Source organism: Oryctolagus cuniculus, chromosome 9 (genome assembly GCF_964237555.1).
Source record: "Oryctolagus cuniculus chromosome 9, mOryCun1.1, whole genome shotgun sequence".
Taxonomy (NCBI): domain Eukaryota; kingdom Metazoa; phylum Chordata; class Mammalia; order Lagomorpha; family Leporidae; genus Oryctolagus; species Oryctolagus cuniculus.
This window is the reverse complement of record NC_091440.1, coordinates 30,034,622-30,106,710: the sequence shown is the minus strand read 5'-3', so window position 1 is coordinate 30,106,710 and position 72,089 is coordinate 30,034,622. Positions and strand designations below refer to the sequence as shown.

The 72,089-nt window shown below is 35.6% G+C and overlaps 1 long non-coding RNA gene across 2 annotated transcripts; it reads left to right on the top strand.

The window, feature by feature from the left end:
• The first annotated feature begins 49,598 nt into the window (after nucleotides 1-49,598).
• Nucleotides 49,599-52,109, top strand: LOC103349092 (uncharacterized). Of its 2 annotated transcripts, XR_517295.3 has the most exons (4): nucleotides 49,599-49,962; nucleotides 50,343-50,474; nucleotides 51,190-51,319; nucleotides 51,667-52,109. It is a non-coding gene; the product is annotated as an uncharacterized lncRNA (long non-coding RNA). The 2 variants fall into 2 exon arrangements; XR_517296.3 differs by lacking the exon at nucleotides 51,190-51,319 and having other exon boundaries at nucleotides 49,606-49,962; nucleotides 51,667-52,106.
• The last annotated feature ends 19,980 nt before the right edge of the window (nucleotides 52,110-72,089 follow it).

Below are 72,089 nucleotides of genomic sequence, written 5' to 3'. Positions count from 1 at the left end.
ATTATATAGTGACTGATTTTTAAAAATAGCAGAAAGTCTTAATCTCTTCTCAGAATACCATTCTACCTTCACTATTTCAGCTTCCCTATAGCACTCTACATTTGTGATGTTACTCATTATTATTAAGAATCCTATTATAAAAGATGCTTCCAGTGATTACTGACATCATAAATAAGAGTGTCAATTGTTAAATCAACAGCAGGAGTCACTGTGCACTTACTCCCCATGTAGGATCTCTGTCCTTAATGTGTTGTATTATAGCAAATTAACGGTAAAAGTAGTATTCAAACGGTACTTTATACTTTGTGTGTCTGTGTGGGTGTATTCTGTTGGACCCTTTACTTAGTATATAGTAAGCTGATCTTCTGTATATAAAGATAATTAAAAATGAATCTTAATACAGAATGGGATGGGAGAGGGAATAGGGGATGCAATGTTTTGTGGGTAGGAGGGTGGTTATGGGGTAAAACTGCTATAATTCAAAAGTTGTACTTTTGAAAATTATTTATTAAATAAAAGTTAAAAAATATGCAGACCTTAGCTGGCTTATACTTTAAACACATCCCTACACAATAGTTATGTTAACATTTTTGTTTGAAAACAAAATCAATTCTTTTGTCTCTCAATCAACAGGAATCTTTTCATACATTCTTTATTGTAAAAAACATTTTTTTTTGCAAAACTGCATTACACAATTGTTCACTTACCAACTGTTTTTCTAAAAGTGTTCAAGGTAATTTTCTATATAGTCAGTCATCTCAAGCAATATTATAGGTTTTATTGTTGTTTTGTTTTGCTTAGTTTTGAAGAGGAAGGTTGTTTGTTTTTTATTACTATTATCTATGTATTTTTTTAAAAAAGCCCTTCTGCAAATATCAGCCTTCCCTTTTCAACAAACTTATATTTCAAAGGGCTTGTGTACAACCCATCATTTCAACATTTCCTGTTGCTGACTGTAATTCTGGTCTTTATAACTATTTTCATAGCAAAGCATATTACAGTTCAAAATGGAGTTGAATTCTGTGATTCCTTATTTTTTTCTTAAAAATAACTGTATACATAGTTTACAAACTTAGTAAATCATATTTTTTCAGATTTTCTTTGAAATTGTCATCTTTAATCATAATATACCTAATTAAGTTTGTTAGCAAATAAAGATACTACTTTCACTCATTTTATGTATAACACATGGCTTCAAAAAGTTCACAGAAAATGTTCATCAACTTTTACTTCAGATTGTCCTCAAATATTTAAGCCCTTATATATAACTATTCCATAAATTTATTTGGGACCATAATTATGACATAACCTAGATGCCAATTGGGGTCTCAGGTGCTTCACTTCAGATATAACTTTTTGCTAATGTATCCGGGAAAGCAATGGAAGATGTCTCAATATTTTTTCCCAGCACCTGCATAGGAAAGGCAGATGAAGCTCCTGGTTACTCTCATAGGCTTGGCCAAACCCTGACCATTGCAGCCACTTGGAAAGTGAACCAAGGGATGGAAATACCTCTCTGTCTCTCCTCTGTGGAATTATGTCTTTTCAAATAAGTAATTAAGACAAGAAAGATTTAATCTTGCCATATTTTATATTATTATAATTGATATCAAGAACCATTATGAACAATTTTCTTTCAACTTGAAGAACTTGTAATTCTCTTTCTAGTCTCCTTTTTAGTAAAATCACAAATCTCTAATCCATTGATTCATTTCTTGTGCCTAAGCCAGGTAGATATATTAAACTTCTGCAATGTTCTTTAATTCCCTAAATTCATTGATGTTTCCTTCTCCTGAGGAGTTACTTCAACTCCTTTTTTCAAACTTTGAAAGTCTCTTACCACCCCTGTTCTCACAACTAATTTTGCTTTCTACTTCACTGAGATAATTTAGAAGCTAAAGGAAGAGATATTCTGATGCCTACCTCTTCCCTGTCCACATCCTAACTTACTTACAAATATACTCCACACCCCTTACTACTGTTGCTATATTTTTTAACATTTATTTATTTATTTGAGAGTCAGAGTTACAGAGACAGAGGCAGAGGCAGAGAGAGAGAGAAAGAGAGAGAGAGAATCTTCCATCCACTTGTTCACCAGCCAGAGTTAAGCTGATCTAAAGCCAAGAGCTAGGGTCCTCCTCCAGACTGTCATGTGAGTGCAGAGGCCCAAGGACTTGGGCCATCTTCTGCTGCTTTCGTAGACCATAGCAGAGAGCTGGATTGGAATGGAGTGGTGGGGACTTGAACCAGTGACCATATGGGATGCTGGCATTTCAGGTGACAGCTTTACCTGTTACACTACAGTACCAGCCCCACTACTGTTGTTATTGTGCAACTCTTTGTGCTTCTACTCAAGGTTAACTGAATTTTATAGCAATGTTTATCCTCTTTCAATTTTACATTACCAATTTCTTATTTTTTCACTAGCCAAGTGTAACATGATCCATACACTTTGATTTTTACAAAGCACATTTTTAACCCATATCCCCCTCCAAATACTGAATCTTCTTTGATTCCTCTTAGTATCATAGAAATTTAATAAAGTTTTTCTATGGTTGTTGTCTCTAAGTCCTCTCATAATTTCTTTCTTAAACTTGTTTTATCTGGCTATTGCTCCATTGCTGTATGTTTTTGTATCAATATCATGGAAGTAAATACAATATGACCAATATTAACATATGTTATATAAATATTAATATCATCTATCCTCTCTGGAGAAGTTGACATTTTTACTCATTTTTACTTTATTTACTTGCCTTTCTAGGCTTGACAATATAATGTTTTATGTTTGTTTCACAACTACTTATTCCCATGAGAGCCGCAAATTGGCCATTTCACACTAATAATATTCTCAGCTTGGTATCTGAAAAAATGTGATACCTTGTTCTGTGAGTCAGTGTGTGTATCTGAGTGCCTGTATGTGATTCTTATTTTGCTCAAGTCAGAATCATTTAAAATAATCCCCAAAGGTAGGACTTTTTGTTGCAGGAGTTAAGGTACTGCTTTGGACACATGCATTCCTTATCAGAGCACCTGGGTTTGAACACACAGTTTCACTTCCATTTCCAGCTTTTTCTTGTTGAGCATCCTGGAAGTAGCAGATGAAAGCTCACCTACATGCGAGACCAGGACTGACTCCCTGTCACTCACTGGGGAACCAATATTGAGTTCCACGCTTCTGGTTTCAGCATGGTCCAGCTGCAGATGAGAGGTACAACTATCCATGGCCTATTTCTTTCTCTCACCACGCCCCTTCCTGTTTCCTTTGCCTTCCTTTCAAATAAAATGAAATAGAAATAAGAAAAAAAGTAATACTTTCAATTAAAAATGAAAAAATTATTCTAAACACAATATAGAAGTGTTAGTGTTCTCACATGTAAGAAAAATGTAGTGCATCTTACAAAGTTTACATCTGCTAGACAAGCTTCATCTAGGTGACATTATAATGGTTTTATTATTGAGTGCAATGTTAATGAATCACACATACACACACACATGCACACACACACACATTACTCCAAACAGAAGCACACCTAAAACAAACTTCTGAATTTCTCATTGAAAATATTGGGTCTGAAGTTTCACAGGAATCTAATTCTGTATTTCCTCTAGCAGCAATGGTTCACTATTCTATTCACTATTTATGGTCAGTATATAGAACATAACTACCATGAATAAGATAATAAATTTTATATATATATGTATATACATGTGCATATATATTCTATGAAAAGAATAAATTTCCTGTGGCCCTATGCAATTTCAAAGGTGAGAATTGAAGAGTTCTTGGAATTCTAATTTTATCATCTTAAAACATGAAGGTCCTATATAAATACATTTAGATAGAATTTTTGAGGAACCTCTGACATTTTAAAACGATATGAAGGGAGATATACACTAGAATGTAAAAACTCAGGAGAGTAGAGAGGACCCAGAATTTCAGCCATGCCAGCCAAAGAGACAGTTTTGTTAATTAAGGACAGATTAAATCTCCAAACATATTTGAGCTGTACAGCCAACTCAACATAGATCACAGACATGGTTTCCCAAGTGAATTTTTCTACAGTTCCTTCCTCAAGAAATTATGTGTACCAAATAAATATTTTTAATTGCACTATAATTTGAAATGACTTGTTACACAGTAATTGAGAATGTTACACATTGAGAATTGTCTGCTAAAACAGAACTCGAATTTTTTTTTTAAGATTAATTTTGTTATTTATATGAAAGTCAGATTTACAGAGAGAGGTGTTCCATCTGCTGGTTCACTCCCCAGATGGCCGCAACAGCAGGAGCCGTGCAGATCCTAAGCGAGGAGCCAGAAGCATCCCCCGGATCTTCCATATGGTTGCAGGGTCCCAAGGACTTCAGCTATCTTCTAATGCTTTCCCAGGCCACAATAGAGAGGTGGTTAGGAAGTGGAGCAGCCAGACTAGAATGGGTGCTGATATGGGATGCTGGCACTGCAGGCTGCAGCTTTACCTGCTACACCACAGTGCCAGCCCCTAAAACAGAATTATTGAAAATAAACATATTTTAACCTTTCATATATTACTTATAAAAAATTTGAATCTACTGGTATATCCTAAAATATAATTTAAAAATAATATTTATGGAAAAAAGTTAATTGCCTATTTACTCTTTTTCTGTGAGATAAACCATTGAACCACATTTGTGTATACAAATAAAGGGAAAATATGATGCTTCCACTTCAAAGTACACATGGTACTTATAGAAACATTGTATTAGTTATTCATTACTCTACAGTTATTTACAGTGCAAAGTTATAGCATATTTTATAATGACACAGATATTAGGTAAAATAATGAATACTCATTCTGCTATTTCAGTTTGCATTTTGATCAACCTGGTCAATCAGGATCACACGTTAGAAAAAGCAAGTGACTAGAAGATTATTAAATAGTATGGAATTCCAAATCTGTTTTCTTCCAAGTTTTTTGATGCAAGGGCAAAAGTTATAATATGTGTGATTTTTTTTCTCCTGGAGCTATTATTTCAGTTTGTTTTGTTTATAGTTTTTGTTACTTGTTTATGTATTTCTTTGGAAGACATAGTGACAGAGAAAGATGGAAGGGGAGGGAGAGAGGGAAAGAGGGAGAGAAAGAGAGAGAAAGGGAGAGAGAGAGATAGAGAGAGAGAGAGAGAGAGAGAGAATGGATGAATGAAAGAGCCATGCCTTTTCTCTCCTGGTTTACTTTCCTAATGTCTGCAGCAATCAGGTCAGAGACTAAAAACACAAAAACACTTGCTAGGATGTCCATCCTGGTCTCCCACATGGGTGGCAGAGGCCCAAGTACTCGGACTACCTTATTCTGCCTTCCAAGACACATTTAAGAAGCTGGATCAGAAATTTATTTGCCAGGACTTGAATTGGCACTCTTATGTGGGATGCCAAGTGTTTTGCTTCCTGCTGCCCATATCAGAGATTTGGAAGAAAATCTAAGCTTCTGACTTTGGCCTAGCTCAGTCCTGACTGTGGTGGGCATTTGGGGAGTGAGCCACAGATGATAGATCTTTATCTGCCTCTTTCTCTCCATCAGTCTGTCTTTGAAGTAGATGAAAAGAAATAAACATCATTTAAAACAGTTTTCCATAAGTAAAAGTTTTAAAAATTGCACATTGAAACATTACTCAGTAATATCTCTTAGGAACACAGGTACAATAATAATAAATATTTTCATACAGAGTCTATGAAATGTATAAAAGTGATAATGTAATGTGCTCAATTTGTGGCTGATTTTATGAATTCATATTGGTTTAGAGTGCAAAATTCAAACAATTTAATACAAATTATATTGACAATAGGGTGAAAATAGTGAATAATACTGAATAGAATTTGATAAAATATATTATTTCTTATTAAAAATCAAAAAGGAACAGAAAAACTCAAAACATGTTCAGTCTTGAATAAGTGTTAATAAATATTCATGGTGAATTATTTTTCAGGAAAATAAAATAATGCAATAATAAAGTGCAAAAAGCAATGGATATTATTTGCTGTAAACGATGAAGCTATGGGTAAAGTTGTGGGAATATATTTAACTTTCTATAATATACACTAAAATAATCCAGAAGGATTAAGAACTAATTGCCAATGATAAAATTTCAGTGCTCTCAGTAGACATTAATAATGCGATAAGTTAAAATATTAAGACAAGATTAAGACTTAACTATTAAGATAATATTAACTAAGATAATTATTAAAATCTTCATGATCTTAGGATAGACAAAAGGAAAGACAAAAACTTCTATATCAAAATTAAGATTCTCTGCTTTTAAGCAGTCATCAATGAATAAATACAAAAGCAATAGAATACAAGAAGAGATTTATGATATTTATGACCTCCCAGATGCTTGCATCAAAGGCATATAAAATATGTATATTCATATGCACACATATACACATATACCCTAGAAATAACAAAGAAAAAAATTCAGACGGATCAATTAAATAAGCAGACATAAATTATTACACAAAAGTGAATATCCAAATGGCCAACCTACACAGGAAGAATTTAATAAGCCATCAAGAAAATGAAAAAAAGGCAAAGACATTGGCTTCAGAGTTAAGATCAAACTTCACATATTTGCAACCGATATCAGAGCGCCTGGGTTCAATTCCAGGCTCTATTCTATTTCGTAATAATCTGCACCCTGAGAGGCAGCAGAACATGGCTTAGATAGGTGGGACTCCCATGCACGTGGCTGTCTTAGACTGAGTTGGTTTGACCTCTGTACTCTGTGACTAAGCCCTGGCTATGTGTACATGTGGCTAAGTAAATCAATGAATGGGAGAAACCTGTCTCTCTGAATATTTTTTAAATAACATTGAACAATAATGAAAAATTAAAATGCAAAAAATAAAATTACAATGAGACAATAGTATACTACAACCAAAATGGCTAGAAATTTTTAAAAGATCAAGTTTTGTCAAGAATGTAAAAGAACTACAACACTAGTATAAAATGTTTTGAAATATAAATTGTTGAAAATGCTTTCCAATAATATTTAACAGTTTTTACTAAAGCTATATATATATGCATACCTTTATCTAACTCAAATGTTCTATGTAAAAATGCACATTCATGAGAAATTGTTATATATGTCCACATGCTGTTGTGAAAAGAATGTTTGCTATGAATAAATTAGTGTCATGAAGTGAAGGCAATCTACATATCAATCAATATTAGAAATAATAAATAGCTATTAATTGCCTAGAAAACCATCCCTCATACAAGTCTAGCCATGATTGCATTTGAGTAGAAAAGAGGAGTGAGTTCACAGGAGGAAAATATACATGTCTTGTGTGATGCTTCTTTTTCATTACTTATTTTATTTTATTTTTATTTATTTATTTGAGAGTTAGAGTTCCAGACAGTGAGAGGGAGAGACAGAGAGAAAGTTCTTTCTTCCGTTAGCTCACTCCCCAGATGGCTGCATCGGCTGGAGCTGTGCCTAACAGAAGCCAGGAGCCAGGTGCTTCCTTCTGGTTTCCCATACAGATGCAGGGGCCCAAGGACTTGGGCCATCTTCTACTGCTTTCCCAGGCCATAGCAAAGAGCTGGATTGTAATCCAGCTGGGACTAGAACCGGCACCCATATGGGATGCCAGCACCACAGGTGGAGGATTAACCTACTGCACCTTGATGCTAGCCCCTTCATTACTTATTTTAGCTGATCTTTTTTTTTTTTTAATTAATTTATTTATTTGAAAGAGTTACAGAGAAGCAAAGGCAGAAAGAGAGAGAGAGGGAGAGAGAAAGTCTTTCATCTGTTGGTTCACCCTGAGAGGGTCTAAACCCAGGAGCCAGAAGATTCTTCCAGGTTTCCCACATGGGTGCAGGGTCCCAGGGATATGGGCCATCTTCCACTGCTTTCCCAATCCATAGCAGAAAGCTAGATAGGAAGTGGAGCAGTAGGGATTCCTACCGGGGCCCATATGGGATGCTGGCATTGCAGGTTGAGCTTTACACTCTACGTCTCAGTTCTGGCCCCTTAGCTTTGTTTTCGTGGATGAACTTTCTTTGCAAAAATTTATTGAACAGTTTTGCAACTTTAGCATGTATGCTAAACATAGATAAGATTTATGTAAAATTATTTTAACCTTGGGTATTTTTTTCTGCATTCAAAGTAACAGAGTCCAACCAAAAAACTTTTCAGTATAAGTTTATACTTACTTTTATCCTCAGATGATTTATGCAATTCCCCTATATTGTCCAAGTTCTATGCTCTTTTAATACTGACATATTTTACCATAATCATTAAGGATAATTTATGCTCTAACTTATTCCAAACACTCTATCTAGTTTGGAGTTAAATTGCATAGAAATATTTTCTCAGCAGTGCATTACTGAGCTATTAATAAGTGTCATTTATGAGTCTTTATTTATTTGGATAAATAATTAACCAGGTATAAGAGTAACTGTCTTACCATTCAACTTTCAGCAGGAAATATCAAATTTTAATTTTCCTGTGCCTTCAGGTGTATGATTCTGGATTTAGAGAAGCTGAAACAGAAAATATAAATACATTATACATAACACAATGAAACACCATCTACACCTGATGGTAATAATATGAAAGTGAAAGCGTTATTTTCAATTCATCAGTTAAAGACATATCTGAAAAATAAATGTCACTTAGTAAAATAATTACTGATTCATAATTATAATAAATACTTAATAGATGTGTATATTTAAGACTCTTTGGGGTGTGATGAAATGCTGACAACTTTATCTCACAAATTTTACATTAAATACCCATGTATTCAGGAAGAGAAATTTGCAATCACCCAAAATCACGTGGTTGTTTAAAATGCAATGATATATAATGACTTTTGTTCAGATTTAGTGTATGTGGCAAATTGGTCATTGACTTTTAAGTATATTTGGATGTTGTTTTTTAAAGTTTGCATGCAAACTTTTTATATTTTTTAATCTAAGACTGGGTATTTTTGAAAGATGTATTTATTTACAGGCAGAACACTGGATATAGATAGATTAGAGATAGATCTAGAGAGAGAAAGAGAGAGAGAAGAGAAACAGGTCTTCCATTTACTAGTTCAATCCCCTTATGGTCATATCAGCCAAGTCTAGACCATGTGGAAGCCAGGAGCCAAGAACTACATCGAGGTCTCCCACATAGCTGACAGGTTCCAGAGTACTTGATCTGTCATTTGCTGCCATCCTAGGCACATTAAGCTTGAAGCTGGATCAAAAGCAGAATAGCTAGGACTTGAGCTGTTACTCTAATATGGGTTGCTTGCATCACAAGCTGTAGTTTATCTAGCTGCTACAGAACACTGGCTCTTGCTTGTCATTCACTCTTATACTTTAATACTTTTAATACTGGTAGAAATTATGTACTTTTTAGGGTTTTGTGATTAGTTAATCAAACCATAGAAAAAGTCTCCAGACAAAAAATATTTTCATGAATTACTTAAAATCCATAAGATTCACTGATTTCCAGATCTAACGCATATTCTTCCCTAGGTGTAGTTGAAGCAATTCTGACTTTGAAGGTTTTGATAGCTTCCGATACCACCATCCAAATAAGGGACAGAAAGGAGCTTTTATTTCAGGTTCATTTTGAGCTTTTGGAACAGATCTAGATAATTAAATATGATTCAATCTTATTTTCCGTGTAGACTATTTCTTTAAAAGAAAAATTTATGAAACGTCCCTTCTTATGAATATTGAACATCGCTTTGTCTTCCTTTCTATTTCCTACTGAATTTTATGCATTCAGTCAGGAAGATATTCTAGGATCAATAAAAAATATGTACAAATTCATGTTGGCAGATAAGAAAAAAAAGTGCCTTGAAATGTTTTTCTTTGAATTACAATTAAATGTAATGAATTGGAAATTATTTTTAGGAAAGACATGTGAATGAAAATAACTTAATCTTTCAAAGTGTCTGATTGTGGTAATTTTCCTCTAGAGACAAAAACAGATCTGAATTAGCAACTTTAAACCCAGTTTAAATAAGTCCCAGAAGTATTGAACTTGTACATAAAATAAATGTTTCCAAAAAAAGATAATTAAGTAAGCAGGGAAATCTTCATATTCAGCTTGGAATGAATTAAGCCTAACATTTTAGAAATGTGCACTACTTTTAAGCAATTCATAAAGCTAAACGTACATTCTTTGCTTTGAGTAAGATTCATCTTCTTGAGTTAGCAATGGTATCTGTGATAGGCATGTCTTAGAACAGTAATATTATCTAAATTAACATGTATTTAGTAGTATGTTTGATATTTCTGAAGTAGTGGTAAACTAGAGGTTTCATTCAAACATTAGGAGATGATAAACTGTAAAATATAAAATTAAGCTATAAAACTAATTTTAAAGTAAGTACCATTTGAAACCCAGTATTTTCCTTCAGCAAAGCACAGAATGACTTATTTTAGCTTTATATTTATCTTAGTTTGTGTTGTTTGATGTTTGGTGACTAGACAGAGTTTCTAATCTCTTAGGGAAAATTGGAAAAGCTAGTCATTAAAAGCAATAAAAATAGCATGATTTCTATTTAGATTCCCCAAGTAATCTTTCCTACACAATAGCATTTTTTCAAGGTAACAAGAGTGTTATAATTGATGATTTGGATATGGAATGATTATGTACTAATAACAGTGCATGGCCTATTACCATGTGATATCTCCTGCTGCTTTATAATTATCTCTGTGCATGGTTTGGACAAGTAGCTGTGTACTTCACGGACGGTTCACCAGGTAGAACATAACGGCTCCTTGGGAGCCAATTAGCTGGGCCTGTCGAGGCCAATTTTAGCAATTTTTAGTTTGTGAATTATGGGCCAAAAAGCTGTAGTTGTGACAAACATACAGAGGAGTTGATGAGCTAAAATGAAACACACATTCTTTTCCATTCATGTTTTCTCATTACTACAACAAAGAATCATTACTTAAAATTTTCTAAGATTTTGAAATTTCTGGAGTGTTTAGTCTACAATGAGTAATTACAATAATTTTTATTTTCAGAATATGTATTTAATTTGAATGAAAATGAGAGAACAAAAATAAATGACATTTTATGTATTTTTACTCAAAACTGCTAGTTATGCTTGGTAGAATATCTTCAAAGAACTTCTTTATTTATTGAATACATAATAAACAACAAACACAAAAATAAGTCAGGATGGATAATATATTTATTTGTCTTTGCTGTTTTGACTTCAGGACTATAATTTTGCACAAACACAGTGTCAGTCAATGTGAATCCAAGCCAAATTTTGCAGAGGGATGTACTCATTGACTCTGATAATTTCATGTACAAACCAAGTATGTTATCAATCACTTTGTTTCCTCACAGCAAGGAACTCCTCACGAACATTCTCTGCATATCTCTTAATACATAAAATGGATACAGGAATTACCCGTACTCTAGTCCTATCTATAGGAAGAATGTCACCATCTATATGTTACAGGTTAAGGGTTATAGCAAAAAAAGTGGCCAACACTAAACACTCTTCCATCACAAAATGTTATCAATTCTAAAAAATTTAGTATTATTCTCATATATAGAATAAATTAGAATGTTAATAATACATGTAAATATGCCATTATAGATAGCGAAAAGACTGTCAAGGATTATTTAGTATATATTTTAAAGTAAATAGTCTCAACTGAATGCTAGTTTACTTAACACCAAGCTTTCTTTATAGTTACAGAAACTATAGAAGAGAAACTTATTTGTATCAAAACTAAACCAATGACAAAAATTTGCTGATCTGGGAAATATTTACATATAGAAAATCAAAATATTTTTGTTACATCACATATTCTGTAAATTGCTGAAATGATGCATGCTAACTCTATGAATTAAAATCTTCTCTAGCTGAGACATTTCTTAGAGTAATTTTCATATTGCCAATTAATTTCTGTAATAAGGAGACACATTATATTTGTTTAGCTGCCTTCTAAATAGCATATCAGCATTTTTGGCAAATTCATATTTTCCATCTTTTCTCTAAAAGAATCAGTATTAATTATGTATCATGATTTTCATAAAACTGATAAACCTAACAGTCATAAAAGGAACACTCTTACAGATAAAGATGCAGGGAAAAAATAAGCTTTTCCTCAACAATCTAACACTTCAATTTCTTTAAAAAATGTTTATTATGGAGTAACAAATTCTAAAGTACAAAAATTGTCTAAAGATAGGAAAACAGGGGCCGACGCTGTGGCGTACCAGGTAAGGTTGCCGCCTGCAGTGCCAGCATCCCTAGTGGGCACCAGTTCCACTCCCGGCCGCTCCACTTCCAATCCAGCTCTCTTCTATGGCCTGGGAACGCAGTAAGAAGTAAGAAGATGGCCCAAGTCCTTGGGCCTCTGCACCAACGTGGGAGACCCAGAGGAAGCTCCTGGTTCCTGGCTTTAGATCAGTGCAGCTCTGTCTGTTGCAGCCAATTGGGTAGTGAACCAGAGGATAGAAGATCTCTCTCTGTCTCTCTCTGCCTCTCCTTCTCTCTGTGTGTAACTCTGACTTTCAAGTAAATAAATAAATCTTTAAAAAAAGATAGGAAACAGTATAAATATGAGTCAATCATTTATATGATATTGTATTATAAAAATTGTGTATGATGTTAAAATAATGAAACATTAATGTTTACTCATTATTCAGTCTAGCACAAATTGTGTTACTTACAAAAATGTCTAAATTCAAACATCAAAAGTATTATTTTTTATTCTGGTTACATAAATTTAATCTTATATAAAGGATCACAATACATATATTTAATTATTTTAAGGATGTATTTATTTTATTTGAAAGGCAGAGTTTCTGAGAGAGAGGAAGATGCAGAGAGAGAGAGAGAGAGAGAGAGAGAGCAAGATAATGATCCATTCTCTGATCCATCGTCTGGTTCACACCCGAAATGACTGCAGTGCCTGGGGGTGAGCTTGTCCATAACCATGGGCCAAGAGTCATGTTGAGTTCAGAGGCCCAACCACTTGGGTCATCTGCTGCTTTCTCAGGAGCACTAACAGGTAGCTGGATTAGAAGTGGAGCAGCCATGAATTAAACCCACATCCATATGGGAGACTGGCACTGCAGACAGTGGCTTAACCCACAACACCACATTGATTGCCCCAAAGATTTGAATTATTAAACTTCAAATTATTCAATTATTGAATTTAAAAATATTGGAATTTCGAATCATTAAAATTATAAAATATTCATAATAAAATATTTACATATATCAAAATCTACATTATTATGAACTCATATAAATGTAAATTATAGAATCACATGTTAATAAAACATAAACAGAGACAATATGACAGGCTGTGGTCTGACCTACACAGGCCATGCATACTCTCTTTCTATGTTGATGCCATCTACCACAATGATTCACAAATAGATTTCATGTCATCTTCTAGCCATGGCAGTTTTTTTGATGGAGTTTGTAGTAATGAGATATGAGGAAAAGTCACTGATAATTACAAGAAAGAATATTAAATAGAGAAACTTACTGTGAGTACTCCTTCAAATGGTCAACATTTATTATTACAATCCTAGTAGTTCTGCTGTAGCTAAGGAGAGACACAAATGGAGTTGTGCATAATTTTTCTATATTTTCTTAATTTATTACATCATAGCTATGGGCTGTGCATGTAAAGAGGGGAAAAACAGCAGCAGTAACAGCAGAGCAAAATCAAAATGCTTAACAAAAGCCATTAAAAATAGATTTTCAGTGATTTCGAATTTTAGGATTTTCATTAAATATTATAAAGGAGACATTTACCACCAAAGCCAGAGTGAGTTCCCAGAAAATGTATATAGATCCAGTTCTCCATAAAAACTGGAGCCATTTGTCTGTATATAGTTATCTCTCAATACCTAAGGAGATGGATTTCAGGATGTAAAACAAATACCAAAATTCTGTGGATGTTCATGTCTCTTATAGAAAATGGCCTGCAATTTATGTTGAACCTACACACCCTTCTGTATATTTTAACAATCTGTAGATTGCTTATAATATTGAATGCAATGTAAATTCTACGTAAATCATCATACAGTATTGTTTAGTGGATGATGGCAGAAACAGTCTTCATCTATTTAATATAGAAATATTTTTCTCCAAATGTTATTGATCCATGATTTGTTGAATCTGTGGGTGTGGAATCCACAGATATAGAGGGGGTGACTATATTACATATTTGTAACAAGATTTGTTGCAATAAAATTTCAAGAGAGAAATTAAGCAGTTAAGATAAACTTCATTCAAGGCTATCACAATTGATGAGTGAGAATGAACTGAACTCCAGTGAAACAATGTAGGAAAGAGCTCTTTTCGCTCATTTTCATTTGCAAGGCAGATACACGCACACATGCATGGATACACACAAACATATACAGAGACAGACATCTCCCATAAGCTGGTTCACTCCCAAGAAACACAACAATCAGGGTAGGGTAACGCCAAAGTAAGGAGCCTGGAACTTAGTGTAGTTCTCTCCCTGAAATTGTGAAAGTAACTGTATTCTATTAATTAAAATCCTTTCTAGGTAATAAATCCTTTGTAGTTTTCAAATTGCAAATTAATGTCTGCAATAAGAACATAGTATATTTGTTTATTTGTCTTCAACATAGCCCATCAGTCTGGCTGCTTATTTGGTGTAGGCCAAGTAGTTGAGTCATTACTGCTGCCCCCTGTGATGATTAACAGGAGGTCTGATCAGAAGCTGAGAATTTAAATAAGGCACTTGTCCCAAGCAGAGGCTTAACTACCATGCCAAATTTCTTCCCCAACAAGAGAGATTGTAAGTGCTGAGATGGTAAGTGGAAAAATAGTAGAGGACCAGAAGACATAAGGAGTGAAGTTGGTAACTGTGATTATTCCATCTGTGTTTGCTAACTAGCACTTTCTGAAGTTTGGATTTTACTTTCCCACAGAGACTGGTAGATTGGTAAGCTCTAACTTAATACTTTTATTTCAAAGGAATGCCTCCTAGGTTCTTGAAATACAGATTCCCTTGTTGTAAAACTAGCAAGAAGCTGAGAGAAGATTCATATCTCAACAGAGCAGAGAAAGAATTTACAACTGCCATGTTTTTTTTCAAGCCAATACTTTTTTTTGTTTGTTTAAAAAGTAGCCAGAGGCCTAAAGTCCATCAGAAACGTGTCTAAAATTTAGTCAAGCTCGAGAGAACATTGAAGATCTCTTGGTAAAATCCAACCCTGCCTATGAGTTGGTGCAGCTCACATTTATTTCATCCTCTACTACATCCCAGTAGAAATAAGGGAGAAAGACGTGTAGGCATTCTTCTTCATTCAGTCAGAGTCATCATCTGCTTATCATTAGCAATACTTTGCACAGATTCATCCTGACCAGAGATTTATTGTTTTGAACAAAATGAAACAAGACCTATTTTTTAGAAATTGCATTTCTCCCTTCTCCTGCTAGTCAATAAGTAAGACTGCACTTTATAGCCTTCTTGTTATTTCAGTTGCATAAGCATTCTTACTGTTTAGGAAAAATAGAGTGCAGATCATGTGAGTACTGTGTCACTGAAGGAAGAACACACTGTCATCGTCTGTAAGCTGGAGGACAGGAGAAGGACATGAGACCTAAAATTTCATGACTGCACTCAGGCAAAGCTTTGTTTGCTCCACTCTTGCAGGGTGAAGAATTTCATGCTTGTATTGCAAAGCTTTGAAATAATTTTCTCATAGATTGTACCACAATGGCCTGAAATCACCTGAATTTTTTGTCATTCTTATCAATTATGTCTCCCGTACCTGACCTAGGCTAACGTCTTGGTGTTTCATTATACTGAAGGTGATAAAAATTTCATATGAAACTGATCTCAGAGTATAGGTGCTTTTGTTCCTGATGGCTTATCCCTTGAGCTAAATTGTACTAAATCAAAGAAGCATAAAGGTCTTTTAGTTGACAGGAATACAACTAAAATATTCATGAATGTATTTACAATTTCTTCAATATGGTGAGAATTGTATTATGAGAGTTAAAACCATGTGCTCTTGAATAAGACTCACTGGATTTGAATTTCTGAAGATAATTAGAGCTTGTATGTTAATTATTCACCAAAACATTCCCCCCTATAATTTTTTAAGATGAACTGTAAGGTAAATTTCAGTAGAGGCAGGACAACTCATTCTCCAAAGGCTGTGTGGCAATATTTTCACACTTATTTATTTGTTTTTCTTTTAATATTTATCCATCATTAAAATAGTCAAAGGAAAAATTGTTCTCTGAATTTTCTGGTTATTGCAAGCTGTTAACAATCACAACAATAGAGTATATCACAACCTGAATCCCCCTCAAATTGGTTGAAATAATGTAATTTGAATTGCATTGATTTCCACTGATTACACAATCTCTTTCTATCATGATGTTGTCACATGCTCCATACAAGTGAATGTATTAAGTTTGGAAATGTGTACTCAAAGGCACCTCTTTCAATCCAGAAGGATTGTACCAATGATGAAATCCAACAATTAGTTTAATATAGCTTATACATTAAGTGGATTTACTTTTTAAAATTATTTTTAAGGAATGCAAATATCATAAGTACAACTTTACGAATGTTGATATTCTTCCCACCATAATCACCCCCCCACACTCCCACCCCACCTCCTCCTCCCTCTCCCCTTGCCAGTCCTGTTCTCCATTAAGATTCATTTTCAATTAACTTTGTACACAGAAAACTGACTCTATACTAAATAAAGATTTCAACAATTTGCACACACACAGACACACAGACACACATACACACAAAAAATTGAGGACTAGTTTTACAGTTAACTCTCATAATACAACTCATTGAGGACAGAGGTCCTAAATGGGGAGTTACTACAAAGTGACTTCTGTTGTTAATTTAATAATTAACACTCTTATGTATGAAATCAGTGACCACCCAAGGCTCTTGACATGAGCTACCTTGCCTATGGAAGCCTTTTGAGTCATCAAACTCCATCAGTACCTGACAAGGCCATAGGTGAAGTGAAGTTCTCTCCTCCCTTTAGAGAAAAGTACATCCTTCTTTGATGGCCACTTCTTTCAGCTGGGGTCTCACTCACAGAGATCCTTCATGTATAACATTTTTTGCCACAGTGTCTTGCCTTTTCCATGCCTGAAATGTTCTCTAGGGCTTTTCAGCCAGATCAGGAAGCCTTAAGGGCTGATTCTGAGGTCAGATGTGTTACTTAAAATGATTGAAATTCTATGAGTCTGCTGTGTGGACTGCTTCCCATGTTGGAGCATTCTCTCCTTTTTAATTCTATTATTACTACCAGACACTTGATCCTATTTATATGATCACTTAAGGATCACTTAATCCTATCTATATGATCACTTTAACAATTTTCTGTTTTGGTGGTGGAGAAACTAGCTCATATTTCATGTGTCATCCTAATCCATTTATAAATATCTTCTCTAATGACTTACACTTTCAGTATTCCAGTACTCACTCTGATTGTTCTCCAATATATTGACACCCTAAGACATTTATTTGAAGCAGGGATGATCATGGGGAAGACAAGTAACCTTCCCCATGTGTAACAGTATAACAAATAAAAAAACAACAAGAGAAACAGCCTCAACCAAACAATAAAAACAACGTCCTCCGGGAAGACTAGTTTCTTCTCAGGAGCAAAAAAAAAAAAACAGAAGGAAACTTGAAGTTAAATACTATTTGGAAAATGTGTGTGATTTGAAGAATAAAAATTTGGCTGTAAAAGGAAAAGGAAAAGTCTATGAAAGCAAGAAGGATTGAGAGATGGATTCTAATTGTGATTTGTACAAAGAAGGAACAAAAAAAAAATAAGTAAGCCAAAACAATGTTGTTAGCCTAGTATTTAAGACACCAGCTAAGATGTCTGCTCTTTAAATGAAGTGTCAGTATTCTACCCCTGCCCTTCCTGGCTTCTGCTTCCTGGTTCCCACTTATGCAGATCCTGGAAAGTAACAGAGAAGACTCAGTAGTTGTTCTTCTTAATGCCCACATGGGAAACCAACACTGAGCACCTGGCTACCCACTTCAGCTGCAGCCCAGCCCTGGTCATTATTTGCATTGAGGCAGTGAATCTGCAGATAGGAGCTCAGTCTACATTTCTCTCATTTTGCTTCCTGTAAAAAAATAAAGATAAAACATAATTGATGGAAAAGTACTTGCAGATTATTAAGTATACTTGGACTCTCAATAGTGATTGAAATAAAGGGGCCGGCGCCAGGGCTCACTAGGCTAATCCTCCGCCTTGCGGCGCCGGCACACGGGGTTCCAGTCCCGGTCGGGGCGCCGGATTCTGTCCCGGTTGCCCCTCTTCCAGGCCAGCTCTCTGCTGTGGCCAGGGAGTGCAGTGGAGGATGGCCCAAGTGCTTGGACCCTGCATCCCATGGGAGACCAGGAGAAGCACCTGGCTCCTGCCATCGGATCAGCGTGGCGCGCCAACCGCGGCGGCCATTGGAGGGTGAACCAACGGCAAAGGAAGACCTTTCTCTCTGTCTCTCTCTCTCACTGTCCACTCTACCTGTAAAAAAAAAAAAAAAAAGAAAGAAAGAAAGAAAGGTAAGATAACTTTGGACAAAATAGTACAGAAACCAACAACACAATCATACACATTTGTAGCAGCTGGATTATCAATGTCACCACTGAGACTTGAGGTAACTCCTTGGGAAACTCACAAAGTAAATACCTTGGGTACTCTTCTTGCCCTAAATAGAAATGTGTCCCTTGCACAGTGTATGGTATATAATTTGAGCAAATATATGTATTAGATGAGTAATTCAAGGAGACAGTTGAGATAAGGGCATCTATTGTAATGAGATTAAATGGAAGCCAAGAAACATTTATGGCTGGTGCTCTGGCACAGCTGGTTAAAGCCCCATCCTGCACTGCTGACATTCCAAATGAGAGCCTGTTCCAGTACTTGCTGTTCCACTTCCAATCCAGCTCCCTGCTAATGCGCCTGATAAAGCAGTTGAAGATGGCCCAAGTGTTGGACCCCTGTACCCATGTGGGGAGGCCAGAAGAAACTCCTGGCTCCTGGGTTTGGCCTGGCCCAGCCCAGTCATTGTGGCCATTTGGAGAGTGAACCACTGGATGGAAGATCTTTCCCACTCTCTACCTTTCTGTAAGCCTGCCTTTCAAATAAATAAAATAAATCTTATAAAAAATTGAAATATTTACATTGCCATCTGGAAAGTTGATTTCTCTTCTCAGACTGTTACTTCCAGGCTTTCTAATACACACTGTGCAAATATACCTTAATGCAGCATTTCACTGCAAATGAGCAAGGAAAATTAGATTGTCACCAATTTTTTATTATGAAAATGTTCCAGCTCCAATAACTTCCCCCCTAACAATCACTCACATGTGGATGCTGTTCTTCCAGCTTGATATTTATTATCCTTGGGTAATAATGTTCAGATGAACAGCAAAATTTACAATTTTCCCACTCTGCTTCCATGGTTTCTTCAGTCTGTCATGGCACTGTATATCAAGAGCAGCAGTTGGACTTATTCTGGCAAGCAGCATTGTTAGTCTGGCTCTGAGATTCTCACCTACAGTGCTTCTAATTATTGATGCATTTTTCCCTTTTTCAAGCTGTCAGGCAGTTTTCTTTATATGTAATCATCTGGTTTACCACCTGTGGCTATTCCATCAACTAGGGCAAAAACAGCAGTTACTCTCCTTCATTGTTCTGAGTTTTACAGTCCATGAATTCCTAGTACAAAAATATTGCATCTCTACATTATTTAAATTTTGTTTCCTAATTATCTTGATGAATTATACATTCAGTTGTGATTACCAAACCTAGGAAGATGTTGCCTGATTAGAGATTACATAGCAATTTCACATTTTTCCATTGATTATGTTAATTTCTTTTATATTATATTTGATTATTGCATTCAGTTAAAAATTGCTAGCACCTGCCTCTCATATCATGAAAGATATTTGGCACATATTGACCTTGACAGCTTATTTTGCTTCCACATTTTGTGTAAAACAAATAGCTTAAAATGATACCTTTTTTTTAAGAACAACAGAATTGTTTTGTCCTTTGGCATTCTATTCTATGTAATTTGGCTTATGCACAATTTTAGGTAATGATTTTTGGGCAATAGGAGAATAATTTGTTTAGAAAAAATAAGTAGTTCAGAGCCATGTCCCCTTTTTATACATTTTTATTAATATGCGTTGTCCTCTCATTTCCTTCCCTCCTAGTTCCAAATTAACATCTTCATCTTTTTCCTGGAATATTTTTCACTGACTTAAGTAAGTAATTACATCTTTATCATTAAAATGAAATACTACCTTTACTTACACTCAACAAGTGCTTTTCATGTATTAGCTAATTCATCCATTTGTCTCATCTTTAGCTACAAAGTGTTCATGGAGCTTTTTAAACCTCAATTCGCTCTCTTCTGACAATACCATTTGTTTAGCATGAGGCAGTATTTTGGAGTCAAAGTTTCCAAGTAAAGACTCAGGTATCAACATTAGCTAAGATCCTTGACAGCAGTTCTTGAAATTTCACCACTTCACTTTCCTCGTGTATACAATATAGATGATATTAACCTCCACCACCAAAAAGGAACACCATAAAATGGTTAGCATCTAGCCATAAAAAGAATGACATCTTTTAATTTGCAACAACATGGAAGGAACCAGAGGTTATTATGTTATGTGAAATAAACAGGCACAGAAAGATAACTATCACATAGTCTCAATCATATGTGGAATTTAAATGGCTGATCTCATAATACTTGAGTATAATGATGGCTTTCTGAGGTTGAGTAGAGGAGGGGAGAAGATGGGATGAAGAAAGGTTGGTTAATGGTTTGCATTTTGCAAAGTGGATATATAAAAAAGATTTCTTTGGGAAGTGATTACAAAATGAGCACATTAAAATGATTTCAATGTTTCAGTTCATTTATCTAAGATGTAATATATTAATTTAAATATTTGTTTATCAATAATATTCTCACAAAAATACACTAACATATGGATAGTTTCTTGGCAATGTTGTGATAAGCAACCTAGTTACTCATCAGAGGATGAATGGATAAAGAAAATGGAGATAAATATACACTGTAAAGTATTATTCTGCTATAACAAGGAACGAAATCTTGACATTTATAGGAAAATGGATGCAACTAGGGATCATTATGTTGGGTGTGATAATTCAGACACAGAAAAACAACTACTATAACTGCTCTTTCATATGTGGAAAGAAAAAATAATATATGTGTGTATATTTATCTATATAAATATATATGTAATATATATGTAATATATAAATATATATAATATATAAATATATATGTAATATATTATATATACATATATATGTATATAAAATCCAAAACTAAAATAGTGATTAATAGAAGCTGCACAATGTGGGGGAAAGAGGTTGAGGGGAAGTTGGACAATAGCTACTAATATTGTGATCAATTACCAATGGCAGCTCTTCAATGTGGTGGCTCAGGCCTAGTTTGCTCATGGTATCTGAGGTCCAGAAAGTCGAATTTGTCATATAATTTAAAGTTTGTCTCTTAAGATGATTATTCTTTGTGTTCCTCTAAGATAGAAAGACCATTCGCTTTGTTCCTCTCCAGCACAATTCCACTCTTTGTTCCTGTGTTCTTTTTGCACAGAGCTTCTCTGATAATCTGGGTAATATGTGTGTAACTCACTGTATTCCTTTTGTGAGATATATAACAACATAATTGTAGGATGTTTAAAATTCTCAAGTTGTGTTCCTATCAGCCTCCTATTTATTATTTCACATTTCACCCGAACATAATCCACTGGATGGCTGTAGGAGGATTTTCAATGTGTACGCTTGTACCTCTGTTTTGGGCAGATACTAAACTCCCCAGTCTGCCACATTCTACAGTGCTGTGTCTCTATCATATCTTTATGAACATATGTTCAGTTTACAAATGAAAAATAATTTCCAAATAGGATTTTATATCTCTAATTTTATTTTTTTTTTTTTAAATATTTATTTTTATTTCCTTAAAAGGAAGGGAGACAGAGGGAGAGAGAGAGAGAAAGATCTATCCATGGGTTTTCTCCCCAGATTGCCTGCAATAGTCAGAGATGGGCCAAGCTGAAACCAGAAGTCTGCTACTCAATCCATGTCTCTTTTGAGGGTGGTAGGGACCCCAGTACTTAAACCATCAACTGCTGCCTGCCAGAGTGAGCACTAGCAGGAAGCTGAGGTTGGAAGCAGGGAATCCAGGCACTTTATAATGGAATGTGTGCACCTCAAGTGTGTAACCCTGTGCCAAACACCAACCTCTATATCTCCAATTTTAAATTGAAATTTCACCCCAGAAGTAATAATGTAAAATATGAATAGCTTCTATATAGATATAAATATAAATTGAATATAGATACTTATCATCTTTTGGGCATAAAATGGGATAGAATAAAGTGTCTTGTCATTCTTATTTCTTTACAAAAATAGACCCCTGTTGCAAAGGGATAAAGTTTGAATGTAATTCAAATTGTTACATTAGTGAAAACTTATCACATATTAAGATAACACAAGATCCTTTCATGAAAGATATTGGGAGAGATAGATTCCATAACCAATTCACTCACTGCCTGCTTCCACAAAAATGCAAATACAGACTGCAATTACTATGCTCACACTGTATGCTTCTTCAGAATCAGTATGACCCAAGGCTGGTTTATTGACAGTAAATTATTTTAATTTCTATGCAGATATTAATTGTAATTATCCTCATTTTGACTCTCTTTTCTAAATTTATTATAATTAATTTGCTAAAATTAGAACAAGTTTATTATTAGAGAAATGTAAGTGGTGAAGAAAAAAATATATAAATAAAAGTAAGATTTTATTAAATATTACCAATTAATTTACAGATAGAATGATTGCTTTCATATTTTATTTTACATGGTCTTCACAAAAATCTCATAAGACATTTATCCTATATTTAAAAGAGAAACAGATTTATAAATCTTAAGTTCATTGAATCAAAACTACATGGAAAATTAACACTCAGTTTTCTTTTAATTCAAAATCTTAGCATTTTCTAGTCTCCTGTATTTTACTGTTATTGAAATCTAAGGGACTTTTCCTGACATCATTGCACAAAGCTGGAAATATCATAACACAAGAGGCTTATTCTCTATGAAGACACACTCAAAAGTTTATCATTATAATAAATATAATCATCAATGAAGGGTACTCAATTAAGTCAATACTTAGTTCTTAAAATAGTTTCAGATTTCTTCCTTGGAAATATATGCTGAAACCATTTACTCTAATGGTAGCTAATACATACAGTACAAATAATAGTGTACATGAGTGAAATTGACTTGAGATTTGCTTACTTTTATAGCCTTGTCTATACTACTGAGGAACAGTGACATTTTTACTATCTACTTGTTGGAATATTTATTTAGTGTGGAATAAAACTTGTGATTATTAAGTAATTTGATCACAAAATTCAATTTGATCACAAAAATTAAAAGAAATATAAGATATGAAGGAGTAGGGAGGTTGGGAGGGTTGGTGGGAGTATTATTCTATTTTTGAAAGTTGTATATATAAAATACTTGAAATCTGTTCTATTTATATACATAAATTAATTTAAATTGAAAAAATGAAATTGGAAAATCATAGGATATTTCTAATAACTTTTGTACCTACATATACAGTCTTATATTTTAAAACAATTTTAAAAACTGAGAACTTTTCATTGTGTTTGGGGATAAAATATATAAGAGTCAAAGGGATCACAGAAACAAGAGTAGTGTCTGCTAATACTAACTGATGGAGTAAAAAAGTGAGAGAATGATCCAACATGGGAAGCAGGATACACAGCATTCTCATAGAATGGCAGATGTCCTAAACAGCACTCTGGCCTCAGAATCAGCCCTTAAGGCATTCAGATCTGGCTGAAGAGCCCACGAGAGTATTTTAGGCATGGAAAGCCAAGATACTCTGGCAAAAATAATAAAAAATAAAAAAGAGGACCTAAATGAAAGATCTCTGCGAGTGAGATCCCAGTAGAAAGAAAGGACCATCAAAGGAGGAGGTACCTTCTCTGAAGGGAGGAGAGAATTTCCACTTTGACCATGGCCTTGTCAAAATAAGATGGAAGTCGGCGAACTCAAAAGACTTCCATAGCCTTGGCAACTCATGACTAGAGCCTAGAGAGATTACTGATGCCATAAACAAGAGTGTCAATTTGGTAAGTCAACAACAGGAGTCACTGTGCACTTACTCCTCATGTAGGATCTCTGTCCTTAATGTGTTGTTCAGTGTGAATTAATGCTATAACTAGTACTGAAGCAGTATTCTGCACTTTATGTTCGGTGTGGGTGCAAACTGATGAAATCTTTACTTAATATATACTAAAATGATCTTCTGTATTTAAGATAATTGAAAATGAATCTTGATGTGAATGGAATGGGAGAGGGAGCGGGAGATGGGAGGGTTGCGGGTGGGAGGGAAGTTATGGCGGGGGAAGCAAATGTAATCCATAAACTGTACTTTGGAAATTTATATTTACTAAATAAAAGTTAAAAAAAGAATATGTACTGGATAATGTGAAACTCAAAGGAATTGCCAAAATAAACTATAGACGTCCAAAAAAATGTGAATGTACAGCATTGTAGCTATGGATATCCATATATATTCTGTACATTAAAATAGGAAACTTGCCAAAATATCTTACATTGTTCCCATACTCTAAACAACATGTGAGCTTTTTGTATACCATGTCTTTTCTGATAGTTTAGGCTAACATTAATTCTAAGTAATATTTTCAGCCCTTCAGATATTAAAGCTACTGTAGGGAAATAAAGCCCATAAAGTGAAGAAATTTTAATCAGATGATAAGACATGAGGGAACAATTATATTTATGTGATTAGAATATATATGCTAGGACTTAAAAACTTTTATAAATATTGAATTCAAATTTTGAATTTTTCCTGAATATTTGAAGTCTCTCCGTATGGTACAAAGTAGGCACCTACAAATAGCCTTTAAGGTTAATAAAAGCTATATCTAGGCTGGTGCCATGGCTCACTAGGCTAATCCTCCGCCTAGCAGCGCCGGCACACCAGGTTCTAGTCCCGGTCGGCGCCGGATTCTGTCCCGGTTGCCCCTCTTCCAGGCCAGCCCTCTGCTGTGGCCAGGGAGTGCAGTGGAGGATGGCCCAGGTGCTTGGGCCCTGCACCCCATGGGAGACCAGGAAAAGCACCTGGATCCTGGCTCCTGGCTCCTGCCATCGGATCAGCGCAGTACGCCGGCCGCGGTGCACTGGCCGCAGCGCGCCGGCCACGGCGGCCATTGGAGGGTGAACCAATGGCAAAGGAAGACCTTTCTCTCTGTCTCTCTCTCTCACTGTCCACTCTGCCTGTCAAAATAAAAAAAATTTAAAAAAAAAGCTATATCTAAAACCTTGTTATTATGTGTGTTGTCAATTGCATGCTATACTAAGAAAGACTAGAGTATATCTGAATGATAAATTTTAGTTAAAATTATGACTTCATTCAGGGAGCATACCATATCTAAGAACTATTTTTTAAATATTTATTTACTTATTTATTTGAAAGTCACAATTACACTGAGAGAAAAGGGGAAGCAGTAGAGAGAGAGGTCTTCCAACTGCTGGTTCACTCCCCAGATGACTAAAATGGCTGAAACTGTGCCAATCCAAGGCCAGGAGCCCGGAGCCTCCTCCAGGTCTCTCACGTGAGTGCACGGGCCCAAGTTCTTGGACCATGTCCTAGTGCTTTCCCAGACCATAACAGAAAGCTGGATCAGAAACGAACCATTCGAGACTACAACAGGTGCCCATATGGACGCTGGAAGTGCAGGCGGTGGCTTTACCTGCTACGACACAGTGCTGGCCCCTCAACAACTATTTTTTAACCCAATAACAAAGGTGATGATGAGTATGACACTGTAAATGATTTAACGGATAGCAACTATTAAGTAGCCCACCAACATTTAACTAAGTTGTAGATATCCAAAACACAAATGTTATTTCTTAATAACTTTCTGGTAGGTGTGCCAGATAACTAACTTAATATTCCCTATCTTTCAAATTAATCCCAGGTGTGAAAACATATGAATGATTACTACCTTCAAAGATCGTCTTTGGACTTATAGTTTGATCCATTTGTTTCTTACTGCTAAGGAACTAATAACATTCCCTCTTAGTTACTTTTTGGTTTCAAATTCATTGAACCAAAATGTAATAGATCAAACCACAATCTTATTTTCTGCTAAATTTCACATGAGCTCCTGGAGGAAATTATTAGAACAGCATATCACTTCGTAGTATTTTGATTCATGCCTATGATTTGTAATTGCTTCTACTGTATAAATTCTTAAAAATAATACAGGTCAGCATTTGAAATTCAATAATGTTGGTTTATCAACAGTTATATTTCTCATATACATGTGTACATGTGGATACATATAGAGGTATGTGTATATATATTTCTAAAACACAAGCATACATGTATATAATATTGCATATTTAGAACTATATGCAAATTATATTTGAATTCTCTAATAACCATTCATAATTGATGGATTTTTGACTCATTTATTAATGGCATCATGTTTATAAATGTAACACCTGTTTCATTTCATTTATTTTAACTTCATGTGTACTGGCATTCTAAGTACACACTTCTATATATTTGTTCATGATGAAAAAGTATGTATTTTAAAATTTGTTTTCAAAGTCAATAGGGCAACATATTCTTTCATATCAAAAATTCTGTTTTTAGAATGAACGATATTTTGATTTGCACAGATGTGTAGAATATATTACTCTAAATTTTTAATGATAAAGAATTTTCACAGAATATTTACATGTCTTTTAAAAATTTTAATGAAATGCAATATGCAGGCTGACAAATGCAAATAAGTGTACAAATAAATTATGTTTTTTGTTCTTTGACAATATTCACATCCAAATTCCAAATTAAGAATGAAAAATTACCAGAACCTCAAGAGTGCACATGATTCCTCCCTTCCCGTTTATTGTCATTTCAAGTGTAAGATATAATGAAGCAACGTTTATAAATATATGCCAAAGATTATGACATCCACACAATTTTTATACTCTATATATCAAAAATGACAATGACCTGATATTTGACTAATTTATTCTTATTTCACCTAGCATAATGATCTCCAATCACATCATTTTGCTGCACGTGTGACAATTTCTTTCATTTTATTGACAAGTAGTACTGCATTGTGCATATATACAACTTTTGTATCAAGTCGTCAGTTGATGGACATTTACGTTGTTTCCATATCCTAACTATTGTGAATTGAGCTGCGATACACTTGGGAGTGTAGATAACTATCATATGCTGATTCATTTTGTTTCGATATATCCCCAAGAATGGTAGGTGAGTCAGATGGTAGATCTGTTTTTAGTGTAAGAAAGAATGTCCACACTGTTTTCTACAATTGTTGTACCCATTTATATTCATACCATCAGTGTATTGGTGTACCTTCTTAACCACATGTACACTGGCATTTGCTGTTTCTTACTTTTGTAAGACAACCATTGTAACTAAAGTGAGGTGAAACCTCATTGTGGTTTTTATTTTCATTCTCTTAATGGCTAGCGATTTTGAGAATGTTTTCATGCATCCACTTGTCATCTGTTTTTATCTCAATTATATTTCTCCTCAAATTTTTATTATTTTTCCACTTTCTAATTTTTGTTTGTTCTTATTCCCATAGGTCCTTGAGATGCACTGAAATAATTTATTGGATACTTTTTGAATTTCTTGATGTAAGAATTTTATTGCTATAAACATTTCTGTTAATATGTTTTGCTGTATCCCATAATTTTTGATATATCATGGTTTTCACTGTCATTCATTATAAGAATTTTTAATCTCCTTTTTGATTTCTTCTATTTCTTTATTCAGGAGCATACATTTGCACACTTTCTAGAGTTCAATCTCCAAATCTTTGTATATTTCCAGAGTTTTTTGTTAATGTAAATTTCCAGTTTTCATTCCATCATTGTCAGAAAAATACATGAAATGATTTGATTTTTTTTAATATGTAGAGACTTGTTTTATGGTCTAGTACAAGGTCTATACTGGAGAAAGTTTCATGCATTGATGTAGATAATGTGTAGAGGTCTGTGCTGTGGCGTAGCAGTTAAAGCTGCTGCCTGCGCAGCTGGCATCCCATTTAGGCGCTGATTCTATTCCTGACTGCTCCACTTCCTATCCAGCTCTCTGCTATGGCCTGGGAAGATAACAGAAGATGGCCCAAGTCCTTGGGCTCTTGCACCATCATGGGAGACTCAGAAAAACCTCAAGGATCCTGGCTTCAGATCAACCCAGCTCTGTTCATTGTGGCCAGTTGGGAAGTGAACAAACAGATGGAAGACCTCTCTCTCTCTCTCTCTCTCTCTCTCTCTCTCTCCTCCATGTAACTTTGCCTTTCAAATAAGTATTAGATCTTTAAAAAAATAAGAAAAATAAAATGTGTACTTTGCTACTGTGAGGTAAAACATCCGTTAGATATCTAATATGTCCTTTTGGTCTATAGTGTGTAAATTAGACTGTTTGCTATTTGTTCATTTTTTTGCCTGGTTGATGTGGCCATTGCCTGACCAGTGTTGGGCCAGGCCACCGCAAGGAGCCTGGAACTCCATCACCTGCATCCTGGGCTTGGATGCATGGTCATATTTGGTGCATCTTCTGATGCTTTCCGAGGCACATTAGCAGGCAACTGGATTGGAAGTGGAACTGCTGGGACACAAAGCAGTGCCTACATGGAATGCTGACATCACAGGCAATGGACTAACCTGCTACACCACAGTGGCAGTCCCAGACTTTCGTCTTTGAAGACATTTTATCTCATACACTGGTAAACTATGCTTCAAGTCAGCCTTAATCCCAAAAATTAAACACTTACTGATTGATCAAGTCTTATTGTGGATGATTTTCCCCCTGGAATTAAACTAATAACACATATAAACAAATGACTTCATTTTCCCTGTTCTTGACCCCCATGCTACATCATAGATATGACTTTTCTTTTAGTAGATAATTTTTTGAAGTAGTAGGCACTTATATTTATAAATGACAAAAAATTCTGGAACATAAAATAATTCTGGAAATTTCAGAATTCTCAATAGAATGTTGTTCACTGTGCAGTAGACACACATCTTTCTATAAAATTAGCTCATTTTTTTGCATACAGCAGCACACATTTAACACTTGATTTTGTCAGGACAGATCAGCTTAAAAATTACTTGTGTATGCTATTTTCCCCTTCATCTGTGATTATTGATAGATAATGTTAAGAATGTCTTCTAAATTTTCAGAACATTGTGTAAATAATGTATCTGGACAAAGAGTGATCTACATTTATGTATTTCTATCAAACCACCTCTGCAATATGAGGTGAAGTTTGTAAAGTCTGCTTATTTTTACATTTAACATGTAAGTATTAATGGTTTTGCAAGGATTACAACTGTATTTATCATTAGAAGTGTTCTATTTTCTACCAGAAAAAAAGTTCTTTACATTTGCTGAAAAAAGTTTTCTCTCAAAAGTGGTAACCTCAGACTTGTAGACAAGAGATAATAAATATATTTTAAAAATACTAAAAAATTTTTGTGTTAACATGAACTTATGTAACTCATAAACAAGTTACATGACATAAGGTAAGTTATTTACAATTTATGTAATCGATTATGTGGTATTGAGGGTAATCAGTAAGAATATACCTAATTACATAGAAAAAATAATAAAATGTAATGATTAAACACAGCCCCTAAGATTATTTTATTTAACATGTAAGCCCTGATTACCAAGTTAATAAGGAGCCTTGATTAAGCTTGTCTCTGAAGAATGAGCTGAGCTGGATGTGAACCAAACGAAGCTGGTTGGCTGGTGCCACAGCTCACTAGGCTAATCCTCCAACTATGGTGCCAGCACCCCAATTCTAGTCCCGGTTGGGGCGCCAGATTCTGTCCCCGTTGCTCCTCTTACAGGCCAGCTCTCTGGTGTGGCCTGAAAGTGCAGTGAAGGATGGCCCAAGTCCTTGGGCCCTGCAACAATATGGGAGACTAGGAGGAAGCACCTGGCTCTTGGCTTCGGATCGGCACAGCGTGCCAGCCATAGCAGCCACTTGGGGGGTGAACCAACAGAAAAAGGAAGATCTTTCTCTCTGTCTCTCTCTCTCACTGTCTAAACTCTGCCTGTCAGGAAAAAAAAAAAAAAAAAAAAAAAAAAAAAAAGCAAGCTGAATCCAATCCTGAGATTGCAAATGTTATAAATTTGTATATGAGAGAAAGAGAAAGATCCCTTGTTTAGATGACTAAATTGAATGAAAGCTGTGGTAGGCAAGTGATTTTTGTATGCATTGTACTTGTAGCTATCTCAGATCCAGGCCGGTTGATTTTGGTTTGCTGTTCCACAAAATCTTTTAATTTCACTGAGATGGAATATCTGTAAAGAGAATCATGAAACACTGAATGCTTCATTAGTAGAAATATGGTTGTGAATATTAAATCTACACTTAGTAAGTATAGATACATGTGCTTTATGAACAATGGTTAGCTGCTTTAATAAAGAGAAATATAAATGGTTTCTTATAAATCTCACAGAAGAGAAATAATAAAATATTACATGGAAAGCCAAATGTTATTGGAATAAATCCCTGAAAATCAGAAGAGTTTTGAGAAAATAAAATCAGAAAAAAAGAAAATGAACAGTATGAACAATCCAAAATAATTAACTACAGCAGCATATTAATTGTGACTTGTATTAAAAATTAAGCAGCTTCAATATAACCAGTATCTAAATGATGCAACATAAAAATGAGGTATTTCTTGCACTTATGCCTCACATGCATATTAACAACAAACAACATAAACAGAAGAAAATCCAGAAATAGAAGGTGGGAATTTCAGACATGTATCATGTAGATTTATAATAACTGAGACATTGTGTCAAGATGTGGAATAGAACCTCAGTGACTTTTAACTTTATATTTTCAAAAGGAGCTGACACAGTGTTTTATCAGTACCAGAAATGACAGCTGTAGGAATATAACCAACAAAAAGATCCTTTCAGTTCTGAAAACAATACTGCCCATGAGGAAATAGAAAATCTTTTTAATTTACCTAATGGAAGCATGATAGCCTTGAGACCCTGTTCCTAATATTATTTATATATCAACTAAATCTAGGAAGCTCTTTTGTTCTATTGCAGAACAGAATGACTATAGATTAATGTAATATCCTATTTATTTCTCGAACAAAAATCTACAAGAACTGGTGTGAAAAATTTTAAATTTTGAGGAGATAGATATATTTATCCTGATTAGAAATTACAAATTGTATGCATGTATAGAAACACCACATCATCACCATAAATATGCACACTTTTTATGTGTCAGTTAAAAATAAATGAAAATAATGCCAGTTGCTTATTGGAAAGTTTCATGCCATCTCAATTTGTGGATATTGTGGTGTTTTCTCTTTGTAAGGTCATTCATGGAAAATGAAACATAGTATTGTTGTGGTACAGTGGTACAAGCCACAGTATACAAACCTGTCTCCCTTATATGAGTGCCAGTTCAAGTTCTGGCTACTCTGCTTCTGATACAGCTCCCTGCAAATGTGCCTGGAAAGCAGCAGATGAGTTCCTGCTACCCAGTTGGGAGATGCAGATAGAATTCCTGGCTCCTAGCATCAGTGTGGCCCAACCTCAGCTATTGCAGCCATTTTGGGGAGTGAGCCAACATACGTAAGATTCCTCTCTCTCCCTCTCTGTGTGAGTATTTGTGTGTCACTCTGTGTGTCAAATAAATGTATCTTTGACAAAAATAGAAAATTCCTTTTGAATAAATCACTAAATTTTAAATCACTTCTTTAATTTCTATTAATATAAAAGGACAATTTAATGTATTTCATATTTGAATTCAAGAAAATAACCATGGATATTTCATAAAATAACCAGCTATATTTCACAGATACAACTCAAGACAATAATTCACTCAGTGCAGAAAAATCATTTGAAAAAAAATCAATGTATTTTCATAAATCAAACACTCAAGATACCACTTGAGGCTTTTTGTTTTCATCTTTATTTTGTGGGTGTTTTGGTGCAGTGGGGTAATCTGACACTTTTGGGAAGGCTGCATCCCGTACAGAGTGTGGCTTTAAGTCACAGCTGCTCTGCTTTGGAACTAGCCACAATAATGCACCTGAGAAGCAGTAGATAATGTCTCAAGTTCTTGAATGTCTTATAGCAAAAATGAGATATCCAGATGGAGCTCCTGACTCTTGATTTCAGCATGGTGCAGCTCCAGCTATTGTGACCATTTGAGAGTTTAATAAGTAGATGAAGATCTTTCCCCTACACCTTCTCTCTTTCTCCAAGTGTTTGTGTGAACTCATTATGAAATCTTTAGCAATGTAGATATAGGAGAAATATAAAACTCAATATAATAAAAGCCATATATGACAAGCCCATAACTAATGCTACAATCAGTGGTGAAAAATTGAATATTCCATCTCAGATTAAGAAGACAAGCATGTGCATTGTTTCCATTTCTGTTCAACAATAACTTTGAACACCTCAACTGAACAATTAGACGAGAAAAAGAAAAAGAAGTCTTGAAAATTGGAAAAAGCTTATATTTGTCTCCATTTGTAAATGATATCATCCTACAGAGAAAACTCTATAGACTTCATCAAAAAATTCTGTTAGAATAAAAAAATTCAGTAGGGTTACAGAAAAAAAAAAAAAAAAAAAAAAAACAGAAAAATAAGTTGAGGTACCATACCCAGAGAGAAATTTTCAAGAAAGTAAATAAGAAAGATGATCTTATTTACTACAACATCAAAAAGCTAAAATATTTACAAATAAATTAATCAGGAATGTAAAATATCTGTACACTGAAAACTATAAGAAGTGGATAAAAGAAATTGTATGTGACACATATAACATGAAATATAACCCATATTGTGAACTGGAAGAATATATGTGACTAAAATATTCATTCTAGGGACCAGTGCTATGGCAGATCAGGTGGGGACTCTGCCTGTGACAGGGGCATCCCGTATAAGTTTCAGTTTCAGTTTCAGTTTAAGTCCTAGATACTCTACTTCTTTATTTTTTAAACTTATTTTTTTATTTTTTTAACTTTTATTCAGTAAATATAAATGTCCAAAGAACAGTTTATGGATTACAATGGCTTCCCCATCCCCATAACTTCCCTCCCACTCTTACCACTCCCATCTCCCACTCCCTCTCCCATTCCATTCACATCAAGATTCTTTTTTTTTTTTTTTTTTTTTTTTTGACAGGCAGAGTGGACAGTGAGAGAGAGAGACAGAGAGAAAGGTCTTCCTTTTGCCGTTGGTTCACCCTCCAATGGCCGCCGCGGTTGGCGTGCTGCGGCTGGCGCACCGCACTGATCCGATGGCAGGAGCCAGGTACTTATCCTGGTCTCCCATGGGGTGCAGGGCCCAAGCACCTGGGCCATCCTCCACTGCACTCCCTGGCCACAGCAGAGAGCTGGCCTGGAAGAGGGGCAACCGGGACAGAATCCGGTGCCCCGACCGGGACTAGAACCCGGTGTGCCGGCGCCGCAAGGCGGAGGATTAGCCTAGTGAGCCACGGCGCCGGCCCAAGATTCATTTTCAATTATCTTTAAATACAGAAGACCGATTCAGTATATATTAAGTAAAGATTTCATCAGTTTGCACCCATACAGAAACACAGTGTGTAAAATATTGTTTCAGTGCTAGTTACAGCATTAATTCACATTGGACAACACATTAAGGACAGATCCCACATGAGGAGTAAGTGCACAGTGATTCCTGTTGTTGACTTAACAATTTGAAACTCTTGTTTATGGTGTCAGTAATCTCCCTAGCCTCTAATCATGAGTTGCCAAGGCTATGGAAGCCTTTTGAGTTCACTGACTTTGATCACATTCAGACAGGGTCTTAGTCAAAGTGGAAGTTCTCTCCTCCCTTCAGAGAAAAGTACCTCCTTCTTTGATGGCCCGTTCTTTCCACTGGGATCTCACTCATGGAGATCTTTCATTTAGGTCATTTTCTTTTTTTTTCCCCCGAATTTCTTGGCTTTCCACGCCTGAAATACTCTCATGGGCTTTTCAGCCGGATCCGCATGCCTTAAGGGCTGATTCTGAGGCCAGAGTGCTGTTTAGGACATCTGCCATTCTATGAGTCTGCTGTGTATTTTGCTTCCCATGTTGGATTGTTCTCTCTGTAATTAGCACACACTTATTCTTAGGTGTTTAAATTTTAACTGAACAGTGATCTCTGTTAGGAATTTGGAAAACATTATGCCAAGTGAAATAAATGGATGGTAGAATCTAAGAAATTTTCCACTCTAAAACTATGCTTAGTGTATAGCTTCTCAAACTGATTGGTCTATAAATTTATTTTGTAGATAATTTAAGGTTGTGGGCCGGTGCCACGCTCACTTGGCTAATCCTCCGCCTGCAGCACCAGCACCCCGGGTTCTAGTCCCAGTTGTGGCACCAGATTCTGTCCCGGTTGCTCCTCTTCCATTCCAGCTCTTTGCTCTGGTCTGGTAAGGCAGTGGAGGATGGCCCAAGTGCTTGGGCCCTGCACCCACATGGGAGACCAGAAGGAAGTAACCGGCTCCTGGCTTCGGATCAGCGCAGCGCGCCAGCCGTAGTGGCCATTTAGGGGGTGAACCAATGGAAGGAAGATCTTTCTCTCTGTCTCTCTCTCTCTCTGCCTGTCAAAAAAAAATAAGTAAATAATTTAAGGTTGTGGATGAATTTTCAGAGTAATGTCTTGAAATTCTAAAAATATAGGATTACAATTATAAACTCTTAAATTATAATGCAGTTATACATTTGTCAAATAAACTTGCATTTCCTTATTCATGGATTAAATAACAAGATCATATAACTAGAAATGATTAGTGTACACTCAAAATATTTATGAGTGTAATTTATAGTTTGAGATACATACAAATGTTATTCTCTTTATGCTAGGCAGACAAAAGTAACTCCAACAACGAAAACAGCATTACAAGTAACACAGTAACAACAGCTAAAAATGATGGAAAACATTCACCTATAGTATTTTAGAAAATCGTTTTCCATAAATTATAATCTTGTATAAACTCTCATCTCTGATAAGAGTAATTAAATTATGTGACACAAGTCTATAAACTTGTGAAAGTTTTCAAAAATGACCCCAATTCTTTATCACTCCTTTTATCATGTCTTTTAATTCCCCTACAAATCTGATAGTTGATTTTCTGATGTGACCTACTTTGACCAAGGGGAACTTAGCATATATTATACAAATAAAGTCTTATTAAAGCACATATATAATTGGGTGTGTTACTTTATTCACTTCTTTCATTGTAATAAGAACACTTTCAGGTTAGCTGCTAGAATACAAGTATGTGAACTAATGATCTCTATAGCTTCCATGGGTCATCTTATTCAGCTGATACCCTAGGTCATCCCATTCATCTGACAGCTGGCCAAATCCTTATGTGTAAATTCACCTAGCTCAGGTCAGCAGAATCATCTTGCTGACTTCTAGATGAACCCAGAAATGGGAGTTATAAACACTATTGCCATATGGCAACATTATTTTAATAAGAATAAGCTAGTCTGACCCTGTGCGTTTCCCATAGTGTCTGCCAAATGGAGATGTGCAATAATATAAAATACCATTTTTATATGAAATATATGTATTTATATTACATACATGAAGCACATTTAAAATGTATGCATTAAACATGCATTATTTAAAATATAGGAATCATGAAACACATGCTGTTAAATAAATGAGTATATTTCATAATATATTACATGCACTTATGTATGCATAATATTAATATCTACTGTTTTATGCAATCTTATTCTACACAGATTGATTAAAAATAGTAAGTATTCAAAATTACAATAAACGTTTCCTAATAAAAGGTAGAACCACTGTTTCACAGTGAAACATATTTTAGAACTCATATTAAATTAATGATGAGTGAGGACAATTATTCTGTACATCTGCAATAACTTGACTAATCCTTTCCTTAAGTAAAAATAATATGCTAAAAAAACTACAGCAAATGAGTAACAAAAATGTCACTTGTTTTCAGAGTTAAGGTGCAAATAAACACAAATAACATTCACAAATCATGTAGTTCTAACACACTTACTTACCTAATGTGCTATTCACTAGGAAATAATTTCATTTAATGTCCACAATTCATTATTATGCCTAAATGAAAAATTACTTAAATGTAGTAAAAATGCCCTGCTTTATTTTCAGTTGGCAACACTGAAATCAAGTTCTAGATCTTCTCCTGAGACATTTTAATTCATTTTAGAAAAAAGTAATTTAGTTGTAGAAAAGGAAACACAGCACATGTTAACTATCTCTGCTCTGCATTTTCCAAGAATTTGTTTTTCATCTTCACATCTGGGTACTATGCAAAAAAAAAAAAAATGATAAAAATAGAATTGTGCCCAGTAGGCTGAAAAGACAAAACCAATCTGTCAAAATTTTCACAAAATAAATAAGAAAAAGAGCAAATTGAAATTTAAAAAGGGTAAAAGAGTTACCATCAAGCAAACACATGAAAATAACAAATGACTAGAATGCTAAACTATTACATCCATAAATGAACTTTGCAATTTTTAAGCTTTCTTCTAGTTAAGTGCACTGATTGTTCCTTTTTAAATATTATTCAATGAAGTAATTAAATAAAGGAGTGACATTGTTCATTAAATTATTATGACTACTTAAAGCCTAGATTCATGCCTCTTCATTATAGAGATAACTATGAAACACTTCAATAAATAATAATTAAATTAAATTGGATTTGATTAACTCAAAACTCATACAAATATTTACTGAATATTCATTATTTTGTAGGCCCTGTTCTACTTCCTGGTGACAGAATAATCAGCAAAATTTACAACACATTGCCATCTTTAGATAGTGGGGAAAAACAGAAAATAGTTAATAGATATATTAAAAATAATTTTCTTTCAGTTAAGGATAACTACCCCTAAATACATAGATAGGGTCAAAGGCATAGAATTTAGAACAGTATTATTTTAAAAGGATTGCTGGAATGAGCTTTAGAACGAAGAATTTTTTGAATAGATGATGACTAAGGTCATGTAGGAGTCAACAAACCAGGTCTGCTGATGTTAGCTCTCTTAATTTACACTTAGAGATGTGGTCAGCACCCAGTTGATTAAGAAGGTCTCACTTGGAGCTATTGAACCAATTAGTAGTTCACATAACTCCCTCTCCAGCAGCTAACCCAGGGATGTTCTTTTCACATTGGCAGAAGTGCGAAAAAAATAGTCTGTCCAGTTGTATGTGTGTTCTTATATGCCTTTATTTAAATTGCATCTCCTAAGATTCTTATGGTTGCAATAGGTTATATGATTAAGTAAACAAACATGGAAGGTATCAAAGAGGAAGTCAAGGGGCCAGCACCTTGGCACAGCAAATCAACTGAGAGACTGAGATGGAGTTCCTGCCCCCTGGATTCAGTGAAGCTTTAATCTGACTTCCCTCTTGTTCTCTCTCTCTCTCTCTCTCTCTCTCATTTCATTCTGCCTTTCATATATATATATATATATTAGATTATTAATGAGAGGATGTCATGCCCATATTTGAATGTTATGGATTGAATTATGGCCTCCAAAAGGATATGTAGAAATCCCCTCAACCCCGGCCAGTACCTGAATCAGATCTTGCTTGGACATGGGTTCTTTGCCTATGTGATCCAGTTAAGATGACATGATGGTGCTGATCAAATGCTACTGCTCTCTTTCCAAAAAGAAAAGACAGAGACTAAAGATTTAAAAATATGTCACAGTGGAGGCACTGGATGCTACAGCTAAAAGCCCAAGGTTGCCATGGACTTCCAAGAATTGTGGAGAAACCACCTGTGTCCAGGAAAAGGCAAGGAAGGATGTTCCCTACCAGTTTCAGAGTCTGATTCTGCCGATACTGTGATTTGGGACTTCTAGCTATGAACAATGAGATAATAAATTTTGTGGTGATCCACTACTTTGTGGTACTTAGTAACAGTAAACCAACACATTGGGAGAAGATAAGTGCAGATTGAGGAAACAAGAGCAAAGGGCAAGTTATAAATACAGCAGCATAAAGAAGAGCGCAGTCAAGGTGACAAAGCACGCAGAGAGGGCTGATGAATTGAGGTCATTAATGCAATCAATTTCTCTAATAACCAAAAGGGATTCTGTAATTTAAAAAGAATCGATATGAGAAAAAAGATCACACTGTGCCAAAAAAGTTATCCTTGTATAAAATTTAATGTTTGAATTATTCAATGTGATATAAAAGAGAGCATCTAGAAAACTTAAAATGATAATAAAAAGATTTAATCTGTAAAGAAAACACATTAAAACATGCTTTCCTGTGAAAGTAAAAAAGCAAACAAAAACACAAAATTTGACTAAAGAAATGTAATTTTTAAAGATTTATTTATTATTTATTTGAAAATCAGAGTCACAGAGAGAGAAGGAATGACAAAGAGAGAGAGGAAAGAACGAGAGAGAGAGAGAGAGAGAGAATCTTCCATCCACTTTCCCCAATGGGTAGGCAGAAGCCAGGAGCCAGGAGCTTCTTTCTGGTCTCCCACATGGGTGCAGGGACCAAGCACTTGGGCCATCTGCTGCTTTCCCAGGATCATTAACAGGGAAATGCACTGGATGTGAAGCAGCCAGGTCTTGGGATCTGGCACTGGAGGTGGTAGCTTCACCCACTAGGCTACAACACTGACTACATAAATGTAATTTTTAATGAAAGAAAATATTAAGAAAAAAAAAACTATCCAATTGAGATGGGATAGTGCCTACTGATAGCTGTTTTTCCTCTGTCTCTGGGCACATGATAAGTCTACTTTGGTGCAGCATTTAAGCAGATGGCATAAACAAGAGAAAACAAAATCAGTAATTAACAACTTTTGATCTGAAGCTTGAGATGAAAACAAATTGACTGCCTAACCTCCTATTGGCCATAACATGGTTTAGCTTCATTTCCTGCTTTAATTTCTCTTTAGCACTTAACACCGGTTTTCTTTATTTATTTCAGAATTCACTAAAATATAATTGTAAAAATGGGAGAATTCTAATCAATGCCATCACTGTTGTGTTCTTTAGTGATGGAGAAGCTTCCCTGCTAGTTCTAGAAAGAGATTCTAAACAAATAATTACGGAAACAAAGCTTAATCTAGCCTGTATTGTGGGTATGTGTTACAATGTATACAGGAAGAAAATCTAATTACCATTAAGATGAATAGGAAAAATTAGCAATACTTTTGAAATGCAGTAACCATCGAAAGCATTATTCCTAATTCTTGTTCACAGAAAAATTAATATACAAAAGATGGTATTTAAACTTCTTATGAGAGGCAGCGTTTGGTAAAGCAGTAGCATTTGCTGAGGCTACTCAGGATGACCCATCTCACACAGGATTACCAGAACTAGAGCTGCAGCTCCACTCTTTATTCCCTCTTCCTGCTGTTTCAGGAGGCCCCTGCCACTGATGTGGGAATAGCAGACTGAGGTCCTGGCTCCTGCCTCTGGTTTGTCCCTGTCCGTCTGTTCTGTGCTTGTGAAGAGTGAACCACACCCAGAGGGAACGCTCTCTCCTTGTCTCTGTCTCTCGCATTTCAAGTAAATTTTAAAACATGAGTTATTCACACTTTTCCAAAAACTATTTCTTAATATATTTGGATGTCATTGGAATTAATTTAAATGAAGTCCCAAAAACATTTTTTGTGGGCACATATTAGGAAACATTATTATATAAGTCATTAGGCATGAAGTCATTAATGACATCAGAAATCATAGTTGAATACGAATACTGAACATTTATAAATTATGGGAATTCAAAGACCAACATTTTATGTGCTGCCTCTTATACAACATCATAAGCAGTTTTTATTTATTTATCATTTTAGTAATGGGCAGGTAAATATGAGAAACATAAAATTTTTATCTAGCAATTTGTGTGAATGGCTTTATTCAAAAGAATAAACTTCATAAGTAGTCATTAAAAGAATTGAAATGACTTATTTTACCTGGAATAATATAGAATCTTTTAAACAAAATAATATTCCAAACATTTTATTATTTGTTTGGGACACTATATTTTGTTTCATACTTTCTTATTATTGCAGACTTAAACTGTTTCTTAAATGTTTAGATCTGCATTTAATACATCATAAAAATAGTACTTTTGATATGAATAATTTAAATTATTATATCAATTTCTAAGTTAAAAGTATAAGTTCTAACATTCTATTACACAGAAAGGTGACTATGAATAAAGAAAATATACTGTATGTTTTTATAAACAGAAAAGCCAGAAGAAAGAATTTTTAATATTTCACCATAAAGTAATGGAAAAGGTTGAAATAGATGTTTACCCTCATTTGAACATTATACAATGTATTTATTTTTAAAGTATCACATGAAACCCCATAAACATATACTATTCTTGTGTAGCAACTAAAAATTTAAAGCCAAGTTCTCTGACATCCAAAAGAAAGATCCCTCTCCCTCTCTCTCACTCTCTCTCTCACTCTTTCTCTCTCTCCACCCCCGCATCTGTGTGTATGTCTCCCTTTTTTCTCTGCTGCTGTACCATTTGAGTAAATATCAAGAAAACCTTTATAAAATGTTAAAATTTCAAAAAAAGTGTTCAGTACTAAAATGTGTCATAATACAAGTATAGCAATAGGTCGAGATCTTATGGCAACTGTGGAATTATATTTCAATATAAGACTTCATAATGAAGCAAAGTTATTTTTTTCTATTTAAGTATTACAATGGATAACTACTGACAATGACTATGTGTTATTTTGTGCATTGTTGGAATAAATTTCCTCTAATTAACCCCTGTTTCAAACTTTGGAATGTTTAGTTCTTTTCATCACCCCTCAAGGGTGATATTGATATGCAGGAAATTATACTTAAAGAGGCTGTAACATATTTAGGTAATCTAGGTGAATTTAAGATTTTTAAATGAGCACTTCAGGTCTATTTCCTGAAATATCTATTTACCTTTATCAGAAATATTATGGGCACTTATGATTGCATACATAATTATATCTAGACTTAAGTATTATCTATTCCCATCTATACTTATGATACAACCAATGAAGATGGACTCATATTAAATATGAATTAATAAGGGGCCAGTGCCGTGGCTCACTTGGCTAATCCTCTGCCTGTGGTGCCGGCATTCCATATGGACGCTGGGTTCTAGTCCCAGTTGCTCCTCTTCCAGTCCAGCTCTCTGCTGTGGCCTAGGAAGGCAGTGGAGGATGGCCCAATGCTTGGGCGCCTGTACCCGTGTAGGAGATCAGGCGGCAACAGCTGACTCCTGGCTTTGGATCAGCAGTGCGCCAGCCGTGGCAGCATTTGGGTGGTGAACCATCGGAAGGAAGCCCTTTCTCTCTGTCTCTCTCTCTCACTGTCTAACTCTGCCTGTCAAAAAATATGACTTAATAAGTACTTGGAAATATTTTAGGGTATTAATTTGAATATAAGTAGGTAAAAAAAAAGCATAAGCCAGTGTAAATACATCTAAACTATGTAAACTTCTAATAGGGATACAGATTCAAACGTTTGTAAGTGGATATTTTTTCTGAGTATACTACAGAAAAAGAGCCACAGATAATAAAAAATTCATCTTTCCTCAAAAAAGGAACACTTTAGCAAATAATGGTGTGTTCCTATATCCATGTTTTACTATTTTTCTTTTTTTTTTTTTTCTTACTAGGTTTTGTCTTTCAAAGGCAAAGGAACTTAAGAGTAAACATTTTTTCCAGTTAAATTTAATGGCATATAATCTGTAGTAGCAGATTAATAGAATATAAAATTGCATACATTAATAGTAAAGGCCTATAAATGTTTTATTATACTACTATTTACTTCTTATGCATAGAATAAAAAGTGAGAGTATTTTCTTAATTAGTTATAATGGGAAAAAATAATATGGTTGGAGACATTTAATTTTATTTGAATTTTCTTGGTTTTTACTCATGTGCATAAAACTTAGTTGAAATTTCTGTGTATTCCTTACTGAATTTTTTTTTTTTTTTTGGACAGGCAGAGTGGACAGTGAGAGAGAGACAGAGAGAAAGTTCTTTCTTTGCCGTTGGTTCACCCTCCAATGGCCGCCAAGGCCTGCACACTGTGGATGGTGTACCACGCTGATCCGAAGCCAGGAGCCAGGTGCTTCTCCTGGTCTCCCATGGGGTGCAGGGCCCAAGCACTTGGGTCATCCTCCACTGCACTCCCAGGCCACAGCAGAGAGCTGGCCTGGAAGAGGGGCAACCGGTACAGAATCCAGAGCCCCGACAGGGACTAGAACCCAGTATACCGGAGCCGCAGGCGGAGGATTAGCCTATTGAGCTGTGGCGCCGGCTCCTTACTGATTTACATTAGTTCCAATCTTATCCAGAATGCCATATTGTATGATTCATCATGTTATCTTAGTTTGTTGTTATTTGTAATAATTTCTCAATTTTTCATTGTAGTCCACAACTCAATTTAAAGACTACTCATCAGATACTGCATGAAAAGATTGTACATTTTCATTTGTGCCTCTCGTGATGAGACTGAGATTTGGATTTAGGGAAAGACAACACACAGATAAAGTGATTTTACCAATTTCAATGCCATGATACATGATATGAAATTGATGAAATTGATGATACTTGTTAAATTGATCAAACGGTTAAAGAACTGTTTGCCAGACTTTGCCGCAGAGAAGATAATGGGTTTTGTCTTGTTTTTCTTTTTCAGCTTCACTAAATCTGGCAGAAACTGAGGTGGAAGAGGAATAAGCTCCACTTTCAGTATAAATGCACACTGTTATTTACAATTCTGTCTTAAGGAAGTTATTTCCCTTATTTCATTTATTAGTTAATTTTTAACAGACATAGATCATCTCACCTTTATCATTTCATAACCATTAATGGAAGCAGCATTTTCAAATAATTGTTTTTATAGGGTAATATACAATTTTCTGTTATGTGTATACTTTGTTTATATACAGATAAATATATTTATCTCTTCAAACATTTAGCAAATTTAAAGTAAACTCATTCAACATTACATCTTCAAGAATTTTTTAAATAAATATATAATACATTTACATTATCTATAGTCACCCCACTGTGAAATACAACCTCAGAAGTTACTCCTACCAGGCTATAACCCAATATCCATCAATCAAACTTTCTTAGCCCTTTCTCATCAGTTCCCTCCCTGCCATCATTACATCTTTAATTTCTATGAGATAAACTATTTTCATAATGGCATCCAATTGTTCATTCACTACTAACTGGGAAGACAATCTTATTTTTTAAAAATTTCTTTTATTTATTTGAAAGTCAGAGTTACAGAGAGATGTAGAGACAGAGAGAGAGGTCTTCCATCAGCAAGTTCACTCCCCAGATGGCTGCAACTACCAGAGCTGTGCTGATCTGAAGCCTGGAGCCAGGAGCTTCTTTCAGGTCTTGCATGTGAGTGCAGTGGCCCAAGGACTTGGGCCATCTTCTACTGCTTTCTCAGGCCATAGCAGAGAGCTGGATCAGAAGAGGAGCAGCCAGAACTAGAACCGGTGCCCATATGGGATGCTGGCACTTCAGGCCAGGGGTTCAACCTGCTGTGCCAGAGTGCCAGTCTCAGGAAGACAGTCTTTACTGAATTTTCTTTGCACTATGTCATCTTGGGTTTTTGATGAAATTTATTTTCTTGCTACTATAGAACTAACTATGCCTTACTTCTTTAATGTTAACCAGAGAGAGAGGTTCTGTCCTTAGGGAGGGTCCCAGTTCCATTTTTAAGGTTGTTAATATGATTCAATCAAGTCAACTCATGATAGCTTCCTTTTTAATTAACTTAAAATTAACTGATTATAATACTTCTTCAGAATATCTAATGATACATTTTCCTATGGCTTTTCTCATTCCTTCCATTTTGGTGGCTATTATTGTTTAAAGTTGAATATATTGATTGGTTAATAGTGCTTGAGGATAATACCCCGTTACTGTGAAGAGTCATGTTAATTTAGAAAGAAGTTGAGCTGTGACTTTCAATATTGCCATGGTTACCAGGTTCAAGGTTTCCTGTTAATGTCGCCATAAGGGACTTCAAATTCTTCTACCTTTGTTATTTCTGTCTTACTTTTGGACTTTGATTCTCTTCATTATGGGCCTTGATTCTTTTTTAAATTTTTTTTTTGTTAATTTAAAGATTTAACACAATATAAAATCATATGCATCTAAGGGATACGATGTGACATTTCCATACATGTATGCTTTGGGTATTGTCCAATTAGAGCAATATGTTTATCCCTTCATATTTAACATTCCTTTATGGTGAAGACATTCAAAATCCTGTCCTCTAGCAATTCTCGCTTCTGATCCTCAGCTTTAAAGTGCATCCCACCTAGTTAGCATTCTCTTCAATCAGAGCAATTATTCACATTCCTCTTTAAGGGCCTCCATCTTACAGATTTCTCCTTACGAGAACCTGGTCAGTCAGGTGATTGTAGAGCTCCCAATCTGCCATTAATCTATCGCCAGGGCTTCCTGGTTGTCTCCTTCCTGCTATGGATGTAAAGACATGAAAGAGATTTTGTGGTGGGTATTCTTAGATTCCCTGCATTGGTACAGTGTAAGTTATTTCTCTAAATTCTTTCCAATTTTCCATGTGGAATTTTAGAGGAATAACTTGTGAAAGGAAAGTAATCCTCACATTACTGTAACTCTGAGGACCAACCCACTCTTACTAGTTTGTTTCATCCTCCAGCAATTTTTCATAATTGCTAGTTTATTGTCCTTTCTGGCTCATACAGGGCCTGACAATCAACTGCTTAGGAAATCAAATAGTTATACCCTATAGCTGCCTATGAATGTTTGCCTTTGTCTCTGTTTTTTGATAAATGTCTGTTTTGTGAATTCAGTTATCTCATCAATTTAAGACAAACAAGAAATCAATGTCCTGCCTATGCAGATTTTTTTTAAAAAAAATTACAATGATATCAGCTTTCTTTACCCATTTTCCTACATATAATAAAGCATAAAGTTCTCTTTTTCCTTTGTTTTTGTTGCTTTCTATCTAGCAATAAGAACTTCCAGGCTGCAGTTCAAAACATTATTATTCTCAGGAGGATCTGGAAAGATAGATGGGAGTGGAAACTCCAGTCCAGCATTATTGTATTGCCAGAGTATTCTGGTCACATCTTTCTAAAATTGCAGATGGACTCCCCAAAGATTAGCCTTCAATCAAGAAAAGAGATAATAAATGTATTTATATGATTAAAATCAGGGTATGGTTACTCATGGAGTCAAGCTTGACTTGGAAGCAATGTATTCGGGGATTAAAATATTCTGTGTCTTGATTTGAGTGCTGATTGCATACAGTGGGCCTGTCTGTCTGTAAACACAAAGTTTGTGTACTGTTTGCAAATTATGCTTTTCTATAAAACAACTTAAAAATAATTGTTCCCAACAGATACAGATCATGTAGCATTTGTCTGAAAATTGGGAAGAATGGTCATTAATGAAATCAAATTTAAAAATACTGGACAGGGGCACTGTAAGTCCCAGCTACTGCACTTCTGATCCAGATTCTTAATAATGCAACAGGGAAGCAGTAGATGAAGGATCAGTATTTGACTTCTTTTTGCCCACATGGACAACCCATATGAGTTCCTGGCCAACCCCCAGATGTTTCGGCCATTTGGAGAGTGAAACAGAGAACAGCAACCACCACACCCCCTTCAACAAAAAGATAAATATTGAAAAAAGGAATAAAGAATGGACATTTGTGAGAGCGGTGAGTGGTTTTCTGGAAAACGTTGACCTATTTTGGAGTATCTGAATTCTGGTTCAGTTCCACTTCTAATTCTAGCTTCTTGTTATTGTGCACCCTGGGAGGAATTAGATGATGGTTCAAGTACTTGGATATCTGGTACCCACGTGGAAGACTGAGATTGAGTTTTGGACATATAGAATTGACTGAAGCAATTTTTTTGAAGCAATTCTTTTTTAAAGATCGATTTGTTTTACTTGAAAGTCACAGTTACACAGAGAGAGGAGAGGCAGAGAGAGAAAGGGGAGAGAGAGAGAGAGAGAGAGAGAGAGAGAGAGAGAGAGAGAGAATGAGAATCTTCCATCCATTGGTTCACTCCCCAGATGGCCGCAATGGCTGGAGCTGAGCCGATCCAAAGCCAGGAGCCAGGAGCTTCTTCCGGGTCTCCCATATGGGTGCAGGGACCCAAGGACTTTGTCCATATGACTGAAGCAATCTTGACTGTTTCAGGCATTTGAGTAGAGTTTCCATGCTTGATTTTATTTTCTACTTACCTGGTATGCCTTTTTCCAAAAATTCACTTTCAGTCTATGTGTACATTTACTTGAAAAGTGAGTGTCTTGTTCCATCATATAGATGACTCTCGATTTTTTTTTTTAAATAAATTCAGGCAACCTAAATCCTTTGAATACATTTTTAAAATATAGAGGAGGCCAGTATTGTGGCATAGCAGGTAAAACCATTGCCCGAGACACTAGCATTTGATATGGGTGCCAGTTCATGACCAGAGTACTCTAATTCTGATCCAGCTTTCTGCTAATGACCTGGGAAGACAAGGAAAAATGGTCAAAGTACATGGGCTCTTATCACCCATGTGGGAGTCCCAGATGAAGCTCCTTGTGCCTGGCTTCAGCTTGGCCTACCCCAAGCTGCTGCAGTCATTTAGGGAGTGAACCAGTGGATGCACAATCTCTCTCTCTGTCTCTCTCTCTGTCTCACTCACCCTCTTGCTCTCTTTCTTTCTTTGGTCTCTGTTTCTCTCTTTCTTTCTGTAACTGACTTTCAAATAACTAAGTAAATCTTTAAAAAATTAAATGAAAATCGCCCAAAAATCATTATAATAGTTTGTGAAGATAATATTTAATCTAATACTCAATTTTACTTTTTAGTAGATAAACCAAGATTAATACTAAGCGGTTCATTTTTAAGACAAATATGAAAGTTATGGCAATACAAATGAATGGATTAATGGTAATGAATGAATAACAAATGATTTAATGAATGCACTGTTTGGAGAATGTGCTTACATAGTATGATATAAATAAAAATTAGTTTTTTTAATTATACCATGGCTTAGTTAAGTATTGCTGGGCAATTAGTTTGAAAGAATAATTTGTTTAATTTATATTCAGTTGCTCATAAAGTTAACACTAACACAGAAAACAATTAGAATGCTGAACTTGTTTTCACAGTCAATATTTACCACAGTACACAAATTAAGTCACATTTTTAGCCAAGAAATTCTATCAAGAGCTTGGTAAGAAATTTCCCTAAAAGGAGTTGTCAGTTCTTTCTTTAATGCTTCTGGGTGATCTACTGTGTGATTTACAAGATCTCATTATGTCATGAGTCTAAATTGTCATCAGAAAACATTGTAATTAAGCAAGATGGATGTATTTGTCTATCGGACTGTATAACAAATACTACAAACTAAGTAGCCCATAAAAAAAACCAGAAATTTGTTTAGCATAGTTCTGAGGATGAAAAGCCCACAATCAAAGTGCTGGGAGATGCAATGTATTTTGAGGCTCACTTCTTATTTTGTCCTTACATGGTTTAAGGGAAGAACTTTGCTCTCCTAAGTGCCCTAAAAGATCAGTAATCACATCCACAAAGGTTCTGCTCTCATGACCCCATTTCCTCATATCATTGCATTGGGGCTTAAATGCCCACATATGAATTTTGTGGACACTGAAACATTCAGACCACAACAATGAACAAGAAAATGGTACTTCCTGTAAGTATCCAGTTGCTGCTCGTACCTTAGTATAATCTTATAGTCTTGTGTTTTCTTCATATATTTATCTCCAGAAGGATAGTATGATTTAAAATCAATATTAATAATCAGTAAATTATAAAACATAAATTTTCAAATAGCAACTCACAATATCATCATACCATATGCCATAAATCTATTATTACATGCAGGAATATATATAGGTTCACTCCCTAAAAATGGGCAGAAAGGCAGATAAAGATTCAGCCCACAGGGAGCCTGAACTGCATTTGGGTTTTCTATGTGAGTGGCAGCAACCCAAATACTGGACCATCTTCTGCTGCTTTCCCAGGAGCATTAACTGGAAGTTGGACAGGAAGAGGAATAGCTGGGACTACATATCAGATGCCAACAGTGCTAGCAGTGCACTGTGCTGCAAGGCTGGCCCCTAATGACCACTTTTAAAGGAAGAATAATTAAAATGATGTGATATTGGCATATACAGAAAGAGATTACTAGAATAGAAAGAACATATGTATATTGTGGTTGGTAATTTTATGTGTCAACTGATGTTTGGTTAACTGGTAAAACATTTCTGGATGTGTCATTTGAATGTATTGCTAAAATTGATTAGTACTTAAACGAGCATACTGAGAGAAGATCACAGTCATAGTTTTGGGTCCTTCTAAACAAATTCTGTTGAAAGGCTGAATTCTCCCTACAGGGACATTATCTTCTGCCACTGGACATCTTGAGTTTCTGGTTATCAGGGATTCAAACTTGCACTGAATTATGTTACTGGATTTCCCATTCTTCCAGTTTGCAAAACAAATATCATTGGGCCTCTCAGCTTCCATCATTACAAGAGCCAATTCTTATAATAAAACTCCTGGGGATGAATTTTGATTTTCAAAAACGTCAGACCACTGGCTACAAAATGGAAGACTTCCTTTTTTTTTTTTTTTTTGGACAGGCAGAGTTTGACAGTGAGAGAGAGAGAGAAAAGTCTTCCTTTTGCATTGGTTCACCCCCAAAGTGGCCGCCAAGGCTGGTGCGCTGCACTGATCTGAAACCAGGAGCCAGGTGCTTCCTCGTGGTCTCCCATGTGGGTGCAGAGCCCAAGCCCTTGGGCCATCTTCCATTGCTTTCTTGGGCCACAGCAGAGAGCTGTACTGGAAGAGCAGCAACTGGGACAGAATCAGGCTCCCCCAACCAGGACTACAAGCTGGGGTGCCGGCACCGCAGATGGAGGATTAGCCTAGTGCTCTGTGGTGCTGGCCGGAAGACTTCCATTATCAATGCCATCTTAATTTGAGTATAAAGGGTTGCTGAATATTCAATAATTATTGTTGGAAGGCAATTCTGTAGAAAATTTGTAAATACAAATTATCAAAAAATATTTCAGATTATTTTAGAATAATTTGTTCTTGATTATTCTTTATATTGCATAATTTCTATTCCAAATAGAACAAGGTGAAACAACCTTCTCAGATAATGAATCTTACTCTGTTAATATGTAATATGAATGAAGCTGCCACGGGCGTCTCGGGGATTCTGGCCAGCAGACTCAACCCAGTAGTAAAAAGTCAGTAGACTCAACGTGACAGAGGTAGAGAGGAAGGAGGAAAGGAGAGGAGAGAGAGAGAGCTTCCTCCTTACACCCGTGGCTTATATTCAAAATGCGACCAATCAGGAGCAAGCTAGAGTCCATGCATCAGGCACACCAATCCGGTCTCTGTTCACGTGAAGGGCACGCGTCCTTCGGCCAATCAGGTGAGGTGTCACACAGCAGGCAGGCAGGCAGACTCACTGCGGGGGTCCTGGCGCCATCTTGTTGTTTACGGCGACCTTGATTCCTCCACCCCCCGGAGAGCCCCGCCCTTAGGAAACCCCCGGTCAAAACCGAAAGTTAAAACCTCCGCCTAGCGATACCGCCGCGGACTATTCCCTGACATGAAGCTCTAAGATTATTACTGTTTTGTGAAGACATAAAGTTGGATCTTTTAATAACTTAAATCATTATATGCCATCTACTAAATATGTATGAACATGACTACAGGTTTGTTATCAAAGTTAAAGCCTATGTTGAATGCATAATGCCTTGGTTAGGGAAACTGTTTTTGTGATTATAAGACAGAAATTTACTCCACTCACCTAGTCTTATTTTACAATCAAGCCCTGTACTGCAACTTAAAACTATTAACCAATGAACATATAAAGACTTTAAATAACACGTTTTTGAAGAGTGAAGGAATTGAAATGAATGAGCTTAAATGAATTAATCTGAATTAACTGTTTCACCATTGCAGTTCTACAATTTAACAGATATATTAATATTAACGATTTCAAATTAAGTATCAAACCTTAAATAAATCATGCATAGAAATAATTCCTACTTATTTTTTTCTGTATTTTCTTTCTAATATATCTTCATCAAAGCCAAGAAATTACTGAAGACTGAATTGCCAAGCAACATTGTGATGCAAGAAGAAAGCTTATGGATTTAGAATGAAATATGTTCATTTCAACCTAAAACAGGCAATCATGCTGAGCTACCTAATCTAGGAAGAGGTAATGATCTATAACGTAAAATTAGTCTAATTTCAAATGCACATTATTTTCTCACTTCTCTGAATGGATCATTAATTTAAGGTTAAGGCTTTTTTTTCAAATTCCCAAGCATACTACACAAATTGATTTTCCCACTAAGATCCTCTTTTGAAAAAAAAAAAAAAAAAAAAGAAAATCAAGCATAATGATACTTGTACTCCTGAAAGACCCAATTCGATTTTAAGAAGAATTGATTCTTCCATGTATGTAGTAGGTTCTATTTAATATAGCAATTATTTGATTAAAAAAGGAAGCTTAAGCAATTTGCTTTCTTCTCATGTCTCTGGAGTCTGGAATATTTCTCACTGGTGTGTGAACAGTGTAATTTCTGTGTGTGTAAAACTGGATACAGATATTGGTGACAGCTTTGATTCTAAAATGTCTCATGAAAACAAAAATAAGTTATTTTAACTGGGAAATACAATAATCATATACATAATCAATTATATGGATGTATGATTGTTACTGAACTTGTGTTTGTTACAGCAAGCAGGTCATCATAGGAGAGCACATGGGATTCACTCAGTGTAATACAACTTTTAATGTAATCTAATTTTAAATTCATCACATACTTGGGCACTCGAATATATTAAGCTTCCAAAAAAAATGTAAACCCTTTATCAAACGGGGTCCATGCCTCGCTCCAATTCCTGACCCAAGCCTTCTTCTGGTACAGGTCTTGGGATTCAGTGATGATGCTCCAAACCATTGAGTCCTTACCAACCACATAGGAGACCTGAATTAAACTCCTAGCTGCTGACTTTGGAAACTGGCCCAGCTTCCACACATCCGGAGAATGAAGCAGGGTATAGGAGTTTTCTCTCTCTCCATTATTCTCTCTATTTCTCTTTCTGTCTTTCCTTCTCTGTGTGAGTGTGTGTGTGTGTGTCTAACCCTCAAACACACAATTGAAAAATACAGTATAAAGTATCTTTAAGTAAATATTTAAATAAATATATATTTAAATGAAGATCTGGGAAATTTATATGTATAAGCTTTTATGTATATAAAGTTACTTATATATGTATATAACTTATTTTACTATTCAAGATTTCATGGGGAATCATTAGCCTTTTTTTAAGAAAAAATAGTGGTAAACTTTCATTCCTGACATTTTCTTATCCATGTTGTTGTTTATTCTATTTTATCACAGTTCTTCAGGAAAGAATATATACGAACAAGATCACTGCAGCATATAAATATATTTTTGTCAATTTGTGAGCCACCAGCAGAACCCTTTATTCCTGCACTTCATTCCTCTAAAACTGAATAAAGTCTAACTTTGTGTATACTAGATATCTACAGATGACACTCAGCATTATCATTTCTTTACTATTCTAGATGACATTTTACCAGGGACTTATTGCTTCATTGCTGAATGACTATCTGGATACATTTCAAACAACAGTCTTGTAAATATCTATCTATCAGCTATCAATTATCATCTATTTTCTTGTAAAGTTAAAGTCAGATTAAGTCGCAATAAATTGCTAGTGATGTTTGTGAACTATGATTAATAAAATATTCATTTAATAAGTAACCTTTATCCAGAAAGTCTTTATTTCTAGAAGCCCACAGATATTTTGAAAAGAATAAAGAAAGCTTAAAATTGGAAATGTGGATGTATCATCATTGTTCACATATGGTATAATACTATTGAATGTATACACACACAGATACACACACACACACAGTGTGTATATATATATATATATATATATATATATATACTGGCAATGAATTTAACCTGAAAGAATTAATTTGCCAACATATTACACTTGATAAATTTTTCTAAAAATCATTATAATGAACAGGCACCCTAGAAAAGTAACTGTGCTTGAATATTTTATTCTAACAAGAGAGAAAGTAAATTATTTTCATGATTATTGTATATGTCCTCCCTGAACATGTATGTTAAAGTTCAAGACCCTAATGGGATGATATTTGATGATGAAGCCAGTGGAAGCTAATTTATTTTAGATAAAGTCATTAGGATGAGGCACCTTATAAGACGAACAGAGACTGAAGCTCTCTCTCTTAGCCCTATGAGAACACTTCAGGAAATTTACCATCTGCAAGCCAAAACGAAAGCCTTCACCGGATCCTTACCATGTTAGCATCTTGATCTTGGACTTTCAGCTCACAGACTGTGAAACAGAAACAAAGCAGCAGAAAAACAGTAAATTCAACAATAATTAAAAATAGTTAAAGGATGTGTGTTTGATATGCTCACTTTGCCACACCAGTTGTACTCTGTAACCTGTTCCAACTTTTTACCTTTTTTCTCAGTACAGGGAGCCTGATCTGTATCTCCAGTTTTTCTTATGTAAAACTATAGAATCACTAGAAGCGTACACATACGTGGTGGAGAAGATCAAAGCAAAAAGAATGGGGTCACTGTAATTATTGCTGGGCCAATTCTTTCCAGTTTTACCATGGGCAGGCAGGGTCTGACCTGCTACCCTATCACATGATACTATGCCCACAATAATTTCTTACTTTTAAACTTAAGGTGGTTCTTGAACTCTAATCTTACTAGTTAAAATTTCTAAATTATCACTTTCCAGGTCCCATTTCTACCAAAGACTTTGAAAAATCTGAATTATGTCAGGGAGGCATAGGCACAAGTCAAACTCAACCATGTTTGATTAATGAAGAAATCAATGGGGTGACTCTGTAAATGTCATAGAAAACAAAAGGAGACTAAAGGTTTGCATATAAAATTATGAATAAAATGTAATAGTACAGGTGAACTGAAGAGAAACTATAATAAAGAATATCATCAAGGTAAAATTAGGGTCAAATTTTTCTACAGATTTGGTAAAATAAAATTGATATTATTGAACAATTGGGTGACAAAGCTGTTTACATAATATACATATGTAGTTAGAACAAAGGATTGTCGAGGTACATACATTTTGCAAATGCAAAAGGACACCCAGTTAAATTTGAATAACAGAGCAACAGCAATTGTTGCTATGATATTTATTGCTTATTTAGAATTCAGATTTCACTGGCAAGTCAATATTTTAACTGAAAATTCAAGCAAGGGAATAAGATATCTGTTCACAGCTCACTGAAATGTCTACACTATTAAAAATGTACTCAATAATCACAGACGCTTGCTTTCAGCCCAGTAGGTATCAATAATTCTCCTTACTTTAAATATAATTTGCTAAATTATTATTTAAAGCCCCAAGCAGTTTTCTCTTATTAAGATGTTAAAATCTAATCATTTTTAACATACAAACTAAAAGAGCAGTCTAGAAAAAAAACATAAAATTATGTTTTCCTTTTAATAAAATTAGTAAAGCATTCTTAAAAGTTCTTATTGTGGGGTAAAGCTGCTGCCTGCAGTGCCAGCATCTCATATGGGCACCGGTACAAGTCCCAGCTGCTCCACTTCTGTTCCAGTTCTCTGCTATGGCCTGGGAAAGCACTGCGAGATGACCCAAAGGCATGGGCCCCTGCATCCACATGGGAGACCCAGAAGAAGCTCCTGGCTCCTGGCTTCTGATCAGTGCAGCTTCAGCTATTGAGGCTAAATGAGGAGTGAACCAGCAGATGGAAGATCTCTCTCCCTCTCTTTTCTCTCTCTCCCCCTCCCTCTCTCTCTGCTCTGCCTCTCTGTAACTCTGCTTTCAAACAAATAAATAAATCTTTAAAAATTGATATTGTGAATTTTAGTGTATATCCTCAAGATATGAAATCAATCGTACATTCATCCATACAATATATTGAGTAACACTGTATTTCATTATCTTCAGTGCTAAGATTGAACAGTCAATGAATAAAGCCAAATTCCTAATTTCAAAAGATTACATATTTTTAAAATAAAAGTAGATTGGAAGCCACAGTTTACATAAACGTCAATGCCATCCACACATGGTCTTGTAATCAAAAAGTAAATCAGTCCTATTTCTGTGATACATTAATCATAAATGAAACATAAAATGTAAGCTTAACATCCTTGGACACGATTCAGTGAAATTAAACCAATTGTGACAAATCTGCTTAAACAGTTTCCCTTGCTCTAAAAGAGTTTTATTATTTTATAGCCAATCACAAAGGTCAACATAGTCCCACCTCCATCATGTTTGATATACTGTACAGTAGGGGCCAGCACAGTGGCACAGCAGGTTAAAGTCCCAGGTTGCAGTGCCGGCATCCAGTACAGACACTGTTTCAATTCCCTGCTGCTCTACTTCCAATGGAGCTCCCAGCTAATACTCCTAAAAAATCAGCGGAGCATGGCCCAAGTCCTTGGGCCCCTGCACCCATGTTAGAGACCTGGAAGAAAGCCTGGCTCCTGCATTTGATCAGCTCTGCACTGGCCACTGTAGCCAGTAGGGGAATGAACCAGCAGATGGATGACCTCTCTCAAGATCTCTCTATAACTGCGTCTTTCAAGAAAATAAGTAAAATAAATCTTAAAATAATAGATAAATATACTGTATGGTATATGTTGTGTTAAGCTTCTTACCATGTTTGGTTTATGTTTTTTTATTTCTTCAGTTGTTGTTTGTGTGAAAAATGAACTTAAAATTTTCCTACATTGATCTGATTTTTATTTCTACCCTTTCAGATATGCTACTTTTATAATGCTGAATAATATTCCATTGTTAAGTTTACTCTATATTCTTATTAGTCATTCAACTATCAATGGACATTTAAGTTGTTTATACTTCATGACTACTGTGACTAAGGCTACAATGAACATGAGTTTGCAGATAACCTTTCAAAATCCAAATTTAAATTATTTGGATATGTACCCAGAAGTTAGGTTACTGAATCATATGAAAATATTTTTAATATTTTAAATAAGCATCATTTTCCATAATGGAAGAATAATTTTACATTCCCACCAATTATGTACAAGAATTCAAATTTTTCAACATCATCACCAACACACATACCTAATAGTGATTACAGGTTTGAGGTTACAGTTTTCACATACATTTCCCTGGTGATTAATGATGTTGAAAATTTGCACTTCAGCTTTAGAGAAATAACTGTCGAAGTACTTTTCTCATGTTTTAATAGGGTATTTTATTTTTTTACTATTGATTTATTGGAATTGCTCATACATTTTTGAAACTGTTGTCTTATCAAATACATCCTTTGTGTATTCTCCCATTCCTTTTGTTGATTGTTTCATCTGTTGTATAGAAACTTTTAGTTTGATATAACTCCACTTGTGTGTTTTGCTATTGTCACCTGTTATTTTGATATTTATACCCAAGAAATCACTACCAAAACTAATATACCCCTTATTTCCACACTGTCTCAGTTTTGCTATATTTTAATAATTCATACCAACAACAACTGTTTGTCAACAGTGGATGGGATAAAATCCAACACAATTTCTTCACATGTTATTTAGTTACAGCTAATACAAACTAAATTCCAGCTGGCAAGTTAAGACCAATTTTCAACTTTTAACCAGACATGTGCTAATGTTCCCAGACAACTAACTTAGTAAATCCAGTATATGACTTAGTCTATGTGGAGACCACATCTTATGCTTTCATGTTAACTTGTCTCCTTTGACAAAGTGTTAATCAAGATACATAAAATTGTATTAGCTAATTCATAGAGTTTCTCTTGGCACAAGATGGAATTCAGGAACAATTCTATTATCCAGTAATATTTGGCTGAAATTGATATAAATTTTTGACAGGCAAATGAATGAATGAGAATCTAGAAGACATCCAGAGGCATTTACAGATGTTTTCATGGGAAATTCAAAAGTAAATTTAGGAAAAGTAAGCAAAATTTTCTTCTATGAGGAATCACTTAACATAAATTAAAAATGCAATATTAATATTTCTTTGTCTCATCTCTAGTATATCATCTGCAGGGCGCTCCAAAAATTGGCCAGGGGATGTTGAAGAAATCAACATGGCTTCTGGAATATCACTCAGCCTAAAAATGAAATTCTGACATTTGCAAGAAAATGTATAAAATGGAGATCATTATGCTCAGTGAAGTAAGTCAGACACAAAAAGACAAATCTCACATTTTTCCCATGTAGATATTAATATATAGAGAAAATAAAAATTGTTGCAGCATAGCGGGTTAAACAGCCGCCTGGAGCAACAGCATCCCATAAGGGTGCTGCTTGGAGTCCCAGCTCGTGTGCTTCCAATACAGCGCCCTGCTGATATGCCTGGGAAAGCAGAGGCTGGGTCACCCAAGTGCTTGGACCCCTGGAGCCATGTGGAAGACTCAGAAGAAGCGCCTGGCTTCTGACTTTGGCTTGACCCAGATCCAACCATTGTAGCCATTTTGGGGGAATGAACCAATGGATGGAAGACTTCTCTCTGTCTCTTCCTCTCTATAACTCTGTCTTCCAAATAAGTTCAATAATTGTTAAAAAAAAAATCTTCTTCAACAGTCTTTTGTTGTTGCTTCTGTTGTTTCCTTCTTTCTTAAGTAAATGATCCCAACCTTCACCAAACCACATGCCATGATTTCAAAGCTCCTCTGCAACTTCTGTGAAATTTAATTCCTATCGAGATATTAAAGGGTGGTTTCGGTAGGAAACAAGTTGAACCTTTGAACCATTTAATTAGGACTCTGGTGCTATAAGGGTTTAATCCAGTAATACTATTACGTGACTAATGAATTAATGTGTCAATAGGCTATAGAAAGAGTGGGTCTGCTATAAAAGCCAGTTTGGCTAGGTTTTACATAAACTTCTCAGTTGACAATGATGCCTTGTGCCACACTGGGATATTTTTCAGCTTGAAGAGTATCACTACAGGTGAATGCTTAATCTTGGACTAGATCCATGAGTCAAAATAAAGCTGCTTTCTTTATAATTTATCCAAGAGAATACCAAGAATATATGAACATGATACCAATCAACTATGGATGATTGATAGTGCCAGCCAACTCTTGAATAGCTTTTATGACAAAAATGTCCCATTGTCAGATAGTAATTAGTTTAGGAGTCTGAACACATGTCTTCTTCTCAGTTCTCTGATATATTCAAGAAAAGCATTCACTGTAAGTTTTCAAGTTTGTTGTAAATGGAGAAATAGTTATTTTGTTTTTCTTCTTGCACTGGATATTCATTTTCATGTTGAGATGAAGCTATGCTCATTATAGTTCAAAAATTTTACTTCTCTGTTGGGATCTTTTCTTGTACTAGTATGCCACTTTTTTTTTATCTTTTTTTGTTTATGTGTAAATTACCTATTTAAGATGAGTTCCCATTTGTAATCCAGACTATCTTCACTGTTTTTATGGTAATAGTAATAGTCCTTGATACAGTTTGAGAGCAAACGCTTTGCTAAGTATTTATGCTACATTTCTTTTGTAATTCTGAATTTTGTGTGTTTAAACTTTTAGCAATATTTTTGTTTTGCATTGGTTTATTAGCAAAATGGTAAGTTTTAATAAAATATTACTTGTTATTTTTTTGAAAGGCAAAACAACTGCGCAAAAGGTGGAGAAAAGGAGAGAGGAGGGGAGAGAGAAAGAAAGAGAGATAAAGAGAGATAGAGAGAGAGAGAGAGAGAGAGAGAGAGAGAGAGAGATGTTACATCTGCCTGTTTACTCCCCAAATGACCATGAAAGCCAAGTCTGGGAAAGGCTGAATCAAAGAGACAGGAGCCCCATGCTGATCTCTTGCTGATCTCATATATGATTGGCAGGATATTAAGTACCTGGACTATCATCCACTTATTTCCCATCTGTGTTAGCAGGAAGCTAGATTAGAAGTAGTGCAGCAGAGACTCAAACTGGCACTGATATGACATGCCATTCTCATAAGAAGTGGCTTAATCCACTGTGTCACAACACCAACTCCCAAATATACTTCATTACTGATGTTGTTTTGGATTTTAAAATAATTTCCCAGGTCAATATTATGTGCTAGAGGGTTAAGTCAACACTGTGATGCTGAATCCAATATTAGGGTGTCAGTTAGAATCCTAGCTACTCCTCTGATCCAGCGTCCTGCTAATACGCCTGAGATGACAGCAAATAGTGGCCCAAGTTCTTTGGTCCCTGTTTTCCATGTGAGAGTTCTGAATGGAGTTTCTGCCTCTTGGCTTTGAACTGACCCAGCCTTGGCTATTGAAATAAATTGGAGAATCAATCAGCAGATAAAATATACCTCTCCCTCCCTTTCTCTCTCTCTCTCTCTCTCTCTCTCTCTCTCTCTCTTGATCTCTGTAACCCTGCCTTTTGAGTAAATAAATAAATACTTAAGAATAATAATTTATTAATATATTGAAGCAATAATCTATGTCATTATGCTACATATCAATTTTTTAATTTTGTATAGTTGAAATTATAAAAAGTTTTAATAAACATATAAAATTATACAAAACTATGATGTTTCATTACATGTACATATTGCAGAATGTCCAACCAGGTAAATATATTTCTTCTTTCATGCACTTAATATTTATTTATAATAAAAACATCCCAAATCCTATATTTCCAGCTTTTAATAGATTGACAGTACCTTAATCATACTTATGGTCACCTCACCATGCAATAGAACACAACAATTTATTATTCCTATTTTTTTAAAGATTTATTTATTTATTTTGAAAGTCAGAATTACACAGAGAGAGGAGAGACAGAGAGAGAGAGGAAGGTCTTCCTTCACTCCCCAATTGGCCGGCCAGATCTGTGCTGATCCAATGCCAGGAGCCAGGAGCATCTTCTTGGTCTCCCATGTTGGTGCAGGGGCCCAAGGACTTGGACCATCCTCCACTGCCTTCCCGGGCCACAGCAGAGAGCTGGATGGGAAAAGGAGAAACCGGGTCTCGAACTGGTGCCCCTATGGGGTGCCAGTGCTTCAGGCCAGGGCATTAACGCTCTGTGCCACAGCACCAGTTTATTATTAGTCCTATTGAACCCTAAGCTAAAATGAACCCTCCCCATTACGCCATCCTGTCCCAGACTTTGGTAACCATTATTATATTGTTAACGTTTATGAGATGATCTATTATTTTGGATACCACATGAGTAAGATCATGTGATCTTGTCTAACTGTGCTTGCCTTATTTCACCTAACATCGTGACCTCCAGTTTTAACCCTGTTGTTGCAAATGCCAAGGTTTCATCTTTTGTGGCAGAGTAATATTCCATTTTGCATGTGCACCACATTTATTTTTCATCCATTCATAAGTGCATAAGCATTTCTGCTGTTTCCATCTCTTGGTTATTGTGAATAGAGCTGCAAAAAAGTAAGAGTTCTGTTGTGTCGTTAGCAGAGAGATTCCATTTCCCATGGACATATGTAAAGTAGTGGAATTGCTGGATCATTTGATAGTTGTATTTTTAGTTTTGTGAAGAACCTCTATACGGTTTTCAACAATGGCTGACCTAATTTACATTCCCACTTAAAATACACAAGGTTTCCCTTTTCTCCATATCATCAACAATGCATTTTTTTTTTCATTTTTACCAATACCCCATTTGTTCTGTAGTGAGGTGATACTTCATTATGGTTTTGACCTACATTTTCCTGAGGATAGGTGATGTTAAGCATTTTTTTCTTGTACTTGCCATCCTTGTATGTATTCCTTTCAGAAATGTCTGTGAAAACTTACTGCATATTTCTCAACTGTTTTTATTTGTTTTTTCCTGATATTCAATTGTTTGAATATTCTACATATTCTGCTATTAGCCCCCTATATAGCCTGAAAATATTTTCTCCCATTCTGTAAATTGTCTCTTCACGCTGTTTCATTTGCTGTGCAAAATCTCTTTAGTATGATGAACTCCCATTTTGTCTAATTTTCCTTTTATTTTCACTGCTTTTGTTACCAGCCTGCTTATTGATAATCCAAAATATTAATAAGCCATGTGGTCTCTTGCCACGAATTCAGAGAAGAATTCTGAATACTGGCACAAATAAAACAGGCACTGTTGTAAGTCTGAAGCTTTTTATCTAGTGAAAGAAATGCATAGGAGAGTGAGGGCCCTATCTAGAAGATAGAGGGAAATCTGATTCATCCCGAGCATCAGGAGCCAGCCCCTTGGAGGAGCATGTAGGCTGGGAGGCATGAAGCCAGTGGCCTAAAGGCCCCAGGCCCCGTTGGCACAGGGCAGCAAGGGGAGTCAGGGTAGCGAGGAAGGGCATAGGAAAAAAGGGCAACATGAGCTGGGCCAACCTTGCTTCAGGCCTTAAGTCTACTTCAAAAGGGGAGTGGTGAACTACCCTGATTGGTGTGGTCAAGTTGGGGATGAGATCACACAGTGGGTGTGGTGAAGGTGTGGCCTTCCAGCTCTTAAACCTGATCAATTTTATACTATATGCCTGCCTACAACACTTCAGAGACTTGATTCAAAAATCCTTGCTCATGCTGAAGTCCTGAAGTGATTTCCCTTTGTTTGAAAAGTTTAGGTCTCAAATTTAACTCTATAAGCTAATTTGAGTTGATTTTTGTACATGGATCTATATACATATATATATATATATATAATCTCAAACAATTTGATATATATATCTCTATACATATATATATATATATATAATCTCAAACAATTTGATTCGTCTGCATATGTTTATCCCACCTTTCCAACATGATTTATTTAATAACATCCAATTTCCATTGTATGTTCTTAGGAATTTTGTCAAAGACCAGTTGTCTGTAAAGGCACAGATTTCCTTCTAGGGTCTCCATCTCTTCTGTAGGACTAAGGAGCTCTTTATCTGCCAATATTTTATTAATTAATCTATTTTTTCTATAAAGTCGGGTAGTGTAATATTTTCTGCTTGGTTGTTTTTATTCAAGATTACTGTGCCAATCTGGGTCTGATTCCATACAAATTTTAATAGTGCTTTTTTCTAAATCTGTGAAAAAACAGCATGGTAATCTTGATGACAATTGCAATAAATCTACAAATTACTTTGGAATTTTGATAATGATTGCATTAAACCTGTAAATTACTTAGAATTTATCACTAACTGAAGTAATTTTTGTCTTATTTATTTTCTTACAAATTTTTCTCTCTCCCACTGATAAAATGTGTTCCCTGAAGCCAGAGTCTTTGATTCTCTTGTTCTCTGAAATATTCTCATTGCATGCAACTCAGTTGGCACTCAGTAATCATTTTTTGATGTTGAAAATGCATAAAAGATGGCAAATGTAATGCTAAATTAGGAATTTCAGTATATATAATATACATGGTTTCTAATACATTGATTCTAGTAATAAATGCTTATTAGTGAAACACTGCTATTTTACAAGAAAATATGTTTTTTTTTAAACTTTTATTTAATGAATATAAATTTCCAAAGTACAGCTTATGGATTACAATGGCTTCCCCCACCCATAACGTCCCTCCCACCTGCAACCCTCCCCTTTCCCACTCCCTCTCCATTCACATCAAGATTCATTTTCGTTTCTCTTTGTATACAGAAGATCAGTTTAGCATCCATTAAGTAAGATTTCAACAGTTTGCTCCCACACAGAAACATAAAATGAAAAATACTGTTTGAGTACTAGTTATAGCATTAAATCTCAATGTATAGCACACTAAGGACAAAGATCCTACATGAGGAGTAAGTGAACAGTGACTAATGTTGTTGACTTAACAAATTGACGCTCCTGTTTATGGCATCAGTAATCACCCTAGGCTCTTGTCATGAGCTGCCAAGGCTGTGGAAGCCCCCTGAGTTCACTGACTCTGATAATTTTTAGACAAGGTCATGGTCAAAGTGGAAGTTCTCTCCTCCCTTAAGAGAAAGCTACCTCCTTCTTTGATGACCCGTTCTTTCCACTGGGATCTCACTTGCAGAGATCTTTCATTTAGGTGTTTTTTTTGTTTGTTTGTTTGTTTTTTTGTTTGTTTTTTTTTTTCCCAGAGTGTCTTGGCTTCCCATGCCTGAAATACTCTCATGGGCTTTTCATCCAGATCTGCATGCCTTAAGGGCTGATTCTGAGGCCAGAGTGCTGTTTAGGACATCTGTCATTCTATGGGTCTGCTGTGTATCTCACTTCCCATGTTGGATCGTTCTCTCCCTTTTTGATTCTATCAGCTAGTATTTGCAGACACTAGTCTTGTTTATGTGATCCCTTTGGTTCTTAGTCCTATCATTATGATCAATTGTGAACAGAAATTGATCACTGGGACTAGTGAGATGGCATTGGTACATGCCACCTTGATGGGATTGAATTGGAATCCCCTGGTATGTTTCTAACTCTACTGTTTGAGGTAAGTCAGCTTGAGCATGTCCCAAACTGCACATCTCTTCCCTCACTTATTCCTACTCTTATATTTAACAGCAATCACTTTTCAGTTAAGTTTCAGCACTTAAGAAGAATTGTGTATTGATTACAGTATTCAACCAAAAGTATTATGTAGAACAAACAAACAAAAAAAAATACTAAGAGGGATAACATATCAAGTTGCTCATCAACAGTCAGGGTGAGGGCTGATCAAGTCACCGTTTCTCATAGTGTTCATTTCACTTTAACAGGTTTCCTTTTTGGTGCTCAGTTAGTTGTCACCTATCAAGGAGAACAAGTGGTATTTGTCCCTTTGGGATTGGCTTATTTCATTCAGCATAATGTTTTCCAAATTCCTAACAGGGATCACTTTTCAGTTAAAATTTAAACACCTAAGAATAATTGTGTGTTATGTTATATACATGAGTCAACATTATCCGAAATTTTAGAAATAGTACTTTAGAGCTGGTGCTGTGGCTCAGTAGGCTAATCCTCCGCCTTGTAGCACCAGCACACCAGGTTCTAGTCCCAGTTGGGGCTCCAGATTCTGTCCCGGTTGCCCCTCTTCCAGGCCAGCTCTCTGCTGTGGCCAGGGAGTGCAGTGGAGGATGGCCCAAGTGTTTGGGCCCTGCACCCCATGGGAGACCATGATAGTACCTGGCTCTTGCCATCGGATCAGTGAGGTGCACCGGCTACAGTGTGCTGGTCGCAGTGTGCCATCCGTGGCGGCCATTGGAGGGTTAACCAATGGCAAAAGGAAGACCTTTCTCTGTCACTCTCTCTCTCTCACTGTCTACTCTGCCTGTCTTAAAAAAAAAAAAAAAGAAAAGAAATAGTACATTAGAATATATGATGTATCAATACATGAGTCTAATAAATAATATTTTATATAGCCAAAAGTTAACTAAAACTGCATAATCTATATTTACTTTTTCTTTGTTTTCTTGAAATTTAAAGTTATTGTCAGCAGGACAAGTTTTATCAAGTAAATTTAGCTTTATTATCATAAAATTGCACAAACACCAACTTAATTTTAATTTAAATGACTCCAAACACTATTTTATCACAAAATCTCATCCTACAATTTATTTGCTATCTAAGAAAGTCATTTTTAAACACCTGAGATCAATTTTGCATCATTTAAATTTTTAAAAAGATTCCTTGTTTGTCATGAAAAATGAGTTTCAGAAAACAGCTGTGTGCATCGTAAATAGGATTTCAAAATAGCCAGTTAAATAAATTTCCCTATCACCATTATTCTGTATCAATATTTTTAAGTAGGTGTTAATCACCTCTACAAGAGCTAAGAATCAAAGACTATGTTCAGTCACCAAAATATCCAAGGGTGTAGATTTAAAGCAAAAACCAAACCCTTGACAGAGACAATAAAATAATGAAAAACATGGCTCTTGCTTTTGGAATATTTTTCATGCACCAGTGGAAATCCTTTCAGCAAAGTAATAGAATAAAACACAATTAGAAAATGGCAGTCAATTACTCTTGGAAGTATTTCTGTTTATCACCATTAAAATGTTGCTAAGCTTAAAGACAAATGGTATGTGAGTGTGCATTTGTCAGATAAGAATTCTGAATAATTAGAGCTCTTAAGATTAGCATGAATAGCCTAAAGGGATTCTAGTGCATAAAATACTTCAAGAAAGAAAGAATAAAATGGGAAAGAAATAAAATGACATTAGACCCATACATAGTAGTTTAGAATGTTCTTTTATTTTTTCAATTTATTTAAAAGTACAAACAAAAAAATTCATCTTTTCTTTCCTGACTCAATTCATCCTTAATCCACATGATAAGCTAACATATTTTAATAATGTTACATTCATTTATACCACACTTTCTGAAACACTTTGGATTATTTTTAAATAAGCCATTTTAAACATTTTTAGATATCTGCATATCACTGCTATTACAATGAGCAAAATAGTTATAAATATTATCTGAGGGCAGCAAATCACTGGCCAATATGACACAAATAGAAGCTGCATTATAACCTATTTGGCTCCCACCCTTTTCTTGTGCAGTTCTTTTATAACATGGGATACTCCCCACTCCTTGCTTTTTAATTCAGAATACTTAGTCTCATTTTGCTCATCTAGGCCTGCCTCCTTTACCCACTGACACAGAACTGCATTCTTAGTCTTTCCATTCCTAATGTTTTCCATTTTTATAAGTTTTTATTCTGTTGCAGTCATTAAAATATCACTGTTTTATGAAATTAGCTTACCTATATTTTTGAAAATCACTTATTTTTTTCATAGATTTGTTTCTGAGGTTCAGTGGTGTGTAATTAGGGTTCCTGGTTGCAATTAGAATACCAATCTTTGCCTACTTTCAGTAGAAAATTCATTTATTAAAAGTTCTTAGTCCATAAACTTCTCAGAAAGCTAAGACAAATCAAACCAAGAGAGGAATTTCTCCCACACAGTGCCTCTGTCAGCACTTCTGAAAGCCAGTCTAGGGAACTCATGCTCCTATAGAGAAATAACATTTTTCTAAGAAAGGATTCCCTGGGCAGCTACTTAGCATTGTTTCTTCATGATTTAATATTGTTGGAGTCAGGTTGATTGTGGAAGTTTGGTGACTTCCCTGTGCTTCATCACCAAGGTCAAATGAGGTCTAGATTTCAATATGGGAAAGGGGGTATGTAATGAAAAAAAAACTTTACATCTGAACAGAGTGTTTTTCAAATGTTGGACAATGGAAAATAACCTCAGTGTTTCTAAAAGTCCTTCCAGGTAAGTATTGTTTTTTAAGCAGCTTGTCAACTCAATTTCTGTAAATGTTATGTTTTTTTTTTTTTTTTTTTTTTTTTTTGACAGGCAGAGTGGACAGTGAGAGAGAGAGAGACAGAGAGAAAGGTCTTCCTTTTGCCGTTGGTTCACCCTCCAATGGCCGCCGCGGCCAGCGCGATGTGGCCGGCGCACCGCACTGATCCGATGGCAGGAGCCAGGAGCCAGGTGCTTTTTCCTGGTCTCCCATGGGGTGCAGGGCCCAAGCACCTGGGCCATCCTCCACTGCACTCCCGGGCCACAGCAGAGAGCTGGCCTGGAAGAGGGGCAACCGGGACAGAATCCGGCGCCCCGACCGGGACTAGAACCCGGTGTGCCGGCGCCGCAAGGCGGAGGATTAGCCTAGTGAGCCGCGGCGCCGGCTTGTAAATGTTATGTTGCAATAGAATAAATTTGAGAAGCAGGTGAGTAAGTTTTTCCAAGTTCTTATAGTGGTTATATCTTGAATTAATGAACCATATCAAAAAACAAAAGTAGACTAAACTTTTGACAAATAAAACAAATAATAGCTAGATAAACAATAATTTTAATTACAAAGAATATTGCAATAAAGGTGATGCTCTCACCATAGAAACCCATAATGCCCATAACCAGGAAGATAAAGGTTTTCTTGTGTGGTTAAGGTGAGGTACATAAACAATTTTGGGAAACCCTTAAGGAGAAGCTGGACAAATATAGAGAAATGACTATTGTGTCTCACAAGAAGTGTCTCATTGTGATGAGTCAATTTTCAGGCTAACCTGATAAGCATATGTTCCACTTTTTAGTTCTTTCTCAAACTTGAAGGTAAGCCAAAAGTAGGAGAGAAAGAAGTCTAGCTATACTTTGGTCAAGACAAAGCAGAAGAGAAGAAATGGGTATTTTGAGCAAATGGTCAGTTCCTCCGTTTATTCATGTAAACAAAATCTGTCCAAAAACACTTGGGAATGAACTGTGACTCCAAGTGAGATTGAGGGTAATCCAAGTGTTTTTCATAAGTGGCTGTCTTTCATGTACTTTTTTACATGAAAAGCTAGCTCTTTTACTTAGAAATTAAATAAAGATGATAAGAATCAAAGATTTACTAAGGGAGTATAAACAAAGATTTGAGGTTTAGAGGGAGCCAGTTGAAACTATCCCAAGACCTTGATTCCTGAATCAACTTCAGTCAATGGAGTAAGGACAACAACAGTAATTTTATAAATTCTTCAGGTGTTAGTTGACTTATTTTGGTGAAGGCATGGAAAGCAAAGGGTTTCAAGCAACAACATCTATCTATGATTTACTGTTATCCACTGCACTGCAAACACAAGCTTCTTTGAAAAATAATAAACATACCTAATGCTATTACAGTTGTCGAAATCTTCTGGATTTTCTGTGGTTGTCTGGCAATGGTGCTAGTGGCTTTGGTAAGATTTGTTACAATACCACTTATATCCTGGATCAAAAGTAAATGGGGGGGAAGCCATTGTAATCCATAAGCCGTACTTTGGAAATTTATATTCATTAAATAAAAGTAAAAAAAAAAAGTAAAAAAAAATATTTCTCACAAATCATCAGCTGTAGACATGAAGGTTTTCCCCGTGTGATATGTTAAAACTGTAGAGGTCAAATTTTTCAAGCTTCTTCTATTCAGGTTCATTATTTCTTTTTCTTTCTTTTTAAAAATGTATTTATTTACTTGAAAGGCAGAGTTACAGATAGGGAGAGACAGAGTGAGAGAAAGAAAGGTCTTCCATCCACTGGCTCACTCCCCAAGTGCCGCAACATTAGAGTAGGGCCAATCTGAATCAAGATCCAGGAGTTTACTATGGGTCTCCCACCTGGGTGCAGGGGCTCAAGGACTTATGCCACGTTCCCAGGCCATAGTAGAGTGCTAGACTAGAAGTAGAGCAGCTGGGACTTGAACTGGTGCCCATATAGTATGCCAGCAGTATAGGTGGCAGCTCCACCCACCATGCCACAGCACTGGCGCCTCGTTATTTCTTTTTCTAAGCCTTCACAGAACCCTGTTGAGACAAAGGTGTGTGATTCCTCTATGGCAGGGAAGCTGTGACTAAGTTTGTAACTATAGCATGTTTTTGTAGACCTTTTGAATAGGGTGCATTCTGAAAAATGTTGTCAGTGATATCAGTAAAATTTTGAAAAATAAGGTCCTCTTGTTAAAGATATGTTTAAGGTTAATAAGAATAATTAGATACCAGAAGACAGACCAATTAGCAGATAGACATCAAAGGCAATGATGCCATAAATAAAATATGTTTTATTAGAGGTTATCCAGATTTTATGGGAGGATTGTGTCATTAATTTGAATGTCCGAGTATAGGAATATATGAACCTTTTTGGAAAGTACAGACTGAAGTGGTTTTTTTCAAGTGTAGAAGGTACAGCTACAACACCTTCAACCAATAACATAAATGTGGTCTTTACATATGACACAGGTATAGGAATTTAGGGGAAGCTAGAGTTTTCTAAAGGAAGAAGTACACATAACCACAATCAAAGTTTATCAGAGTTTACAACATGATGAATGAAGACACTGCATAGAATTTGAAGTCTCTGAAGGGACAGGGTAATCATATAAGAGGAAAACAGCTTGGGTAAGGGGAAAGAGATTAATAAAAATTAGGATTCAACCTAATTTTTGGTCTGGAGTGCTAGGTGCTTGGAAGTCAATTTTTCAATACATAAAAAGTCAATAATCAGAAAATGATGACTTCTGAAATTCTTCAGAGAATTGAGGTCATGGGACAAACTGTCCACTCCAGTTGGATAGGCCATAGGTACAGTGAATCACTGGTATAGAACCCACAACAAAATCTTGCCAAGAAGGAGCACTAAGCAAGGAAACCTAAACTGTCATTGGCTCAGGTGCTGGAGGACGAGCGTTGGTAAGGCTGAGAGTTCAAAATTCCAGGAACCTCACTCTTTTACGAGTTTATCTGTAGGAGATTTACTAGTTCTCTCAATGAAGATTAGAGGAAAATCCCTTTGTTTTCCATCAAATACAGGAGAAAATAGACTTTTAAAAATATATCAAAGAACTCTATTCTTAACAAGTTCTCTCTCAAGAGAAATTATTTTATCAGATTCTAACTTATTGGGATTTTACCAAAGCCCATATGAACAAGAGAAAGGGAATTACACAACGCATCCCTTATTGGCCTCTATGTAGGATGAAGGGCATTCAAAATTCCAGCTCACGCTAGCCTTCCAGCTTAACAAACACCTCTTCCTTCTCATCTTACTTTTGCATTAATTGGGCTTCTATAAAGCAGGGTAACATAATAGAAAGAATTGCAGTGCAAGCATAATTTAAGAAATCTAAAGAAATACCTGGGAGTCAAAATCAAGAACATGTGAGGAATAGTTAGCATCTGACTACATCAAATACATGCACAGAGTATTGGTAGCCAGACAAGCATAAATCCTCCCAGTAAAGGACTATTAATCTCAATTCCTTTTACCCAGTAAATCAGGCCAACTTTCAATAAAATATTACAAATCATACTGAAAGGCAAATAATTTGAAGACAGAGGTCAAGCATAACCAACCTCCAATATGGAAGAGACATTAAAATGTCTTCATATTGCTAGAAGTTTAAATAACTATGATTAATACACTAGGATGTCTAAAATAAAAAGCGATCACTATCCAAAAAGAATTGGAAAATGTTAGCAGGTGAACAAGCTCTAAGAAAAAAATTAAAAATAATGCCAGAAATAAAAAAGTATTCCATAAAATATTTATTTATTTATTTATTTGGAAAGCAGAATGTGATAGAGAGAAAGAGAGAAAGATTTTTTCATCCATTGATTGACTTTCCAAATAGCTGCTAGAGCCAAGATTAGTTTAGATCAAAGCCAGGAGTCAGGAATTCCATCCTGGTCTCATGTGGGTGGTAGAGGCCAGCCATTTTCTGTTGCCTTTCCAGGTGCATGAGCAGGAAGGTTTATCAGAAGCAGAGCAGCCAGGCTCAAGAATACTTGTACTAGCAGAAGCTTAATGAGTGTGCCACATGGCCAACACCTGGAAAAAAAGTTTTTAATAACTAATCAGAAGAAATACAACTGCTGAGGAGACAATTAGTTTGATTAGATAACAATAGAAAGTCTCAAAAGTGAAACTCAAAGGGAAAACTTATGAAAGAACAGAATACCCAAGAACAGTAGAACAATTTACAAAAGGTGTGTGAGGTCAGGCTCTTATGGAAGGCTGCAGTGGCAATGCGGGGAGTTACCTGGAGAGCAAAAATGGTGCTTTATAGGGTTGAGATAAAGGGTGCCGCACAAAAGAGCAATATAAATGGTGAGGAGAGCAAGCAGGCCAAGCAATCCTTAGGGGCATTTAATTAAGCATCTTGGGCAGAAACTGGCTACTTCATGCATCATCTGCTTGGAGTGAATGTGAGGGTAAATCTCTCTACCTCATCATACAACCTGCCTTGGGGAGCTCTTCAGAGAGTCTCAGTTTAAGGCATCTTAAAGAACAGCCCTGTGACTTAGAGGAATTCCTGTGCCTTTTAAATTGAGGGTTAAATCCAGCATTGAGCCCTTGAAATTCTGATAAGAGTATCTGTGATAAAGAGGATAAGATAAAAACCTTTTCAAATAGTTTCAAGATGAGTTTTCTAGTGATGTCACTTCCAGAGAGTTGATTCTTTAATCATGTAGGATACACAGCCTCAATTCATTTATGGTTACAATAATAATGAGCAAATCTTGCAATATTTTAAATGTCCGAATGGGTCAGGTTATAGTTTTGAGGACACAGGTATAGTACCTTATATTTGTAAGCTGTGCAGTTATTATTTCATGTGGGAACAGTTGCCATGACCCAGCACATAACCAGAAGGCAATCAGTGATGAAGTTTTGGCATGATATTAGATGGATTCCCCCTGCCTCTAGGTCCCTGAGCTCCCTCTCTTTCCAATCCAGCTGCTCTAACCACAGGGATCTTTCCCCTCTCTGTCTCTGTGAGATGTAAGTCTTTTTTTAACTCCCCTTTCCAGTTCACAACTCTAAAATGTCTGGAGGCTGTGGGAGCCATCCCTTAATCAACAAAGAAGATAGCGACCAGTTTGCAGTCTCTGTGGAGGTGGACAGCCTAACTTAGATGGGAATCCTGCTCCAAATTACAAAAGCACTGCCCGTCAAAATGATAGAAGGAATTTTAATTTTATTTTCAGTAAGGCCAGTTAGATTTTGGGGAAGGCAAAAAATGTCAGGAGTCTGTTATGATGTTTAAGTGTTGGCTAAAAGTGATTATTTGCTATTAAAAATAATTGGCTTCCTTTCTAAATTCACAATGAAAATATACATGTGTGAATTTAGGTAGTCAAGTGATTTTCAAAATCCTTAAGTCTTTTTTAACAAATATATATATATATATATATATATACATGTATATATCTATAAAGATTTATTTATTTATTTGAAAAGCAGAGAATGAGGGAGAGTCACAGGGAAAGAGAGAGTTTCCACTCTCTGGTTTAGTTCTCAGAATTTAGTTCTGGGAATGAGCCAGGTAGAGCAGGAGACTTGAACTGTCTCCAGTTCTCCCACGTGGGCCTCATGGACACAGGTGCATGGGCCACCTTCAGTTGTCCCCAGATGGTCTTGAAATGGAGTTGCTAGGTTCCGACCAGGCAGTCTGTTAAGGGATCCAGTCATCCCAAGCAGTATTTATACCCTACAATGTCACAATGCTTGCCCCCTATGCTAGTTTAAAAATGAAAACACTGAGCTCCAATCAATAAAAAAAGATAAAATGCACAAAGTTATTCTTATAAAACACAGAAATACTCAGATTACTCAGAAGGTAAAGAAACATGGTTCACAGCCTCTTACTGAGAGCAGAACAATAATCCAAGAAAATTCATCTTTCTAATTGAAAATAATTTTCTAGTTTTCTATTAGTATGCCATTGATACAAAACCTCTGTTTTTCTAAAAGAAGAGAAATCTTAAACACATCTATACACACACACAAACTATTACAGCTTTCCATATTTGTTTAGATGTTGTCTGACATTTCACTCTGTATTATTCTGCATCAGATAGTTCCCCTACTTTAAAATAAAAATTATTGCCAGCACTGAGGTGTAGTGGGTCAACCCGGCACTGTGGCAGATAAAGCCACCACCTGCAGTGCCAGCATCCTGTGTGGGCGCCGGTTTGTGTCATGGCTGCTCCACTTCATATCTGGCTCTCTGCTATGGCCTAGGAAAGCATGGAAGATGGCCCAAGTCCTTGGGCACATGCACTCACGTGGGAGACCAGAAGAAGCTCCTGGCTTCAGATTGGCTCAGCTCTGGCCATTGTGGCAAATTGGGGCGTGAACACAGTGGATGGAAAACCTCTCTCTCTCTCTCTGTTTCTCCTTCTTTCAGTATGTTAACTCTGACTTTCAAATAAATAAATAAATCTTTTAAAAAAATAAAACAATATATTCTTTTTCCTTAACATAATTATGTTTGATGCACGTTGTGTAAAAATTGTTTTCTTTTGCCGTTATAATATCTTTGAAATGCATTTGCCTGGGCTATGTATTGCTACCTGATTCAAATGTACTAACATGAAAGCAGATGT